Source organism: Polypterus senegalus, chromosome 11, assembly GCF_016835505.1.
Source record: "Polypterus senegalus isolate Bchr_013 chromosome 11, ASM1683550v1, whole genome shotgun sequence".
In the NCBI taxonomy this organism is placed as follows: Eukaryota; Metazoa; Chordata; class Cladistia; order Polypteriformes; family Polypteridae; genus Polypterus; species Polypterus senegalus.
The window spans coordinates 27,103,639-27,175,727 of NC_053164.1; the positions used below are offsets into that span (position 1 = coordinate 27,103,639).

A 72,089-nucleotide genomic window follows, 5' to 3' on the forward strand; every position below is an offset into this window, starting at 1 on the left:
AAAACACAAGCAAGTTACACTTCTAATTTACAAAAACCTAACACAGCCATTGTCAATTTGAGAGAAATTCACAGAACAAGAGAGTCCTTAGGTGCTTCCCAAATACATTGAGGTCGTCAGAATTTCTAATTTTTCAAGAGCTAGCAGTTACACATGAGAAGAGATTGGATTGAGATTTGATGCCATAGAGAGGTGGCACCACCAAACACCATTCATTAGCAGACTTTAGTGGGCAAGAAGAAGCACAGGACCTAAAGAAGGTCTCCATATATATAAGTACATGTGCTGATCCAAAGACTACTCTTTAGGCAAGCATCAAGGATTTGATCTTAACATGTGCAGTTACAGGTAGTCAATATAGTGATTTGATGTCACTGGCTGGTGGAATACAAGATGTGCTGAAGCATTCTGAATCACCTGCATGTCAGGCATGTTTGGTTTGGTTTATGGCTCTGAATTAACCTTACAGGAGTTAGTGTGAGCATACATGTGTTAGTGTGGCCCATATGGTTTATCATTCTCTGACTCAGGATAATCAAATGACACTGAATTGCTAAATAATAAAATTTGCAGGTGGACATCCTTCCTTCAGTTTTGAAAACCTACCATGCCTAGAAAAACATCAATACAAAAATGAAGTCCAAACAGAATTGTAAAAAGTACTCATAAATGATATTTGAGTAAAAGTCAAAGTACTTTGTCAAATTTTTACTTTCACTGAACTAAGAAGTATTTCAGTTAACAATACTTCAGTAAAAGTTAAAAAAGGATCTCCCTTCAAAAATAAACAAGTACCTAAAGTAAAAGAACATTTTGCAATAATGAGAAGATGCAAGGCTTTGTCCAAAGAACATTTATTTTAGTTTTTTTAACAAGAGTCACACAATATTTTCCTACAGAAATGCACTCAGAATAATGCATCATGCAGATGCCATCATACCTTTGATCGGTACATAATTGCAGTCAGTGCCACAGTGATAACCTGAAGCATTTTATTAGTGAGTGTGGATATAACTTACCTGTAAACTGTGTCTTCTTAGTGGAATTCCCAGCAGCAGTAGATAAGCTCACCTCTGCTCCAGAAGAAGAAGAAAATAAAATATAAAAATAACAATAAAAACTAAAGGGAACATTAGATACAATATAAAAAAAACAAAAACCTGAGTGAGAATACACATAGATTAGCTTTATTATTCTTCTCTGAAGTAAAGATGGATTTTAGAAGGCAACATTTTACATTAAATAGTAATTCTAAAATTTCAGAATTGTTTTTTATCTTTAACAAGAAATCTCTTAAAAAGTTAGCTCGATTTGGTACCCTATTTTATCTTTAAATTACTTTCTTGAGCACTTATGTGAATCTTTTGTCATTAGAATTAACCACAGATAAACACAAGGCATGTTATTAACTCTCCAGCATAACCATACTGTATACTGGATATATACCAGTTAGTTGTGTCCTAATATTTATTAATGATTTTAATGTCTTTCAATAGACCATTTAAATTGCACATAGTAACATTTTCCCACAAATATAAGTATGAAGGACAGTAGTACGGTACTGGGCTGACTGTACACCTGCCGGCCTAATTCTTCAATCAGGAAGAACAGCAGCTACACCAGAGAGTAGTTTGAACCCCTCTTCCATGCTTGCATCAAGAACTTTAATAGATGTCCTTGTATATGTGTGTATGCATGTGTGGTACCTAAACAGAAATAAATAAATGCAATAAGTACATATGGAATACATATACAGTGTGATGGATGGCCGGCCATTTATCCTGGCCAATACCCCCAAGCCGCCAGGTGGAGCCCTCCTTGCAGCGTGGAGGTCCCCAGAAGATCAGCAGGGCATCATGGACATTGGAGTTTTTATGCAAAGCCCTGCTGGATGCCGTGGGGGCCACAGGAGGGAGCTGCAGGGAGGACCGAGGGCTTCTTCGTGCCCTGTGACCCGGAGGTTCGTCACAGGAAGAGCGACGGACTTCCGGGTTGAAGAAAAGAGCTTTTACCTGACCCGGAAGTGATTGAGGATCACATGGACTGGGGATTGAGAACACTTCCGGGTCAGGGAGTATAAAAGGACTTTGGGAACTCACAGACAATGAGCTGAGCTGGGTGGAAGGGTGGCAACGCGTCTGGGAGCTGGAGGATTGTATTATTGTGGTTTATTGTAATTATATGAGTATTGTGGTGGAGAGTGTGCTTTGTGCACTGTGGCGACAAAATAAAGTCAACTTGAGGACTTTTACCTGGTGTCTGGAGTCGTGGACAGGGGTTCAAGGGTGCGAGAGCGCCCCTTGTCGTTCACAACAGACATAAATGATCAAATGTCAAACTGAAACATGATAGAGTACTGAGCAATTGCATATAGCAGTTCCTCAAAACTTAAAATATCCTTTAATCCAGCGGTTCTCAAACCTTTGTTTTCCACGCTCCCCCCCCCTCCCCCTTTCTACCAGGAATAATTCTGCACCCCCTGCATAATATAACATAGATCAGAATAACCCATGATACAACTAACAAAGGTATGATACTCATGCGGTGTTGCGGTAATATATCATTTTTACTTCCATAAGATTTGCATGTGCTCGGCTAACTTCGATGAAATATTTGCAATTTTAGTGCTTTAATAACTGTTAAAATGCCTTGTGTGGTTTTTGGTAGTAATTCTAATCCCAAAAACAAAGAATAAATTATTTATTCTTATTTAATTATTTTTTATGTAAAGAAACGATTAAATATGTTTTAATTTTTAAAAATCTAGTAAACGAAGACACCGATGAAGTCAATCTGCATGAGACGAACGTATTTTCGTCCGACAAATATTATATTGCTGTTAGTTGTATCATGAAAATAACCCAATTCACAGTAAATTAACTCAATTTGGCAATATTGGCTACGCTGCCAATGTGGTGCAGTAGCGCCACATTATCACCTGATCTACTGTTACCTGAATGTTCGCGAGAGATACCAATACCGATTTTCTGGATTGAAAATACGTGACTATAAAAGCAGCAGCAGTGGTGCCGCTCGTCAGTTAGTCATTAGATCTATGCCTTAGAAATATTTTATTTTAATTTTAGTTATAATGCATTTGTTGTGATTATATGCTTGCAAATTTAAATTTGAAATAAAAATGTAAAAAATTAATTTTGATGCCTTGTTCATTTATTCGACGTCCACCTTGTACAGCTTCAGCACACCCCACAGTTTGAGAACCGCTGCCTTAAGCCAACCAGTAAATGGTACTATTATCCAGAATAAAGACACGGCCTAAGTCCAAAAGGGGTGGAGTGGTTGCTCTATGGCTGGGGATTGGCACTGGCAATCGAAAGGTTCGAATCCCGTAAATGCTAAAAGTGACTCTACTTCATTAAGCCCTTGAGCAAGGCCCTTAACCTGCAATTCCTCCGTCCTGGGTATGACGTTAATCTGCATCCAGCCCTGCATATAAGTCCTCCAACCTGCAGGGAAAAACCTAAGGGTTGGTGGCAGAGATGACACTCCGGCCACCATTAACAAACCTCACACTGGTTCTATTCCATCTGAACTTGTGTGGTGCTGAGGTGTCACCCATTGCATGGCTACACAATCTGGGATCCTGAGTTGGTTCATCATGTGGTGGGTGCAGCAATGTGCTGTATCAGCGTGTGCTCCTAACCTCTCTCCTCTCTCTATGTCCAAAGATGGTGTTTGTATACAAAAGAAATGCCCACATTCAGTACATCTCTGCATACCCAGAACATGTCGACACCAGCATCCCAGGGCAAAGTAAGGTACGATGAATTGCTTCTTAAATGATGACAGTAAATAAATTTAGTAACACGTTCATTCGCAAACATCAAACATGGCTGTAATGGGGCATTTGTATTTATGAAAGCTAAACATTAATATAAGTTAAATTATTTACTATGATATTGAACTACATTAAACACTGCAAGAAAGAGGAACAAATTTGTCAGCAATGCACACACGCAGTTACACAGGTAGCAGCAAACTTTAGCTTGAGAACACAAATAAGAAGGCTGAGTCCATGAGCATGTCACAAAGAAAGAACAAAAATGCTGTGCATGAGCAAAAGTCCTACAGAATTGTATTACCCAGCCTGAACATGAAACAGTGAATTTTACACAATTAATCAACTTGCACTAATATTATATTATAATAATTCAACTTTAATACTACATAATAAAATGGCAATTACAAATATGAAAGTCAATGTTCTGCTCTGGAATGCTCTGGACATGAGTCAGCTCTATTGAATTGAAATGTTTTCTCCTGAATCATGTGTTGGAATATTACAAAGGACAGATCAGACAAAACAAAATTCACACACTTTGCAATTCAGTGGAAGACAGAATAACAAATGAGCACTAATTATCCAATAATTTACCAAGAAAAAATATATAACTACTCAAAGTTCACCCTTGCATACAAAAGCAGAATATAGCTTTAGTAGATTCTGGCTGGTAGGACAGTGTTCTCTTAGCTTTCCCTGAGCTCAAATTCCATAAAGTATAAAAAAAAAGTACTTTTCTCTGCTTGAAGGAAAGCTAATACCCCTTTGATTTCCTCTCACATAACAAGAGACAGCAAGATCCCTCGCCCTCCACAAGTATTCACTGGAACCCCGAGTCTGTGTTTTCCAGTTAAGCAGTGACTTTTACAGCCAGGCTCACTCTAGCGTCACTCTAGCACTCTAGTATTCGGGCGTGTAAGAATCCGCTGTAATATTCTGTGTGCAAAACATAATGCAGTGGTATCTCAGTATACGTCCTTAATCTGTTCCAGATCCTTTGACTTATACCAAAAAGGACATATACCCATAAAAAATAAAGGGAAAATGATTAATCCCTTCCCATGAAAAAAAATCCTATTGTTATTGGCATATTATACATTGATGGGGTTGTATAAAATAATTTAAACACTGCTTAATACTAAAATACATAAATACAAAAGATGAAATGAATGATGATGAAATAAATGAAAATTTAACCTCACTTTTTAATAACATCTTTGTTTTCACAATCGTAGATACCGTCATTCTCAACATATGGTATACAGCAGCCAAGTCCCAGATACGCATGCCACCTTCATACTTTTCAACAATCAATTCAAATTTACATGAAAAAACACAAAATCACGTGACAATTCACAGAGAGTTATAGCGCGGGTTAATAATAATACATTTTATTTATAATGCACTTTATATTTGAAACAAATCTCAAAGTGCTACAAAATTAATTCGACCCAAAAGCTCTGATAAAAAGATAAGTTTTAAGACCAGATTTAAAAGCATCAACAGTCTGTGGCGTCCTCAGATACTCAGGAAGAGCATTCCACAGTCTGGGTGCAGCTGAGCAAAAAGCTCGATCTCCCATGGTATGAAGTCTAGTCTTAGATGTTTTCAAAAGATGCACTGATGACGAGCGAAGGTTTCATGTGGACATATGTAAGGAAATAAGTTCTTTGAGGTAGGGAGGGGCATCCCCATAAATACACTGGTGGGTAAGAAGGGCAACCTTGTAATCAATTCTAAATAAAACAGGGAGCCAGTGAAGAGATTTAAGAATGGGCGTAATATGATCGTATTTACACCCTCTCATCAGGATCCTAGCAGCACTGTTCTGAATATACTGCAGCTTTTGAAGGGTTTTTCCAGTTTTTCTCACTGTCCCAATGAGAAGTGCATTGCAGAAGTCCAGCCTGGAGGAGACAAACGCATGGACTAACTTTTCTGCATCAGCAAACGTGAGTGCTGATTGTTGAATTGGGTTGTTCAATGAATGCTAGTAACTGGTGTACTGATGTTCATGGGCAGTTGTGGCTTTGTCTCGAGAGAGGTAAACAAGGATAGCGCGCGGTGTTCTAGCATGCGAGTCGTATTCCAAACAAAGGTCGTATACCAAGCAAAATGTTTCACATCCAAACAGGACGTATACCAAGTTGGACTTATTCCAAAGCAGGTGTATACCAAGGTACCACTGTAGATATTATTTACACAATATACAGTAAGGTCCATGAGTATTTGGACTGTGACCCAATTTTCAGAATTTTGGCTTTATAATGCACCACAATGGATTTAAAATGAAGAAATAATTACATGATTGAAGTGTAGCTGTTCAGCATTTATTCAGAGGGTTTAAAAGAAATATTGTAGGAGCCATTTGGGAGTGACAGACATTTTTCTACATGGTCCCTCAATTTTCAGGTACTCAAAAGTATTTGGACAATTGACTGACAAGCTGTTCCATAGCCAGGTGTGAGAATGCCCCTCATTATTTCATTAACTATAAAGCAGGTAGAAGGTGTGAGGTTGATTCCAAGAGTGGAATTTGCATTTGGAAGCTGTCGCTATGAACTTTCAATATGAGGTCCAAAGACCTACCCATGCAAGTTGGAAAAGTCCATCATTAGGCTGAGAAAACAAAACTAATCCAGCAGAGTGGTAGCAGAAACACCAGGAGTGGTCAAATCAACCATCTGATACATTCTTAAAGAGTACGAATGCACTGATGCACCAGCCATGGCAGACAACTGTGCTGGATGATCACAGAATTCTTTCCTTGGTGAACAAAAAACAGTTAACGACATTCAGCCAAACCAAGAACACATACTGGTAGGCCTATCATTACCAAAGTCTACAATCAAGAGAAAACTTTATGCAGGTAAATACAGAAGATTTACCAAAAGGTGCAAACCACTGATAAACCTCAAGCATAGGAAGGACAGTTTATACTTTGAAAGAAAACATTTTTTTAAAGCCAACCTAGTTCTGGAACAGTTTTCTTTGGACAAATGAAGTTAAAATCAATATATACCAGAATGATGGATAGGGAAAAGCAAGAACAAGGGAAGGAACGGCTCACAATCTGTTATATACCACATCATCTGTGTTTATTGGTGTTTATTGGTGATACGACTACTGACAGAAGTTGCAGGATGAAGTCAGAAGTGTACAGGGCTATACTCTCTGCTTAGATTCAGTCAAATGCTGCCAAACTGATATTGATGACACTTCACAGTACAGATGGACAATGAGACAAAACATACTGCAATAGCAAACTAAATGCATTTCAAGGCAAAGAGGTCGACTATTCTTCAATGGCCAAGTGAATCAACAGACCTCAACCCAATTGGACATGAATTTCACTTGCTGAAGTGAAAACCGAAGGCAGAAAGTCCAATGATCAAGCAGCACCTGAAGACAGCTGCAGTAAAGGCCTGGCAAAGAATCAGTAGGGTAGTAACCCAGTAGTAGGAGATGGGCCATTGATTGCAACTGGATTTTCACCTAAGTTTTAAAAATGATTGTTATATTCATGATTATGTCAGTCTGTCCAAATACATTTGAGCCCCTGAAAATGGGGGGACCATGCATAAAAATGGTTGTCATTTCTAAACGGCTCATACAATGTTTTTGTTAAACTCCTTGCATTAAAACTGTAAGTTTACACTTCAATCACATCTTGATTGCTTCATTTCAAATCCATTGTGGTGGTACACAGTACCAAAATTATGAAAATTGCATCACTATCCATATACTTACTGTACTAGCCTAACTGTTTAACTTGTGGTCTGAAAGTATTATTTATGCCCATAAATTTGCTGAAAAATGTAATGAATAAATAGTATGCTGTTTGACCTAAGAATGTAGTGGAGTGAAAGCAAAAGTGGTCCTAAATGAAATTTACACAAGTAAAGTACAAATAGATTAAAAATGTACTTACACTAAGTGAAGTAACAAATTCGTTATACTTCATTATTTTACACTGAACCTTAACTACTGACAACAAGAAATGGATAATAAACATGACAATCTCAAATATAATCCAATTCAGTATGACAGAGGTTGGAGCCCATCCCAGCAACATCAAAGCAGTCTCGGATACAGTGCCAGTCCATCACAGTACCCACTCACACACACACACACCGGGGAAATTTTAGAATCTGCTATTCACCAAAAGCATACATGTACCGTGAAAGGAAAATCCACACAGAAAGAGTTATATGTAACTTTCACACAGACCATAACTGAGCAAGGTGAAATCTCAGGATTCTGGGTCTTTGGGACAACAGAGCTAACCACTGTGCCACCATGCTACCCTGTCTCCAGCAAGACATTTAACCTAAATGTTTATGACAACAGTAAGATAGGGACAGAGGAACAGTTGTTTCCTAACACAGTAATTTATTCTTTGTACTTCACGGCTGTATTTTATATTATACCCTTCATGATGGTTATCACTCCAAAAAAAAACAGCACAGTAGAATTTATTGGCGTTTAATACTGGGGTAGAGGGCACTGGCAGAACAAAGTAACAACCTGCTCATTATCATGCAGTCAGATAAACAGATTAGCCTGGAATTTGTGGCTTTATGCTTTTTTATACAGTATACACCTTCAGATAATAGTAAATAGCTAATTTATTAAAAAGCTGAATGTATCTTCCCTAAGTAACTGATCTGATTCTGACTCGATCGTGAGTTTGATAATAGCGAAGCAAAAAAAAAAAAAAAGAGGCCGGCAAAGGGGCATGACTCAGACCGCTCTTTGAGTATTTACACAGCGGCAGCCTGCCTCTTCGAACACAACCTGGTTACTTCATAACAGAGACAGTCATGGAGCCCGTTGGCACGCTGATTCTGGCCGCGATCGTCGCGGGTCTGCTATTCTTGTTGTTTCGAAGAGACACGGCTCGTTACGCCAACATGCCTCCAGGTCCTACCCCGTTGCCTGTGATCGGTAACCTGCTGCAGGTGGACGGCAAAGCTCCCCATCTGAGTTTTGAGAAGGTTTTTGCTTTTATTCATATTTTTCACTGCTTTATAGATTAAACATTTCTGCAAACTGTATAATTGCACCTTGCCATTTTTGCCTTACAGTTGAGTGATAAGTATGGACCCGTGATGACGGTGCACATGGGTCCCCAGCGTGCGGTGGTTCTGGTCGGCTATGACGCGGTGCAGGAGGCGCTGGTGCAGCAGGCTGACGCGTTTGCCGGGAGGGCTACACTGCCGCTGTTTATGAGGATCAACAGGGGGTTTGGTAAGAATTCTGCTCTGCAGGAGTTTTCAACCTTCTTCTTTGCTGTGCCATACCTAGCAGTTGAAGTGTTTGTAAGACTTCTTTATTTCTTTTGATCTTTATTTGTTAGGTATTGAACTCTTATTTAATGGCGGTAGCGCTGCTGCCTCGCAGTATATAAGGTGACGTGTTCGCTTCCCGGGTCTTCCCTGCGTGGAGTTTGCATGTTCTTCCCGTGTCTCCGATTTTCTCCCACAGTCCAAAGACATACAGGTTAGGTGCATTGGTGATCCTAAATTGTCCCTAGTGTGTGCTTGGTGTGTGTGGTGGGCTGACACCCTGCCTGGGGTTTGTTTTCTGCCTTGCCCCCTGTGTTGGCTGGGATTGGCTCCAGCAGACCCCCGTGACGCTGTAATTAGGATATAGCGGTTTGGATAATGGATGGATGAACTCTTATTTATCCATCGTCCAAACCCAATTCTGATTCTCCCATCTCCAATCCTAAACTACCTTCCATTTCTTTCCACCCTAAAATGAGTGATGATAATATTAAAACTAAACAATTAGTAGATTAATGCAAAACCTCTATTTATCAAGGCTGATATGGTACAAGGAACAAAAGATGATTAATCTGCCAGCATTTAAAATCTGACTACAACTGACAGCAAGTTAACTGAAATTGAAAGCAACTGAAAGCAGGCTCGAGTTTTTTATTTTATTTTTTTTTTTATTTTATTTATTTCTGAACCAATTCCATAAACAGATAATAGCTAAATCTTGTTTGCCCTGAAGACATAGCAGGATTGCAATGGTTCTTGATGTGATGGCTTCTCTGTTTCTCTTGTGTAGTTGGGTCGTCTCTCTCAGCATTATCTTGCACTTGCTGCTCCCAACTTCTTTTTCTTGCGTGTCTCCACATGTACCACCACTAATGACTTGTGTACCATAAATGGAACTGCTGCTCTTGACTGTTGCCTGAATCAGGTTCAATAATTTTAAGAAAGAATTCAGGTCCATGAGTGACATGGATAGAAATGAAGCATCTCTTACAACAGCACTCCATCCTCTTTTGTAGTTTGCAGGGTTTAGTACAGATTACTAAATTACATTTATTATAAGGTATTCTGTTAAGAAAATGAAATCATTCAGTCCCTCAGGACAGCACTACATTTCTTCATGTACAGTGGATTCATAAAGTATTTGGACCCCTTCACCTTTTTCATATTTTTGCTTTGTTACAGACTTGTGCTAAATAATTTAATTAAATTTTTCTCCACATAAAGCAACATTCAATGCACTAGAATGACAAATGTGGTATAGGATTTAAATAATTCTTGCAAATTAATAAAAATAAAATACTGAAATCTCACATTAATAGAAGTATTCAGATTCCCACTCAGTACTTTAGCAGTGATTGCAGTCTGGATCCTCCTTGGGTTTGATGGACAAGCTTCACACAATGGGGTTGGGGATTTTCTGCCATTGTTTTCTACAGATCCTCCTAAGGTCTGTCAGATTGGATGTAGACCACCTGTCGACAGCTATTGCTTTCAAGACCAGCCTCTCGCTGGGCCACTAAAAGACATTCCCAGAGTTGTCCTTAAGCCACTACTAGATGTCTTTGCTTTGTGCTTAGGATCGTTGTCCTGTTGGACGGTAAACCTTCGACCCAGTCTGTGGACCAGAGTACAATGAAGAGGGATTTCCTTAAGGATATCTCTGTACTTTTCTCCGGTCAGCTTTCACTCAACCATGTCTGGAGTCAGTGACGTGCAGTCAGGTTCGTGGCTGGTGAGGCACTGACTCCTTCAGAGTCAAATTTTCAAATGTATGATTCCAAAAGAGTAACTTATTCGCTATTCAATTGGCAGCATGCACATTGACTATTGGTTATGTTTCATATCTTATCAGCATTCTTAACACACACATAGGTAAGGTATATTTGGCTAAGAAAGAACGTTACATTAATAGCGTTGAGAGAGAGCATATTTGCTCTGCACCCTCCATGTGTTCTAAAGTTGCTGTTACAATTCCACAATTCATACTCATTCAATACAAAAGTATTGAGTGGTGTATAAAAAAAACAGATTTCAATTTTAACCTTAATTGAAATATTTAGTTGTTTTTAAAAGCTTTAAATTCTGATGTTTGAATCAATTTTAATACAAACTGTTTAACAAAAGGATAACAAGAAAAACAAAACAATATTTTATTTAAGGTAAAAATTAAGTTTTTAAATAGTAGATTTTTTTTTCTTAGTCTGATCCTGCGTTTTTTGTAAAATTGAAAGCCACTTATGGTCTTACCTTTATTTGTAAAAGAAGTCCATGCTCCTCTCCTTCCTTACGAAAATCCCTGTCACTTTCTTCTATTAGTCCTCCTTATTTTCTTTTAGTTTAAAAAGTCTCTCTGCCTCAATGGAGATTATCGCCAAGAAGAACAGCAGTAACAAGCACCTGTTGTGCTCACATGCACTCTCTTCAGTGCGGCACGGTACTGTCTGCCTCACCTTGTGACTTTTCACTGCGGTTTTATGTCCGATCAGCAAGACTAAATATGTCACACACATTCATTAAAGATATTAGCCTGACTGTGGAAAGTCAGGGTGTATAATAAATGTGTCTGCAAACATTATACTGGCGACATACAGAGAGACAGCAACATGCACGTGGCAATTGCATGCATCAACCCCGTGTGTGAGGTATAGCGCAGTCCGAGGTGAGGTGAGGTGAGGCTTGGACAGGAAATGCGCAAATTCAGCAATTTTCACTTTAAAAATTACCAAAATTATTGGAATCATACAGAAAACAAATTTATTTTATGTTATCATTATTATTTTTTTTACTTTTCATGATGACAGATGAGGCTCTGCCTCACCTGCCTCCCCTGAACGCACGTCTCTGTCTGGAATTCTCTATTGCCAATAAAGGTGACGCTAATCTTGATTTTATCAGACCAGAGAATTTTGTTTCTCACAGTCTGAGAATTCTTATAGGTGTCTTTTTGCAAACTCTAAGTGGAATTTCATATGTTTTTACTGAACACTCTGTCATAAAGTCTAGATCAATAGATTTTTGCAGTGATGGCTGTCTTTCTGGAAGTTTCTCCCATCTCTACACAGATTCTCTGGTGCTCAGCCAGAGTGACCATTGGGTTCTTACCAAGGCCTTCTTTCATGATTGCTCAGTTTGGCTGGGAGGTGAGCTTCTGATTCTGCCAAACCTATTCCATTAAAGAATTACAGATTCAACTTTGCTCTGGCTAACCTTTAATGCAGCAAAAGTTCTTTGTAGCTTTCTCCAGATATGTGTTTTGACACAATCCTGTGTTTAAGCTTTGCAGGCAAATCCTTTGAACTCATGGTTTTTGCTCTGATACACATTGGTGTGTGCCTTTCCTAGTCATGTCCAGTCAATTGAATTGACCATGGATGGGTTCTAAACAAGGTGTAGAAACATCTCAATGATGATCAATAGAATGGGTAGCACCTGAGCCACATTTGAAGTGTCAGAGTAAAGGGTCCAAATAATTTTGTCAATGGAATATTTCATCCATCCATTATCCAACCCACTATATCTCAACTACTGGGTCACAGAGGTCTGCTGGAACCAATCCCAAGGTGCAAGGCAGCAAACAAAGCACAAGCAGGGTGCCAGCCCACCGCAGGGTGCGCACACACACACACCACACAAGGGACAATTCAGGATCACCAATGCACCTAACCTGCATGTCTTTGGACTGTGGGAGGAAACCAGAGGAAACCCACATAGACACAGGGAGAACATGCAAACTGCATGCAGGGAGGACCCGGGAAGCAAACCCAGGTCTCCTAACTGCGAGGCAGCAGCGCTACCACTGCACCACCTGGAATATTTCAGGTTATTATCTTTAATAAAGTTTCAGAAATGTTTAAAATCCTGTTGTTGCTTTGTCATTCTGGGCTACTGAGTGTTGTATGATGATGATGAGCGAATAAGCACAATACAATACAATTTATTTTTATATATCCCAAAATCACAAGAAGTGCCGCAATGAGCTTTAATAGGTCTTACCTTTTGACAGCCACCCCAGCCTTGACTCTCTAAAAAGACAAGGAAAAACTCCCCCCCAAAAAAACACTTATAGGGAAAAAAATGGAAGAAACCTTGGGAATGGCAGACCCCTTTCCAGGTAGGTTGGGTGTGCAGTGGGTGTCAAAAAGAAGGGGGTAAATACAATATAATGCACAGAACAGAACACAAGTAATCCTCAATATATTATAATAGTGCAATAGAAATATTACAAGTACAGAGCAGAATTCAACAGTAGATGATATCACTTAATACAATTTGGATTTGTTCAGAGTCCTGGAGACCTCAGCCATTAAACTGCCTCCCCCTATTGGTCATTCCACAGCTGAGTCAGTGCTGAGCCAACCAATCCGATGAAAGGACCCCTCTTCCCAATGACTCCTGCGATCTGCCGCAGAGATGACTTTACTTTAGGCAGGCAAAACAACTTGGCAGGTGGGCAGGGACACCAAGTGCCATAATTGAGTACCGAGAAGAGAAACAGAATAGGTGAGGGTTAGTAACAAATTATAACTATCATTTAACTTATGTTTTAGTGCTAATGACTAACAACAGAGATGCAGTCTGTACAGTTAATCAGCAGCTCTACTCAGGGTATGCTAAATTGAAGTAGTGAGTCTTCAGCCAGGATTTAAAAGTTGAGACCGAAGGGGCATCTCTTATAGTAGCAGGCAGACCATTCCACAGTTTATGGGCCATGCAACTGAAAGCTCCACCTCACACTGTTATTGTATTAATCCTTGGAATCATAAGCAGACCGGCATCTTCAGATCTTAATGTACATTCTGGTTTGTAAGTCATGATAAGTTCACACAAGTAAGCCGGGCCTCGGCCATTTAATGCTTTATATGTAAAAAGGAGGATTTTGAAATCTGCCCTAAACTTAACCGGGAGCCAGTATAAGGTTTTAAGAACTGAAGTTATGTGTTTGTTTTTTCTTATAATAACTCTTGCAGATTAACTGGAGGCAGTATAAAGAACAGTTTGAACATCCAGTGACACTGCATTGCAGTAGCCAATCCTACTAGAAATAAATGAATTAATTTCTCAGAATCCTGTTCTATTTAGAAAACACCTTCATTTCCCAACATTTTTATGATGGAAGAAACATGATTTAGACAACTTTGTAATGTGCACTTTAAATTACATTCTAGAATCAAAGATAACTCCTAGATTGCGGGCTGATTCAGTAAAATTAATGGTGATTCCAATTAAGTTAAATGATAATTGTTGTGATCAGCATCATTACCTCTAATAATTAACATCTCTGTTTTATCCATCCACTCCTTTAATTCACTAACACAACTAACTAAAGACAACATCGGAGAAACTTCTTTTGATCCAAAAGAGAGGTATAACTGGGTGTCATCTACGTAAGAGTGAAAAATAACATTATATTTTCTAATGATAGATCCCAGTGGAAGCATGTAAAGTGAAAACAGTAAAGGTCCCAGTACAAAGCACTATGGGACACCATATCTCAGTTCTGTGTATAATGATGTGTATAATTCTAAATTAATTTAAATGACTGTAGCAGAAGGCTGCAACACAACTACAGTCCATTTAAAAAAGGAGACGGGGACTGAAAGCATTCTAAACCAATTCTTAGAAAGTACATATTAATATTAAATTCAGAAACATATTTATTTAATTAGAATAAAATATTAGTTTTACATAGCTATGTAGAAGATTGAAGATTTTGTAATATCTTCTGTAAGTTGGCATGTTCATAGAACATACATGGCATTCTGCCATAACTCTGATGTCACTGCAGGTAACGCTTAGTCAGAAGGATGTAACATTTACAAAGATTCTCCAGCAGACCCCCGTGACCCTGTGTTCGGATTCAGCGGGTTGGAAAATGGATGGATGGATTTTCCAACAAACAGAAAGGCATAGAAGCATAAAGTTTTCTGAACACATGCTATGCAGATATAGGAAGCCATTCAGTAACTTAAAGAAGCATAACTAAGATGACTGTAAGCCTAAAGCCAAAACAGCACAAGCAAAACGTTTCTTGGATTATCAGTTTTTCTTTTCTTTTTGAGAATTTGAGAAATGAGTCTTCAGCTTTGCATAGTTGGATTAGTGTGTCACCAGCCTCCTAAATTAAATCCTTATCTTTTACAGTTGGAAGGAAAACCACATCGATCAGACATGAAATCGAGCCAGTGTGGTTATGGCCAGTAGCAGTAGGGTTTCATTTTTGGGGTTGCATAAAAGTGTTTATAAATTGGTTTCATTTCATGAACACTTAATAATTTTCCCAATTTATCTTGTGCAGGTTTGATCCTAAGCAATGGAGAACGCTGGAAACAGCTCAGACGCTTCTCACTTTCCACACTTCGAGATTTTGGAATGGGAAAACGCAGCATTGAGGGGTGGATCCAAGAGGAAGCTAAGCACCTTATTGAGGAATTTAGAAAAACCAAAGGTGAGCCATGCCATCTGGGGATAGGTTGAGGAGCATCACAAATATTACTCATGTTAGGTCGATTGCCAATTAACAGCACGTATCAGATATCAGAGACCTTTGGCTGGTGCTAAAACTTCAACATAACATGAGGTAACTACTATAGTTCCAAATTAATCAAATAGTCAGTGCCTTAATTGCAGGTGCATGTCTCAAAAACTGCAAGATAATTTCATGAGTAGTCTCAGAAATAATATCAGCCAGACATGAACAAAGTGCAACCGAAATGCAAACCAGTAGTCTAAAGTCGAAGGCCACCAAGAGAAACAGACTGACACTTCACATGATATGCCACAAAAGTACAGCATCAAAAATGAAAGAAATTGCAGGATTGAATCAATGTATATCTGAGTTAATCACAACAAAGATTGTACATCACATGCGTCACAAACCTGTATTTTATGGAACAACCGTTACTGAAAGTGAAATGGCTTATATTCAAGGGCAATGCACAAAGACGCATAATCTGGTGTAAGGTGCACAAAATCTGGACACCCGAGTAAGTGAAAACACAATACAACCTGATGAATCATCTTTCACTCTATTTCCTTTATCTAGACATACATACATTTGGAAAAAGCCAATGCCTTCACTTTACAATGTTTGTTATCATCTGTTAAACATGGTGCAGGGTTCATAAAAATACGGGCAGCCACCTCCTGAGAGTCATTTGGACCAATGATTGCTCCGCATGGAAGTATAATTGTCAAGAATAATGAAACAACAAAAACTTAGCACTGAATGCCAACAGGAAATATATCATTCCCACAATACTGTGCATTTGAATTAAAGACAGGACTCTTGACCAATGAATGAGGAAGAGGTGGATATTCAATTTAAATGCACTGCATTATGGGACAGATGTTTTTACTGTTGATATTCAATGCTGAGTTTTCAATAAGTAACTGTTAATATTTTGCCAAAAAATGCACATTTTGACCATATGAATGGATAACAGACATCAGGGTTATGCGACATGAGTTAGTTGAGAATTTTTTTACATTTTTCAATGGACATTTTCACAATGTTTGTTCTTGGACTGAACTGGTCACCATTACTGTTTTATTATGTCATAAACATTTTTCTCTCATTCTGCATAAAAACAAGAGATTTTATATTTTTCTCGGTTGTCACTTCAAACCACATGGTGTAAGTAACATTTAAACAAAATGTTGTTTTTGGGCAGAGTGATATAAATAACATTTCTGTTCTGATCTTTGCAATATTACTGACTGTAATTGTTTTTAATCCTTTTTGTTTAGCTCTCAATAACACAATGTAAACATCAGCACATCCCTGGGCATTCACAACAACTGACACCCAGCAATTCAAAATTTAAATGTTTATTTTGAGCTTGGAAAATTAGGTGATTATGACTTCAGGTTGTAACTGGTGGCATTGACATGTTCTCCACGGTTTCTTGCATTGTTATAGAGTCTTTTATGTAGTCAATTAAAGGTATTTGTTATCTTCACTAAAATTATATCTAACTTACTTTGTTCTCCAAAAGGTTCTCTGTGTGATCCCACAATAATTTTGGGCCGTTCTGTTTCCAATGTCATTTGCTCCATTGTTTTTGGTCAACGATTTGAGTATGAAGATAAACTGTTTGCCCATCTGATATCACTCCTTAACAGCAATGTGCGTTTGGCCGGCAGCATTGTTGCCCAGGTGATAATATTGAGATTATTTTTACCATATTTGTTTTAGCTGTGGTGATGAACTGTGTACCACTTGTACCTTACTGAATTACTCTTTTTATATATTTTGTTCAGCTGTATACCATGTTTCCAATACTTATTGATTTAATGCCTGGACTTTATAAGAAGATCGTAAAAAATGTGAATGAACTCAATGAATTTACTTCAGAAATGATTGAGAAACACAAAGAGACACTGATTATCAGCAGTCCACGGGATTTCATTGACAGCTTTCTCATCAAAATGAAGCAGGTAGGTGCAAAACCACTGAGCATAGAACCGTGGTGCTTTAATCCAAGAGGACTATGACATCTTCAACACAATTGATCTTTTACTGAAAAGAATCCTATCTTCTCATAACTCTTTGGTTTAAAAAATATGTGTGTAAAAGTTTTTAGTTTATAGTTTTTGAGATTTGTGTTTAAGTGTTTTTAACCTTATACAACAGATATTTGCATGTGTATTGTACCAACATGGAATCGAAAGATAAAGAAGGATAAATAAAATAATAACTGATAAATTAGAGCATACAGCATTAGGGATAGCTGAAAAACAAGCCAAGTTTTTAATTGCCTCACTATGAATGTCATTAATTGAAAACCAAAATCTGCAAGGCAAAAACCGAAGTCAAAATTAAGGCAGCAAAAGGTAACTACTGTAGCGTGTTTATTTAAATGCAAAAACGTGGATGCTGAACTGTGGCTGCTGTCATCGTTTTATCATGGAAAGACTTTTGGGGACACCTCTCCTCTGAACATAAACCATTATTCAAATGCACAGATTCTTTGTAATGTGGACGCACAGTATGTTTAATTCTTTGTTACCACCTTAGTTTACCTATTCTTATACTTACCAAACTTGGGGATATACAGTTCACAGTTGCAATGCACTTGCACCCAGAACTGATGTCCATTAACCTAACCATCTGGCAGTAGTTCCTTCAGACTTGTATGACTTTCCCTGCAGCCTTCCAATTGTGAGTGTGCTCTCTCTCTCCCTCACCCTGAATGATCTAACTGAAGACGACCTCATCTCCTAGCCCCTGGTGGTAAAACAGAGCAAACATGCAGTTAGGGAAGCAGGCGTTACAAATGTAATCTTTTAACATTATTCAAATAGATAAATGAAAGAAAAATAAAGTGTGGCAATGTACACCAAACCAGCTGGAACTGCTAGATGTTTAGTCTTTCCAATGTGCTTTTTTCTTGCATTGGTTGAGTGTCAAAAGTAATTCAGAGCATTCGGGTTTGACTTCCCCCCTCCTTCTTTCATCTATTCTCTCTAATCAGCTCTTTTACTGATCCTATAAATCATTTTGCCATTATCCAAAGTTAATCAAACTAAAATCAAATTTCCCAAAGAACTGCTTTAGCTCACACTTCTGATGTCATAAATAGGAGACAACAATGCAGAAAACTTCTATATTATAGAAAATGCTTATGAAACCATACATGCCTTGTGGTAACAATTCTGCATTAATGATAAACAGGTTGAATTGTTGGGGATTAAATAAAAAAAATGCAACCAATGCAGGTGAAAAAATATAATAACACATTGAATATTATATATGTGCTTAGCAGTAAATATTACAAGATTGGTCTATTTTATGAAAATACAATATATAGGTAACGCAAAAGATTACACCAATGAAGGTAATAATAAACAAGAAACAGTTTACATGAACAAAATAAAAAATATATCAGAAAGGACATGAATATAGGCAAAGTATAGGATAAACAAACCAGAAATATAAGACAATGCAAATCGAATCTGTTATACAGTAAATGTGGTTAACTAAGACAGCCAGGAGAGAACTGAGCAAAGAGACTTTTGTTCTGGCATTTAAAGGAAAAGTATTGGAGTTTAATTCAGCGATGAAGAGGTATTCAAACACACAACAAGCCTGAGAACGTCCTAGTTGTTGTGCTCCAGCAGTGGTTCCCACGGGTTAAATGAACTCAAAGGCATTTTCCTCTGAAGCATTTAGTTGAAGGGAGGCATGAGCAGAGCTGCGGGTGGTCTGCAAGGACAGAGAACAGAATGCTAGATAAATGAGCAGGCTTTATGCCTTGAAACACCATGCAATATTTGACTTACAGTATATACTATTGTTATTCCTTCTCAATGCTTAAGAAATTGCATTCCCTGGCAGCAATTTCTGACTCAAAACCATAAACGGATGGTCAGTGTTATTAAAAGACAGAAGAGGCACCACAGCTCCTAAACTGTAAGTGCTTGTGTTTCTTTTCAGGACAAAGTCTTTAGTAAACTTTGGGTTTTGTAGAACATGGCAAGAAGACAGGATGGCCTTTAAATCAGTAAAAGCCTTTTCGCAATCATTCAACGAGACAATACTATAATTTTTTATGGCACTTCATCGAGTGTGTTAAAGGTGCGGCTCTACTTGCAATGTTGGGAATGCATGCAATAATCAGCTAGAACTAATAAAAATAAATATATTGTACATTTCAGTATATAGGTCAAGTGAAAACACAATCATAAGTATAATGTATACTGTTAAAAACAGATTTACAGGATTAGTTTGTTTCCCAAGAGCTGTCTACCATTGAGTTTTTGTCTGTCAAACGCACAGATCTTGACATAGCAGAAATGAGTTTAGAAGGAGCGTGACAAGGTAAATTTAGAATCACAGAAATCGTAGAAAGCACATCAGTCATTAGATACAGTTAAACCAGATGGGTGAATATCCTTGAGTCTGAATATCCATATGGCTTCTCTACAAAGCAAGAAGTTATTGTCATTTTCACAACAGAGGAGTGGTTTTACAATTTCTAAAACTGTATATTCAAGATCGGAAACAGACTCTTGTGCTGAAATAAAATGTCTGGATACAGACATGAATGTCTTAGTGAACATGTTCTTTTAGGTCTCTTACGTTCAGCAATGTTATGTCAGTAAATATCTGTGAATAATGATTTTAACTCTATACTGTATCTCTTTTGGAAATCACAATGTATATTACAGATGGCTCTTTTCAATGTACCATTTATAAAAAGCCTACTGATCAGAATACCTTACTTCATGCTTCCAATTTTATCCAAGGTCTTCAATTAATAATATACCATGTGTTAATAGAGATTTACTACTAAAAAAAATCATCTAAATCCATTTTATTTTCCAAACCACCTTTGCTTGCATTTTCTCAAGGGTGTATCATTATGGATTTTTAGTCAGTCATTTACATACATTCTTCACTTCCTTTCAGCACACTGTAACTTACTCCTTTAATAAAGAGACTGGAGTTCACATACCGGGTCTACCTACATGGAATTTGCATGTTCTTACTAAGTCTGAGTGGGTTTCCTCCTGGTGCTCTGGTTTCCTCCCACAGTCCAAAGACATGCAGGTTAGGTGAATTAGTGATTCTAAAATGGCCTTAGTGTGTGCTTGGGTGTATCTGGGTGTGTGGGTGTGCTTGCCCTGTGATGGACTGGCGCCCTGTCCAGGGTGTGTTCCTGCTTTGTGCCCTGTGCTACCTGGGATAGGCTCCAGCAGACCTCAGCTACCTGTTCAGGACTTAAGCAGGTTAGAGAAAGACTGACTGACTGACATTTTATTACAACACAAAAGTCTATTTCCCATCTTAAATATGCAATTTTGGAAGTTGTAAGACTATTGTGGGGATTACAATAAGCTCTTGCTCCTCACAGATGCCTATCAGATATTCAGACACAGACAATTTAACCATCTGGTTTAAAGGAAGCTAATGTCTTAAAGCATTAGTCTGGTATTTCTAAAGTGAAAGTTATTTTTTCACAATCATGGTATATTATTATATTATAAATTTTCCATATAAATTATGTTTTAAAGTGAAGTGTTTTTTAAAAATTATAAAAATACTTTGTCTGTTTTAGCATCTTGCAACAGCAGGGAACCCCGCATCCAGACCTGATAAAAAAAAATCATAAAACTTTGCAAATATGTCCATGTTAAAGTGGAAAATGTTTTAATTTAAGAAAACATGCCTTCCATATTTATGAGACATATGACAACCGAGGAAAACTAGAAATAATAATTTTATCACAGATTCATGGTTCTATTTTCTTGAGCTACAGGTACAGTATGTTACTTGCTCATTTCTGTGCTTGCAGCAGCAGTGAAGTTACAATACAATACAATTTATTTTTGTATAGCCCAAAATCACACAAGAAGTACCGCAATGGGCTTTAACAGACCCTACCTCTTGACAGCCCCCCAGCCTTGACTCTCTAAGAAGACAAGGAAAAACTCCCAAAAAAAAACCTTGCAGGGAAAAATGGAAGAAACCTTGGGAAAGGCAGTTCAAAGAGAGACACCTGTCCATATAGGTTGGGCGTGCAGTAGGTGTCAAAAAGAAGGGGGTCAGCACAATACCATACAATGCAATACAAAGAACAGAACAAATCCTCAATACAATATAAAAATAAAAATTTTAGAAGTACGTAGCAGAATTTAACAGTAGATGATATCACATAATATGATTTGGATATGTTTAGAGTCCTGGAGACATCATCCATCAAGCTGCCTCCCCCATTTGGCAATTCCACGGCTGAAACAGCGCTGGCCCAACCAATCCGATGAAAGGACCCCTCTACCTGACAATCCCTGTGATCCTATATCAGAGATGACTTTACCATAGGCAGGCAAAATGCCTTGGCAGGTGGGTCGTGGCACCAAGTGCCATAATTGAGTACCGAGAAGAGAAACAGAATAGGTGAGGGTTAGTAACAAATTATAACTATCATGTTACTTATGATTTAGTGCTAATGACTAGCAACAGAGATGCAGTCTGTACAGTTAATCAGCAGCTTTAGTCAGGATATGCTAAACTGAAGTAGTGAGTCTTCAGCCGGGATTTAAAAGCTGAGACCGAAGGGGCATCTCTTATAGCAGCAGGCAGACCATTCCACAGTTTTGGGGCCCTGTAACTAAAAACTCGACCTCCCACTGCTATTTTATTAATCCTTAGAATCATAACCAGACCGGCATCTTGAGATCTTAATGTGTAATCTGGTTTTTAAGCCATGATAAGTTCAGACAATGGACCTGCATTTAATGTTTAAAAGGAGGATTTTGAAATCTGCCCTAAACTTAACCGGGAGCCAGTGTAAGGATTTAAGAACTGGAGTTATGTGTTCGTATTTTCTTGTTCTTGTAATAATTCTTGCAGCCACATTTTGGATTAACTGGAGGCTGTATAAAGAACAGTTTGAACAGCCAGTGAACACCGCATTGCAGTAGTCAATCCTACTAGAAATAAATGCATGAATTAATTTCTCAGAATCCCGTTTATCTAGAAAGCACCTTAATTTCCTAACATTTTTAAGATGGAAGAAACATGATTTGGTCAACTTTGTAATATGTGCTTTAAATGACATGCTAGAGTCAAAGATAACTCCTAGATTGCGGGCTGATTCCGTGAAATTAATGGGGATTCCAACTGAGTTAAATGATGACAAAATATTATTGTGATCAGCGTCATTCCCTCCAACAAATAATATTAATATTAATTCACTAACACAACTAATTAAAGACAACATCAGAGAAACTTCATTTGATCTAAATGAAGGTATGACTAGGTGTCATCTGCATACGAGTGAAAATTAACATTATGTTTCCTAATGAGAGATCCCAATGGAAGGATGTAAAGTGAAAATAGTAAAGGTCCCACTACTGAGCCCTGCGGGACACCATATTGAACTTCTGTGTATAATGATGGGGTATTGTCAGCACATTTCTGTACATATTGGAATCGATTTGATAAATAAGATCTAAACCAAGCAAGCACGGTGCCTGTAAGGCCAATATCATTTTCTAGCCTGTGTAGTAAAATAGAATGGTCAATGGTGTCAAATGCTGCACTCAAGTCCAACAACATAATTACAGTGGAATTTCCTTCATCAGAGGATATCAGAATGTCATTAACAACCTGCGTTAGTGCAGTTTCTGTACTATGACCTGTGCGGAAACCAGACTGGAATTTCTCAAATAAATTGTAATGCATAAGGTGTGACTGAAGCTGATTGGCGACTAGTTTTTCTAGTACTTTAGAGAGAAAGGGTAAATTTGAAATAGGCCTATAATTATTTAGTATGTGTGGGTCTAGGTCTGACTTTTTAAGTAAAGATTTAATGACTGACACTTTTAGTGCATCTGGTACTGTGCCATGCAATAATGAACTATTGATAATGTTTAAAATAGGTGGTGGAAGAACATCCATTGCACTTTTTACTAGTTTTGCTGGCACTGGATCTTGGGAAAAGTACTGGGTTTCTTTTTAGAAATTAAAGTTAAGACTTCCTGCTCAGTTACAGGATTAAAATTATTAAAGTGCTGAATGCAATGTGAGGCAGGGTCTGCTAGGCTAGTATGCGGTTTTTTACTGTGATGCCGAGATCTGGGATCTTATATTTTTAATTTTCTCATTGAAGAAGTTCATAAAGTCTGTACTGCTAATATCTGTTGGTATTTTGCACTGTAGATCTGAATTTCCATTTGTTAATTTAGCAACTGTTATAAACAGTACCCGAGGATTTTTATTATTGCTATCTATTATTGTATAATAGTATTCTGAGCGAGCTTTAAAGAGGGCTTTTTTATATTTATTAACACTCTCTGTCCATGCAACTTGAAAGACATGTAGCTTTGTTGTACTCCATCTGCACTCCAGTTTTCGACACTCTAATTTAAGAGTTCAAGTGTTTTCATTAAGCCAGGGAGAGTTTCTATGTGCTTTGATCACTTTTGATTTAAGGGGAGCCACTGTGTCCAGAGCATCTCTCAAGGTCACATTATAATGTGATGTTAGCTGATCTAAATTATTTTCCACGCTTACATCTGATGTTAGCTGATTTAAATGGTTTTCCACAATTACACTCGACTTACTCAAAGTATCTACAAATTTTGAAGCAGAATTACAGTCTAGATGTTGCACTGTCTTTGTCTCAATCTGTGAGGCAGATTAAATCTGATAGGAAAGGGCAGGACTAAATCAAATGTAATTAAGTAGTAATTAGAAATAACTTCATTTAATGGAGTAATATATAAATTTTGAATTTCAACTTTGTAAGTTATAATTAAATCTAATGTGTGGTTATGATTATGAGTTGGACCTTTGACAATCTGACAAAATCCTACTGAATTTAACAAATAAGTAAAACATTTGCTAAAAGTGTCAGTTTCCACATCAATGTGTACATTAAAATCCCCCATCAGTACAGTACCATCATAATTTATAGCCAAATCAGATAGAAGGTTGCTAAATTCAGTCATGAACAATGAATATGGCCCTGGTGGTCTGTAGACTAGCACTATAACTGTGTTGGAATCTGTTTTAATATTTAAAATGAATGCCTCAATGGATGTAAAGTTGCATAGATTTTTAGATGTGATTTGCATTTTGTTACAATGAATTATTCCAAGTCCTCCTCCTCAACCAGAATCTCTAGACTTATGAAGGAACAAGTATCTATCTGGTGACACCTCAGCTAGGGGAACAGTGTCACATTTACTAAGCCAGGTTTCAGTGAGAAGACACAGATCAGATTTTGTACTTAATACAAAAGCTTTACTGCCAAGACAGCAAATGTTCAATAAGCAGCATTTAAAACTGCATGCTTCTTTCTGAACTGGTGATATATTTTTTGTTTTAATTTGAAGTAAATTTCTATTACAGATGCCCCTGGTGGAGGGTTTGGTTTTATCCCTTGGTCTTAATTATACACCTTGTAACAACATAACACCAAACAGCACATCCCTCTCAACACCACCCATCTTCACAATCTGTGTGGTTATTTTACACACAAGAGAGATGCACGGCAAGTGGCAGTGTAGCGAAAAGAACACATAGGAGTTCCTTTGCACATATAACACACCATTAGCAATTTTGTTTTTAATGCAGGATGGGTCAACTCTTTATTACAACATAATAATGAAAGAACTGAGTACAATGTTTATAAATGAGTACATTCACTGACCATGATACCAATCAATCTCTAAATACATGAGGACTGTGAGGTAGGAATGACAGCCCACTCTGCCTATGTTAAGGCATCTGTACTGAACTTAATAAACTTCAGCTTGATTAAACTTAGGTGAACTGGCATTGCTAAATTGCCCTGGTTTTGGGTGTGTGTGTGTTTTTGCCAACAGAGGGCATCACAACCCCCCTCCCCCCAAAAAAGGCAAAAAAAACCTCAGACACAATTACACTGACAACATTCCCGGGTTCAAAATGACATTTTTTTATGGGGCCACCTCTGTCCACTCAGGGGTCAGAGCTGGAAAAGAAGAGACTGGAGAAGGAAAGGAATGAAACATAATGTAAACATAAAGTATTAACATACTGTTAAATTCTGCTCCGTACTTCTAAAATTTTTATTATTATGCTGTATTAAGGATTTGTTCTGTTCTGTGTATTGTGTTGTATTGACTTCCTTCTTTTGACACCCACTGCACACCCAACCTACCTGGAAAGGGGTCTCTCTTTGAACTGCCTTTCCCAAGGTTTCTTCCATTTTCCCTACAAGGTTTTTTTGGGAGTTTTTCCTTGTCTTCTCAGAGAGTCAAGGCTGGGGGGCTGTCAAGAGGCAGGGCCTGTTAAAGCCCATTGCGGCACTTCCTGTGTGATTTTGGGCTATACAAAAATAAAAGAAACTGTAATGGAATGGAGAAAAAATGAAAATAAGAAGAAAGAGTGTTGCTTACTGTGAGACACGTGAGTGCCCCATGGGACTGCCACTTCCAGCATGCCTTGCAGGTACATGCATGGGCATACTGGCTCAGGAATACTGGTAACCAGTGTGTAGGGGAAGCATGTACTCTTGGTAGTGGATGACCCCCTAATCCTCCCACAGCCAACCACTACACTGGCCTCCCTGCCACATAAGGTATGGGGTTTATGCTAGCCATGATGTCAGCCCACCCCTGCTGTCCATCACAGTTTATGTGTGTGATCACCCTGCAATGGACTGCCATCCTTTTCTGGAGACTGTCCCTGCCTTGCATCCAATGCTTAGGCTCAAGTTGGACCGTGACCCTGCCCTGGATAAGTGGATTAAGAAAATGAATGGATGTATGGATGTATGTAGGGCTTGAAGTGAGCTAGTATGCACCAATCTGCTTTACCAACGTTCTACTGTTTTAGCACTGGATGTATGGCAATAGGTTGCATCACTAAATTACCTGCTACACAAGCTCAATATTCCCTCTCACTGAAGCACAAACATGCTTTATCTAGCCAGCCGGACTAGGCAGTCTCTTCGCCATAGTGAAAGAATATATGCATCTGTAAGTGTCGGTGTGTGGTACAAAAATGCACATACTGTGGATGTTTCATTCCTCAACTGCAGATATGTCAGATTTTTTTTTATTAATCTTTATTATTTTTTCAGATCTTTATCTCTGATATTAGCCAGCCATAAAATTGCACAAATATGTGGAAAAGAGGAAACGGATGCGTTTGTAGAATTTACCTATATAAACATTCACTAATTACTTATTTTATGCACGTGCAGAAGCAAAAGGCGCTGTGGCTAGTGATAGAGTCCTGGATTCAACCACTGACGGGGTGTAATTTGTATGACATGTTGACTCCATACTGGCCATATGAGTGAATATGGATGTGTAAAAATTGCCTGGATGCTCCACAAGAATAGTCTGCTATGTAATGAATGCTCTCATTATCTGTCTTCTCAGTGGAATCTGCCTTCAGTCAGGTTATCTGCAATTTCAAGAATTCCTTTATAAAAGGCACAGCATAGAACTGCAACTATAATATTGACCTCGATGCTTGCTCCCAAGCTAGAACAGTTACAATACAATACAATATTTACAGTATTTATATTGCACATTTGTATACAAAAACAGTTCCTCCCGTTTGTTAACTGTGCAAGCCTGTTCATTATTTTGGCACAAATTCTGGATATTATTATAGATGGAATTTGCTTAAATTTAAAAGGTTGAACTATTGATGTTTTCTTTGTTTAACTCCTCACTGTATGCAAGTGTCTGATTTGTATGCTCATGTCATGCAGATCTTTCATGTTTGAGTTTAGGTTGATAACACCATGCAGTGTTATCTTGTGTGGCTATTAAACATTAACCGCAGAACAAGAATACATTAAATATATGGAACATTTTTAGTTTTCACAATGCCTGATGCTGTTTTTTGGTAGAATATCAACTTCTTTGTATTTATTAGCTGATTACATTTCTAATTCTCTTCAAGGAAAGTGACAACTCTGTCACAGAATTCCACATCAACAACATGATCACTACAGTTATAAATCTGTTTACGGCAGGAACAGAGACCACCAGTACCACACTACGATATGGACTGCTGATACTCATGAAATACCCTCACATCCAGGGTAAGGCATTTTAAAAACTGTACAGAACTGTGGTATATCTTCATCTTCTTTATCCTCCAGAGTGTGGAAAATGGTAACAATAAACCAGTGTTAAAAGAGATACATATCTTGATTGATATATGAACAGCAAAGGGGGTTCTGAGAAGACACCCCTTGAGGGCAACTAACCCTGACCCCCTTCTAGGAGGAAGACTATAAAAAACTTGCATTAATGTTGGCATGTCACTTGGACCCGTACTTGCTCAAAAATGGAGCTCCACAAGCCAGACCTGCTCTTAAGAACCATTTCTTTTAAGAAGCTATGAAGGCTATTTATGTTCAGTTTCTCTTGCACCCTCGTGTCTGTCTGGTTTGACAGTTTACATAATAATTATTTGAGATGGCTTCCCCCAAACTGGCACCCCAACACTTCTCTGGACTCACCCTGTGCTCCTGTCACTAATCCTGTTATATATATGTGTGTGTGTGCGTGTGTGTGTGTATAAAAGAAGCAATAACATTGTTTTTGATCAAAAACTCTTTAACTGACAACTATGACGGGCTGCAAATTTAATTAGAAATTCCTAATTTAATTAGGAAGAGGATCTTCCTTTACTCCTTCCTCATCTGGATTACTCTCAAATGAAACACTACTAATAAGGAATAACAAAAATAACCGTCCAGCTTTCTGTCAATGATGAGCTGTTTTTATGGGGCAAACAAATTATTGTCCCTGACACATTAATGCTTTTTTGATAACTAGGCTTTTGAGAAGAATCTGTCATGGCAGGCACAAGAGGGAGTGAGTGAGGTGGGCACAACAAGCCGGAGTGGTATGGAGTGAGGCGAGGAGATGGGTATCTGTGCAAGTGTTTTAAATAATAAAAGAAAGAAAGTGCTTTGGAATTGAGAACCCCCAACCAAGATGACTTACAAAATAAAATCCTACCTATGTATCTGAACTGATATACTGTATATGTACAGTATATACTTGCATGAATGTATTTTAAAGGGGAACAAACTCTTTATCAACAGGTTGAAAAACAGGATCATCATTGCTGCTTGAGAATCTGCCCTGAGAGCATGGAAAAAAATTGTAGAGCAAATGCCAGAAATACTCACTTAATCACCTCAGCATGATGCCATATTACAGACTGATTACCACAGTTGTATTCACACCTGGTGACATGTTCAATAAATAATCCTTCTTCTTCTTCTTTTAGCAGCTCCAATTTAGGTGTCACCACAATGGCTCATTCATTTCCATCTATCCCTGTCTTTTGCAAATTTGACTGCTTTCATGCCCTCCCTCGCCACACACATAAACCACCTCTTTGGCCTTTTTCTTTTACTCTTGCCTTGTGGTTCATTCTTAACATTCTTTACTCAGTGTATTCCAAACCATTACAATCTAGCCTCTCTTACTTGGTCACCAAACTGTCATACATGTGTTGTCTCCCTACTCATTCCTAATCCTGTCTATCCTCATTACTCTGAGCGAAAATAGTAGCATCTTCAAATCTGCCACTGCCAGCTCTACCTCTTGTCTCCCCATCATTGTCACAATCTCCAAACCATACAATACAGCTAGCTTCACTACCATTTTATAGACCTTCCCTTTTCACTCTTTTTGGGTCTGCCCTCATATTCAGTATATATATCGCAGCGGAGAAGTAGTGTGTTAAAGAAGTTATGAAAAAGAAAAGGAAACATTTTAAAAATAACGTAACATGATTGTCAATGTAATTGTTTTGTGACTGTTATGAGTGTTGCTGTCATCAAGGATTTGATTATCATTATTTCTTTCAATCAGTTTCGTATTTGGAGGATGTGTTGTGTTCAAGTTACATTCCGTGTTTGTCAAACATTGTAAAGATAACAGGTTTCATTCATCGAAGTGTTCACTACCCAAATCGGTACTTGTGAATCTTAGATGTTTCACAGGCATTTCCGGTATTAAGTTGTGGATTTGCCTGCGAATATTTAGCAGCAGCGTGTCTATGAACTTAATTTAAACTTAAGCTTTACACCTTGCTTTCCTATTGATATGTCTACAAAGGCTTGTTCAGATTCAGAGGGTTGTTCTTTTCTTACTGTGAATATGCTTGTATGCATCACTCGCTTCATATTCTTTTGCTGCCTTCTCAATTGTGTAATGCGTTTTTTGTTCAGCGCTCTTTGGAGGTCTTGCTTGTTGTCTGCGTACTGCGTTCACAGTCAGTTCATGTGAGCTGCTCGGAGTACATGCATCGAAGGTTCTCAGCTGTGCTTGTGCTATCTCGTGCGATCTTGCGATGTCCATGGCTTTATTTAATGTTAGCTCAGACCCGGTACTTAAAAGTTTCTCTTGCACTTTTGCTGAATTTGTGCCAAACACTATTCCCCCACACTGTGAGGGCTATGCCTTTTATTAGTATAGATATATACACACTCATATGCTGTGGCCTAGAGGGGGCACTCCAACTCCACAAAACCCAACACAGACAGACATAGGCACAAGTCTAACACAACACATGGCTTTTATTTTGTAAGAAACTCTTCCCTCAAGTACAAAGCAGAAGAATAAATCACACAGAGATTTGTCTTCTTTTTTCCTGTTTTCTTTACTTTCTCTCTGCCTCCTCCTTCCTCCAGCAAGCTTTGTTCTCTTCCTACTGACTCTGGCTCCTAGAGCTGTGGTAATGGGCTTCTTTTATGTGACAACCGGGAGTACTTCCGATGTCTTGTAAGCATGGTCCCAAAGCTCTTCCAGGTGAGGTGGAAGCCTGACAAAGTAGGACTCCCCAGTCCCTGAAGTACACCATGGCTGCCAACTAATGATCCAGGGAAAATATGGCTGTGGGCACACTCTCTCTCCTGGTCCTTCCACCAAGAAGGCTTCCCATATATATATGCACACATATATAAATCCTTCACTGGAGCCACTTAATAGTTTTACATTAATTAATAACCACTAAAGAAGAGCATGCCTGCTGTATTGAAACTAACTTTGAACTTTGCTTTAAAAAGGAAAAAAGAATCACTTAAAAAAGAATTAATAAAGAGTTTTGTTGGGAAAAGAAAAAGCACATCGATTTCTGATTTGCGTTTTAAATTAAACTTTTCTCATTTGTGTTTAGTATCAGTGTTCCCAGGCCATGATTTCAATTTCAAATGCCCAGTGCCCTAGAAATACTTTATTAGTAATTTACTCTTTTAAAAAAATGGTCTAGCTGATCACCGTTCATGAGTAATAATAAGGTTGATTTAAGATTTTTAATTTGTATCCCACCATTCAGAGAAAATCCAGATGGAGATTGAGGCTGTGATTGGACGGGATCGTGCTCCTGCTATGGTGGATCGGAGGAAGATGCCATACACTGATGCTGTTCTCCATGAAATTCAAAGATTCATTGACCTTGTCCCTTTAAGTATTTTACATGAGACAACAAAGGACACCGTCTTCAGGGGTTATTCCATCCCAGCGGTGAGACTCTCTTTAGAAATTAAATTAAACCAGATCCAATTAGATATAACATTTACTTTCCTCCCTGCGTGAAGTTTGCATGTTCTCTCCGTGTCTGTGTGGGTTTTCTCCTGGTGGTCCGGTTTCCTCCCACAGTCCAAAGACATGCAGGTTAGGTGCATTGGCGATCCTAAATTGTCCCTAGTGTGTGCTTGGTGTGTGGGTGTGTGTGTCCTGCGGTGGGTTGGTGCCCTGCCCGGGATTGGTTCCTGCCTTGCTCCCTGTGTTGGCTGGGATTGGCTCCAGCAGACCCCTGTGACCCTGTGTTCGGATTCAACGGGTTGGAAAATGGATGGATGGATGGATGGATAAAAACATTACTGACTGAAAAATTGTGCCAAAGTCATGAAATGGAAGTTATTACCGTAGGTTTCATTGTAGTGTGTCAGGATATTATGTAATTCAAAATCATGCATGTTTTATTTAAATACAGCAATATACAGTATATATGAGTATGTATAGTAAACCAGTATCCTGCACTTTGTTTTCTTTCTTATGGTGGTCCAGGGTACAATTGTGATCCCTGTCCTTCATTCAGTACTGTTTGACAAGACAAAATGGGAAACTCCTGATTCATTCAACCCTGGTCATTTTCTGGATGAAAACGGATGTTTCAAAATGAATCCTGCCTTCATGCCCTTTTCTGCAGGTAGAAGTATTTTGAAGTTGTTTTCATTCAAATTGAACTTTTTTTCTAGCAGCTTTTTAGCACTTTAACCTGACTACTGGAGAAGAGAAGTTGAGAAGAAGTGTACTGGTACCGATTTTTAAAAATAAGGGGTCTGTGCAGAGCTGTAGCATCTACAGGGGGATAAAACTGAAGAGCCATAGCATGAAGTTATGGGAAAGAGTAGTGGAAGCTCAGTTAAGAAGTGAGGTGATGATTAGCGAGCAGCAGTATGGTTTAATGCCAAGAAAGAGAACCACAGATGCAATGTTTGCTCTGAGGTTGTTGATGGAGAAATATAGAAATGGCCAGAAGGAGTTACATTGCATCTTTTTGGACCTGGAGAAAGCTTATGATAGAATGCCGTGGTGGCCATAACCCCTTGCTCACAGTTGCTCCTCTGTAAACAGTTCATGGACCCGTGCCAGTGAGTCGCGTGAGGTGTGGCATGTTGCCCCATCTTGTATGGAAAAAGCAGAACATTTTTTCTTCTGGAGTTAGTTGGTCGTAAAATTGTTCAAAGGTGTCCAGGTATACCAAGGTATTCACAGATGAGTTGGGCCCAATATTCGTGTTCCTGTCACCCCTCACCAAACTCCAATTTTCTGGTGACGAAGTGGCTATGGCCTCCCCCAAAAAGCAAGGCACCAGTATTGGAGGTAGGCTACTTTTCCGTGGCCCACCCTGTAGTAGATACTGTAGTATTTCTTGAACTTTTCTGCAATGCAGTTATAGCAGCAGAGGCATGTATAAACCAGTACCATACTGTATAGTGTTCACCTTGTACTGCTGGTCTAATTCTGAGTTTACAAAGGAAACCTCCACACCTTTTCAAATCCTACTTTTTGTAACATGTATGCTACTCAGTTAATCAGTTTATATCACTATATATTGCAGGAAAACGCATCTGTGCAGGAGAAGGTCTGGCCAAGATGGAGCTCTTCTTGTTCCTTTGCTCACTCCTGCAGAATTTCTCTTTTCGTTCCAAAGAAGATCCAGAAAATGTTAGCTTGTTGTCAACCTCCACCAGTTTTGTTAAAAGTCCTCAGGTTTACGAGCTCATGGCCATACCAAGATAGAAGAGGAGTGCTGTCATCAGATGTGGTTAAACAAACTACACATCCAGTGTGTGCTGATTTTATAGTACTGGCTGGTTAAATAAGGTTAACATTTTAACTATGTTATGAATCCAATCCAACTTTGGGTAGCCTTTAATTAAAAAAAAAATTGTTCCAAAAGTGATTACTGCGGTTTAAATGCACTTTGTTATTCTCCATTAAAAATTTTACAGTAACTTTTGGGAGCCTTTCTATAGTGCTGTATTAGACACTTATTGTTGTGTAACACAAGCAAAGCCTTTATTAAAGTCTTGATAAAAAGCAGCAAATGATGAATGGATGCATTATAGGTAGACTTGTTTAAGTTCCATTATTGCTTTCTAAGTGAGACAAAGCGTTATTTAAAGTTTTGTTACAAATCAGTAACTCACTAAAAGATGCACCTAGGTAGCCCCTCAAATGTTACCAATTTTATTGATTCGAAAATGAAATCTGTTGTAGGGGTGTCAACTAATTCCAAAGAACTACATAGGGAAGGGAATGTGGGCACAAAGTATAGGAGGTGTTACTTTTTAAAAAGTATCGCTTCTTCAAGAATTCCTTGTTTAAGTGTGAATACTACTGGTACCAGCCAAGAAGATTTAATGCAAATGGATTTTTTCACATTGAAGTTCACTTTAGTGTATGTTTATGTGTAATGCATTTGCTAGTATGCAGGTTGCTTTACATCAGTGTTTCCCAACCTCGGTCCTGGGGACCCCCTGTGACTGCAGGTTTTTGTTCCAACTAGATTCCTAGCACTGATCTCATTTAATTTGCTGGTGCTACATGAATACTTTTTTGAGGCATGATGCTAGATGCAATGGGAATGATACACACCAACCAGTAGTATTCTACCACAAACATTGTATGTGTCATCTGATTAATATGGAGGTAGCAGACATACTTACTTACCGACTTAGTAACACACTCTTGTAAAAGAAAACTTTTTTTTTTTTACTTCTTTTTTGCCTCTCAGGTCACATTTGATTTTGGCTTAATAGAGTCTCCAGAGAGAACCAATGGCATATGATGTATCTGGCTGATACGGAGGTACCAGACATGCTTACTTACCTATCTAGTAAAACTTCATGATGCTGGGACAAAGCCCTGTGAATCTTTTAAGGCTTCTTCCTGATTGTACCTGTAAAAGATCCAAAGTTTTGCCACTTTGAAAATAGTGACACCTGGGGCCTCATGCATAACGCTGTGCAAAGAATTCACACTGTAACATGGCGTACGGACAAAAGTGGAAATGTGCTTACACACAAAAAAATCCAGATGCATAAATCTGTGTGTTTACCAACTTCCACGTTCTTCGGATACATATATTCCGGTCAGCGTGAAAAGTAACTCACGTGCACGCCCCTGCTGTCCTGCCCCATCTTCTCCCTGAATTACACCTCTTTGAATATGCAAATCAATATAAATAGCCCTTAAGCTCAGCATTCTGTGAAAAGGCGATGGCAAAAGCACGGGGGGAAATAGAAGAAATTCAGAGAATACCAAGTGGAGGCGAGGAAAAACGTACTATTTATTGGTTTAAACAGTGGTATAAACAACAAAAGGAAGTTGATCAAGTGACAGAGTGTCAGAGAAGCTCAAAAGCTCAAGTTCACAAAGTTGCACTGTGTTCAAAATAATAAAGAAGTTGTCAGATATCAAAGTCGCCGTGAAAAGGAGAGTCGTAGCCCACCGTCTGAGTGTCATATAAAAGCTTATTAGGGTACAGAGAAAAAAAAATAGGCACACAGTGGGAAAAAAGCAAAAAATGTCAACTTTAATCTCTAAATTTCCACTTTATTCACGTAGTTTATTTTGTCATTAAAGTAGAACATCATAAACTTCATCTTAAAATCTTTTAATTTACTAGTTTCTCAAATCCCATCATAATTAAAGTTAAATGCCTTGTTTTGTATTTGATCTTCTATGTGCTCTATGTGTGTGAATCACTACATGCTTCTTAAACAGGCTTTCTTTCCCTCTGACAGGAAACAGAATCCATCACATTCGTGATATTACAGCTCTCTGAATAATTAAAATACTGAGATGTATACTTGATATCATTTTCATGATGATAGGAGTTCAAGCATGTTATTAAACATGGGAAGATGGTGGCGCAGTGATTGTTCATCCCTCACGTCGTGCGTCACCTTCAATGAAATACTTTATTGCAGCAGTACTGTCTCTTTCAAACGTACTAACCTTGATTCCTGTCCTTCCTTTTCTTTTTCCAAATATCCAATCACCACACAATCAGCTCTGTAATAGACGTTAAGCCATCTCTAAGCTTAGAATACAGATTCTTCAAAAGTTTTAAGGAACATTGAAATATCTTTGTAGTACAAGGTTAATTATTCCATCCATCTATTCTTCTCCTGTCACGCCAGCCCCAGCAAGAATACAGCACGAGGCAGGAACAATCCGTGAATGGAGCGCAAGCTCCTCGCTAGTGCTGCAGCACCGTGTCCTCACATGTTTAATTATTAACAATATAGATTATTTAAATTAAGTTAAAGTTTTATCTGTATAATATAATTTTGCTGCATTTTATCTGATGAAATGATATTGGCATCATATGTAAATATGCGCTTTATAAAGTGACTCAGGTTATGCAATATTATAACTGTATCTCAAGTTTACAGTGAGGTAATTGTACTTATAAATACAAAGCGTTCTACAAGGAGCACTTGATGGACTGATTGAGTGCGTTCATAGTTCTTGGGATGAAACTGTTTCTGAATCACGAGGTCCGTATAGGAAAGGCTCTGAAGCGTTTGTCGTATGAGAGCAGTTCAATAGGCAGCATGGTTGAGGCAGCGTGCGCTTGATGCTGTATACCGATAATTCTGTTTTTGATCAGCTGCTGTACTGCTGTGATTCCCCACTCAGATACAGTAATATAAATCCTCTGAGTGGTGCAGTGAAAGTAATATAGAAAAAGATGATCTGCTGTGGCAACCCCTAACGGGAGCAGTTGAAAGAAGAAGAAGAAAAAGGTACAGTGAGAGCGACATTGCTAAAGCAGTTATGGTATTTAGAATAGTTTGACTATTCTGTGGACCATTATATTGTTACATGTTAATTACAATCAGATGCATTAAACTGAGAAACAGTATGCGGTTAATTTCTGTGTATTTATAAAGCCACGTCAGGGATGTGGATCTAAAAAAGAAAGGGTAACCATATAGGAACAGTAGCACTGCTTTGATGCTGGGTGGTGCCTGTTTGCAAAACCGAGCGGAGAACTTGCGTACGCCAGGGTTGGAACTACCGTGAAAATGTACGTGGCTTTACGGCAAGTTTAGGTTTTATACATCGTGATTTGAACGTGGAAATGTTCATATTGTGACAGATAGGGGGCGCTATCGTTCCCTTGAACCCCTGTCCACAACTCCAGACACCAGGTAAAAGTCCAAAAGATGACTTTATTAAATTGCCACAGTGCACAAAACATCCTCTCCTCCACTATATTCATAAATATATCACAATAATACACAATAAACAATCCTCCAACTCCCAGACGCGTTGCCACCCTTCCACCCAGCTCAGCTCGCCGTCTAGGAGCTCCCACAGTCCTTTTATTCTCCTTGACCCGGAAGTGTTCCCAATCCCCAGTCCACGTGATTCGCTATCACTTCTGGGTCAGGTACAAGTCTTTCTTCTTCACCCCGGAAGCACGTCGCTTTTCCTTTGACGAACTTCCGGGTTATAGGGCACGAAGAAGTCTTCGGTCCTCGCTGCAGCTTCCTCTTGCGCCCCTTGTGGTACCCAGCAGGGCTGAGGATAAAAACTACAAAGTCCATGACTCCCTGCTGGTCTTCGGGGCACCTCCATACTGCAGGGAGGGCTCCATCTGGTGGCCTGGGGATATTGGCCGGGATGACAAGCCGGCCAAATACCACAGTATGCAACATTTTTGTGCATACACACTGTTTATACATGAGGCCCCAGGTGTTTTACAGAAATTATGGCAGACATGAATTTGAGAGAGTGGAGGAAGAACACATACAAGCCCTTGTGTATTGCATAGTTTCAATCAGTCAGATCCACTAAAAGCCTAAGAATGTTCTGTGTGCTTATTTCCATTATGCAATAATCATGTTGTCAGTTAAATGCTACAATAAATGTACATGTTAGTATGTTGTGATAGTTTTCCACAATAAAGCAATGTTTAAATCTGATGTCCTAAAGATAGTAACTATTATTAATACAATGTAAGTGACCACTGATTCATAAATATGTGATAACTTTCTCATATGTAGAGATTTTTCCTGTGAACCAATGTGAAAGATTTATATTTTCCCATCAATGTTCAGGGAATAATAATACTAAATAGCAAGGGAAATCATAATACAGTTTAGGCAATGTGTTTGTTCATCTGGACACTTTAGGGAATGTGCCTACAGTACCATACATTATTATTTACACCTTTTAAGTTCCACTATAGAAAAAAAAAATGTATAGTACAGTATTTATTACTGTGAGATAACAAATCAAAATGTTCCCACACTCTTTATCACTGTTGTACTATTAAGGCCTAAATTTTAGTTCAACATAGCTTGAATATCATTTGTGTTTAAAATACAACCAGTATTTTCCCACAATATTTTTTAAATCGACTGTACTTACTCCATGTAGTTTGTAGTGGTGGCCGAAATAAATTGTGGTCTCATGTTTTCAGATAGAAATTACATATGAAAGATTAAAATTGTACAGGACACTACTGTGACCAACTCTGGACAATGACAAACGATGTGGAAAATGTCCATGCAAAAAAAAGAATCTCATGTAACTAGTGTTGCGTCATCTACATGTCTTTCATCCATCTGAATGCTCAAAACGATGTAAAATATTAACAGTCAATAGTTATTTCTGGAAAACGTCATGCAAGTAGTAAACAGAAAAAAAATTCCCCGCAATGCTGTACATTTGAATTGAAGAGCTGTCTTTTCCCCTCATTCATTGGTCAATAATCCTGCCTTCAATTAAAATACACAGCAATGTTGTTAAGATGTCTTTCCTGTTTGTCATTTGTGTGTAGTTTTCTGGAGGTAATTATTGATAGTATTTTAGCAAAAAAAAACAGACACATGGATTATGCAACATGAGTTATATAAGAATTTTCTTTCTTTATTCCCTAGAAGTTTTCCACATCGTTTTCCATTGCCCAGAGCTGCTCACTGCTGGGCTCTGTACAATTTAACTCTTTCATATGTAATTTCTCCATGAGAACATGAGGTCAAAATTTTTTGTAGCCATCCCTACAAAGTACATAGGGTAAATATCATTTTAAAAAAATATTTTATTTTAAAAAAGGAAATGACAACCCATTAAAATGTATCCCACCAGCCACTCCACAGTCCTTAAATAATGGTTTTTCGTGATTTCAAAAAAATGTAGACACTAATATCAAAAAAAGAATTGAACCAACAGAAAAACAATTATCAAAAAAACTGCCTTAATCCAAAATTACCAATAAACAATAACTATAATAGGATATTTGAACAAAAAGTTAATTACCCAAAAACAAGGAGAAAAAAAATAAAGAGAGCATCTTGAAATTAAGAAATAAAGATATTCAGAAAATCATTTAATGCCTGTAAAACACAAATCCAAAATGTTTTGCAGAAATACTAAAGCTGGGTTTACATTAAAGAACTTTAAAAGCCTTAACAGAAGCTAACACAAAATTGCTAAATTAAATGACAAAATATTGATCACTTTAAAAGTGATAACCAAAGTCTTCTAAAGAATGACAGGTTAGAATCAAAAATGGTCAGAAGCACAATCAGCAGAGCTAATTAATTCCACAGCAAACAGCGAGGAAAGGAAGAGTAGGGTAGGGTAACTTTAGCTCTAATGACACAGCACTGATAATTTTGCAGTGAATGCCAAAAAGGAGGTCAACTGTCAGAAACCCTGGCTACACTTTAAAAATCTGAATGTAATCACAAGTAATACAAAATTCAGAACATTGTTCCTTTTTTTGCAAGATGGCAGTTTAGACACTCTTGGTATATTGCTGCCATCTGCTGTATGAAGGGAGAATTTCTTAATGCATTTTATTTGATAATTCTTTTTTCCAATCAGTTTTTAATTAATTTTATTAGATTCCTCGTCAATGTCAACACTGTTGATTTTTTTTTCCTTCAGAAGGTCCTTTAATTATATTACAGGCACTTTAATTTTCTGGAGACATTTAATTAGTGATAACAATTAATTTGACACAGAATTCAGTTGAATAAGACATTTTCAATTGTTACCATTGACGCACATTTCAAAAAAAAATATTTCATTTTAAAAATTAAACTTTAAAAAGATAGCAAGGAATGAATTCAACATTCTAAAACAGAAGTAATGATCAAAAACTGATATTAAAAACAAAAAGGTCAAAGATCACTCACCAAGAAAAAGCACAAACATCAAGGTCAACACAGAAGGGCGAGCAAAGGCAGATAAATAATGATTGTTGTGTTTCAGAGTTCAAATTTTATTCTTATTTTATTTATTTTTTCTCATTTTTGATTATTTTGTTTATGTTAATATCATTGGTCATTTAGTTTCTATGTATCTATGTATTTATTGTTATGTTCCATGCATTTTTTGGGTGGTTCCCCAGGGACTGGCTACTTCAACATAAAGGCTGAGGAAACCCCACAGTTGTCTTGGAGTTCATTACATGCATTTGCATAGGTGGTGAGTTTAAAGATTTATTGTATTTTTGTGTGTTCCCAGGATTTTTAACCTTTATTTATTAATTGATTAGGATTCAATGTTTGCCCTCTTGCTACTAGCTGGAGTTTGATGGTTTTTCCCACTTCTAATGGATATTTCTGAGATGTTTTGGGACTATTGTGCTTAGGAACTTTCTACAGTAGTACACAAGAATGATAACTAATACCACTCCACCATTAAGTAGTCCCCAAGTGCTACAAAGAAACTAATTAAAGCAGCTGGACCCATTGGTAGTCCTGACAACATCTTTAATGGAGTAAAATTAAACATAGAAACTAAAAGAAGGCATTCAACAATTAATGAACAATTCGCAAATGCAACTAAAAGCCAGCATTTCAGAAAAAGATGCAAAAAGAAAATATAAAGAAAAAAAAACAGAGTTCCTATTATGAATGAGGTGCCATTAAAACCTTATTAAGAATGTAATACATTATTTATATTTTTTCTGAAGCTAAGGATCTACGCCAGCAATCTGGTTCAGATCCTGTAAATGCCAGAAATGACTCTACTACATTGGGCCCCTGAGCAAGGCCGTTAATCTGCAATTGCTTCCTCCTGGGTATGATGTTAATATGCATTCAGCTCTGCAAGCAGGTCCTCCAACTTTCAGGGAAAACTTGTGTGTTGGTGGCAGGATTGGCATTCCAGTCACCGTTAAAAAAAAAAACTCACACTGTTTCAGTGTGATGCTGAAGTGTCACCTGCTTCACTTGGGCCCAAATCCAGGCGGTTTGTTGAGTAGTGGGTGCGGCAACATGCTATCAATGCATGCTCCCAACCTCTGTGTATTTCAAGGTGTTGAACATCATAGAATAATATTTACCATTATTTTGCTAATCCCCGTGACCCTATTCGGATTCAGCGGGTTAGAAAATGGATGGATGGATGGATTATTTTGCTAATATTATGTCTCTTCAATTTTATACATTAAATTACTTTTGGAATTGTTGTTTATCGTGGTGCTATTTTGGTTTTCTTCAGGGCACCGCCATTTTAGAACTTTCATTGTCAAAACACATCTCTCATTTGTTTGCAAGACTACAGTCCCAAAATTTGCATTTTGTGATGTCACATTTGCAGCAGGTGTAGATGAGTTACTCCTTTTTGTTTTAGTTTCTTCATCCACCTCCTCCATCTATAATGTTCTAGACACATTGCTGATAAAACACTGTCCTTGGAGAAAAAGAAATCAATGGAGGAGAGGTTTTAAATTTGGGTTGGCAGTTGGGCCAAGTGTTGTAAGGCACTAGTACACATATTTCAAACACTGGTATAAATTCATCCAAGACTGAGGATACTTTAAACAGAGCTATATATGTTATTTTGTTGAATTCTCATTTTGAAAACTATAGTAATTGCTTTTGATTTTCATTTTTGGTTAATGTTTGGGCCCTTGGGCCTCATGTATAAACAGTGCATAAGCACAAAAATGTTGCATGCTCCCGTTTCCACGCTCACATCATGATGTATAAAAACTAAACTTAGTGTAAAACCACACATATTCTCACTCCAGGTCAAACCATTGCATACGCATATTTTCAGCTCTGTTTTACAAACTTTCAGCACCCACCGTGCTGGGCCATTGTTCATGTGTGGTTTCCCTTTATTTTTTAGATTTAAATACACTAAAAATTAACCGCATATCATTTTTTAGTTTAAGGCATCTGATTATAATCAACCCATAACAATATAATGATGCACGGAATGGCTAAACTATTTCAAAACCATAGCTGCTTTAGCGTTGTTACTCTCAGTGCCCCACTCAGAGTATTTTAACCCACTGTATCTGAGTGGGGAATAACAGCTTTACAGCAGCTGATCGGAAAGCTCTACAGAAGATTGTTTCAAGAGCGGAGACAGTTATTGGGATACAGCTTCTAGCATACGCTGCTTCAGCCAGGCGCACAGTCTGTTTGAACTGTTTCCATACTGCAAATGCTTCAGAGATTTTCCTGTAGGGACCTCGCGGTTCAGAAACAGTTTCATCCCAAGAACTATAAACGCTTATTCAGTCCTTCAAGTGCTCCTGATAGAACTGTTTGTACTTATAAGTATGATTACCTTATATATTGCACAAATGGAGCCACTTATGCTTTCATATTGTATATTTTTTATTGTTTTTATGGTATTATTATTATGTTTCTTATTTCATCATTTTATAGGAAAATAAGTTTATAGAGGATTTGCTTATCATATCTCATTATACCATACAATAACTGTAGCTGCGTTTTTTCCCAAAATTATCAAAGTTCTGCAGCTTCAACTCAAAAATGGGATTCAACAAAAGCCTGACGCGCAGAAATGATTCCACAGACAAAGTATCTTCGTTTTTTAAAGTTTAGTTAAGTTTTAAAGTAAAACAGTTTACACAAAAAAAAGGAAATTAAAATAGCAATAAAAAAGGAAAAATTAATGTTAAGAAAAGTTCAATTCTAAGCTTAATCTTGTTACATCTCAAATCGTTACTATTTACTTAATATTTCTGAACCATTTCAAAACGGTCAGAAAACTGTATGCTTATCCCATTTCTAAGCTTAAATGGGTCTTTCAAGTCCTTCTTTACTGGGACTTGTTCCAAACAAACTGAGCTTATTATCACACTGTTATTCAGTTATAGTAAGAAGGTTCTATCTCTTGTTAACTATAGGGGGAAAAGACTATACCATAAGCTATGACTATGAAAGACATTAATATTCTATTCAAATTAAGCAAACATCAATGTGAGTTTAACTCAAAACTTTAACTTTCTAAGATTGGCTCTTACATTTCCGGCCCCTAATTGGCTATGCAGGAGCTGAGACAATTACTTTACTTTACTTCAATAAGAGCCAATTACTTTTATATTAACTATTCTCTTAAATCATTAGCAATAACACTGCAAACAAACATTTTTTAAATTTCATATTTCAAACATTGGCTGTTTCTTGAAGCAGGCACAGTTTATTCACGGGTCTGTCCAGTGTGCTGGTTTTGGTCTGCACACAAACTCTTCTGACTGCACCTTTGGCATCTGGCATTGTCTTGATGACTCGACCCATTACCCAGGAATTGCGAGGTGTAGCTTTATCTACAATTAGAACAACGTCCCCTGGTTCAAAATTTCTTCTTGGTGCAAGCCACTTTTGACGTTTTGAAGTATTGGCAAATACTCTTTTGTCCATCTTTTCCAAAACAAATCGCCATGTATTGAATTTGTTTCCAGCGTCTTCTTGGGTATGGTTCATTTTCTGAAATGAGTTTAGGTGGTATTTCAGGTTTTGTCTTCAATAATAACAAGTGATTGGGTGTGAGTGGTTCCAAATCATTTGGGTCATCTGATGTCTTCGTAAGGGGTCTGTTATTGAGTATTGATTCCACTCTACACATCATTGTAGGAAGGTTTTCATCATCGAGTGTTTGTTGGTTTAGTGTTGAATTTAAAATCTTTCTTATGCTTCTGATTTGTCTTTCCCACACTCCACCTTGGTGAGAGGCTGATGGTGGATTAAAATCCATTTGATTTGTTCTTGCATCATAGCGTCACTGATTTTTTTGTGTTCCAGTTTTTTAATAGCTTCTCGTAGTTCTCTTTCTGCTCCAACGAAATTTGTTCCATTGTCTGAGCGCATGATTTTAACTTGTCCTCTTCTATCTGTAAATCGGAGTATGGCTTGGATACAAGAATCAGTGTCTAAGCTATGTGCAATCTCTATGTGCAGCTCTGGTTGTTAGACATGTGAAGATTACTCCGTACTCTTGACTAGACTTCTTCCTCTTTTGACTTGGAAGGGACCAAAATAATCAACTCCAACATTAGTGAACGGTGGTTGGTTTGATGCTAGGCGATCTTCTGGCAAATCTGCCATTTTTTGCTCACCTGCTTTCGCATTGTATCTTCTGCATGTTGTGCACTTTGAAATTATTTTTCTGATAGCTGAATTTGCTTGAGGTATCCAGTATTTCTGGCGTAATTGTGCGAGCACGTAGTTCGCCCACAATGTCCGAGCGTTTATGAATGTGCTGCAATATGAGAGAAGCAACATGTGAATGCTTGTGTAGAATTGCAGGATGTTTAGCTTCTTCGGGCATTGCAGCTTTACAGAGTCTTCCTCCAACTCTTAATATTCCATCTTGTATGATCGGGTCGAGTTTATAGATTTGACTGTTCTTTTAACACAAGTCTTTTCTTTAGAGCTTTTAATTCTTCTGGAAATTCTTGCTGTTGACTTAGACGGATAAGCTCGGTTTCAGCTTTAACTAAGTCATCTAAAGAAATTGTACTTGGTTTTAAAGTCCGTTTATATTTTTTCATGTGTTTTGTGATTAGTGATTCTTGTTCTTTTGGATTACCTTTAATCTGACTGGCTTCTAGTTGAAATGTTTTTCTTTCATTTCTTAAGTGCAGCAGTAAGTCTTTAAACTTGAGAAACCAAGCTACTGCTTTCTTCAAGCGATGCCAATCTGAAAAGTAAGTGATTAGTTTGTTGATGGGTTCGGTCACCTCCTCTACTCTCGTCATGTTAACTACACAAATTTTAGTTTCTGGATCATCTTCAAAGAATGAACCGTTCAGTTGATCTGGTCTTTTGGCCACTCACATTCTGACTTCAATAAGAAACTTGGACCATGTGACCATGTGGTGTTCTTGAGAAAGTTTTCTATGATCAGCCCTCTAGAGCTTGATCAGCGGATTAAGGACAGATGTGACATACCTCCACTGTGAAGGTTGTGAATGATCTCTGATCACGGAGATTCTGTTTGCAACAAAGGTCTTGAATCGAGTGCTTTCATTTGAGATGTATTTTAGCACCGTGGTGCTGTCAGTCCAAAATGTAGATTCTCGTAAGGGCATTTGAAGCTCACCTTTAAGCATTTTGTCCATTTTAACTGCCACAACTGCTGCTGTCAGCTCCATTCTTGGAATTGTGACCTGTTTCAATGGTGCGACTCTTGACTTGCCCATCAGGAATGAACAATGCCCTTTGCCCTCTTCATTTGTTAAAACAAGGTAGGTGACAGTGCCATATCCATCTTCACTAGCATCTGCAAAATGGTGCATTTGTGCTGTCTTTATGGTTCCAAACCCAGTAGGTTTGAAGCATCTGTTCACTTTATAGTCTGTAAGTAACTTCAAATCATCCATCCATTTTTCCATTTCTGAATGTGTTTGACTTCTACTTCTTCATCCCACCCACATTTCTCTTTACATAAGTCTCTTAGAATAAGCTTTGCTGGCAGTAAAGCAGGTGCTAGAAAGCCAAGTGGATCATAAACTGAGCTAACAACAGACAGGATACCACGCCTTGTAGCGGGCTTGTTTTGCAACTTAATCTGAAATTTGAAACTGTCAGTTTCTGTGCACCACTGGATTCCCAGGGCACGCTCTGTGGGAAGGAGACTGTGGCTCAAATCTAAGTCCTTTTGTTCATGAGCTCTGTCTTCTTCAGGTATGGACAATAAAACTGCTCTGTTGTTACTCACCCACTTAGTCAAATGGAATCCCCCTTTGAGGCATAGAGCTTGGAGGTCCTTTGCCAGCTTTATTGCTTGTTCTTCTGTGTCACTGACCTTAAACAGTCATCCACATAGAAGTTGTTGAGAATGGTGTTAACAGCTTCCTCAGGAAATGTATCTCTGGCATCTTCGGCTGTTCTATAAAGCATAAGAAGCACAACTGGGTGAAGAAGTAGCACCAAAAAGATGTACTGTCATTTTGAATTCTTCTAGGTCTTTACTTAGATTACCTTCAGGCCACCATAGAAAACGTAAAAGATCTGTGTCTTTGTCTGGTATCTTAACTTGGTAGAACATTGACTTAATGTCTGCCATTAAGGCTACTGGCTCCTTTCTGAATCTTGTAAGGACGCCAATGAGTGTGTTAGTTAGGTCAGGGCCTTTTAGTAATTGTTCATTAAGTGAAATCCCTTGGTAGGTGGCAGTGCAGTCAAAGACCACTCGAATCTTATTTTTTTTTGGATGATACACACCATGATGTGGATGTACCACACTCTGCCTTCATTGCAATTCAGGCTTTTTTTGGGTACTTTAACAGCATAGCCATTGTCTATAATATCTTTCATGAAGGCTTTATAGTCTTTGTGGAAACCTGAATTTTTGCTCAATTTTCTTTTGAGTCCGATAGCACGCTGTTCAGCTATGCAGCGGTTGTTCGGCATTTTAAGTGATTCATCCTTCAAAGGCAAATTTAAACAATAGTGGCCACCTACCAGTCTTGCAGATTCTGAAGCTATGCGCATGAACTTGATGTCTTCTGTGACATTTCCTCCTTTTCTTCACAATTGCGCTCTGGAAAATCTGTGTTATACTGTTGCAGCAACATATCTTCAATCTCTGTTATTGAGACACGATTGATTGAATGTTTAGGTATCTTACCACTTTGTTTTGCGAGGTCGTCTTTCTCTTTGTATGGTCCACCAACTACCCATCCAAGTGCAGTCTTCGTAGCATGAGGTCCACCTCCTTGGCTAGGTATGATTCGCGACTGCTTGAAGATTTCTGGATAGTTGATTCCTATTAAAAGATCAACTTCAGAGTCAATATGAGATAGACGTACCTCTTTAAGATATGCCCACTTATCAATATCTTCTTGTAGTGGAATACTTTCTCTGTTCACTGGAATGGAGACCTGTGTGAAGACCTTTGGCAAATCAATATATTCAACATCATTGAGACCACAGACTTGTAAATCTGATAAAACAGAACATTGGGTTAGCATTTTTGAATCATCATCATAATTACTCATAGTTTTGAGGAATACTTGTGTCCTTTTCCCTTGAAGGCTCAGTTGTCTCTGGAGCCTTTCAGTACAAATTGTTACTGTACTGCCGAGGTCTATAAAGGCATATGTTTCTACATACCTTTCACTTTTTTGGATTTTACCTTAACAGGAACTACTTGTAGTGCGCATTCTTCTCCAGCCCCTATAAAGATACAAGTTCCAGTCTCGGTTTCCGTTTCAGTAGATGTTGCCACACTGGCCGTAGCTTTAAATACTGCTCCACTGTTCCTTTGAATGTGCAGGATATCTGGGTGCTGTAAAGAACATGTCTGACATTTCATTCTCTCTTTACAATTCTTACTTAGATGACCCTGTTTGAGACAGCGAAAACATAAACCTTTAGATTTTAAAAAGTCTATTCTTTCTTTATGTGGCAATTCTTTGATTTTTTTACATTCGGCGAGAATATGTTGGTTGCTGCAAAATGCACAAGTATCATTAACAATATTTTTGACAAAGCTTTCTTGAGTCTCCTTTTCGGCTACATCAGAAATATTGGTGGTGAAAATACTTGATCTCTGTCCGTACTTCTGAGGAGACCTACTTTTGTCAGTTTTTTCCTTTTTCTCCATGTTACCTTGTGTAACATCTCCATAAAAGGGATCCATCATCATTCTCACCTGGCGATGTAGAAAAGTAATTAATTCATCAATACCTGCCCTTCTACTTTCCTTTTCTTTAAATTTAAAAGCCCAGCTTCTCCACTTGTCTCGTAAAGTGTATGGGAGCTTAGAGATTATTATACGAATATTTGGGTTGTTACTGAATGTATCTCGACTTCCTGCACTTGTCATTGCGTCTATACAACTATCAAGAAAAGATGCATATTCTCTCAGAGCTGCGCTATCATTTTGTTTTATTTGAGGCCACTTCAATGCCTTTTCCATGTATGCATCAGCTATGAATACTTCATCACCAAAATAAATTTCCAGTTGCTTTCTGGCCTTTTCATAACCTAGAGTTGGTGGCAGTCGCACACAGCCTTTAACTAGATCCTGAGCAGGACCTCTTGTGAATTGGATTAAATAATCTAATTTATCTTGAGGATTTTGTAACACATCTCCAATAGCATTATCAAAGGCTCTGATAAAATCTGCATAAGCTAATGGGTCTCCTGAAAATAAAGGGACCTGCCTATGAGGTACTTCACCACGCGGAGCTGGGGGTGCTGGAGCAGGCGTTGTCTTTTGATCAGTTAACGATTTTAACGTTTCATTGATTGCTTTACTACATTCGAGTTGGCCCCTTTGACATTCGGTTTGATTCTTCTGATATTCGACTTGATTCCGCTAGCACATTTAGTATATCATTTCCAGAGCTCTGAGTGTCGGTTTTTTCCAGATCTTCTACTTTAACTTTAAATTGACGTAGCGTTTCTAAGATATTATCGAGTGTCGATTGTTCAATCAGCACTGACGTAGAAGGTAATGATGTGGTTTTCTGAGCTAAAGAGTCAAGTCTAACATCAAAAGTATGTTTTAATTGAGGTGACGTCTTTCTTTTTTTTGGCTTTGTACGACCCCGTTCTTGAAATTGCATCTCTTCGAACTGATTTACTAACTGTTCATCAACTTTATGTGCTAACAGTCTATTTCGTCTTCTAACCAAGCCGTAGTAGCGACAGTGAATTCATTCCATTTCTTATAGCGTTCGGCGAATGTCGTTTTCTGTTTCTGAATCGCTCCCTCCTTATTTAATATACAAAGTAGCTTTTCATGTAGTTCTTCTAGCTCTCTGTGTCGAACGAAAATCTCCAAATCTTTTTGCCACCATTAAGCGGTTTTCTGGAATGTTTTTAAGACTTTCGATCTCAGCTATGAACACATGAAGCTTATCTTCCCTCTGACTTATGTGATCTTTAAGATCTCTAATAATATTTTCTGACTTCGAGTCTGAACTCAGATCACTGCCGATCTCACTTGAGCTCTGTTTAGACATTGCCATGACAACAGCTCGAGCAAATGACAAGACGTTTCTTGACAGCAATTTCGTCACAATAGAGACGTTCCAACAAAGCAGCAATTCCTTGAAACAAGGCTTCAATGACTCAAACCAAAGCACATCCAAAATGTCTTTTCCAAGACGTCCTTTAATAATATCACAGTCTCTCAAATCTTCTTAAGGTATGGCGACCTTGCTTTCATTTACGATCATGCGAAGATAGTAGATTATATCACAGTACCTTCTGAATGATTCAGTTCTTTTCCTTCGTTGACGAGTTCTGTAGCAGAAGTGTCTTCTGTTCTCGAATGGTAGATTCCAGTTCAGGCCTTAGATAGCCAGTTTTCTGACGAAAATGTAGCTGCGTTTTTCCCAAAATTATCAAAGTTCTGCAGCTTCAACTCAAAAATGGGATTCAACAAAAGCCTGACGCGCAGAAATGATTCCACAGACAAAGTATCTTCGTTTTTTAAAGTTTAGTTAAGTTTTAAAGTAAAACAGTTTACACAAAAAAAAGGAAATTAAAATAGCAATAAAAAAGGAAAAATTAATGTTAAGAAAAGTTCAATTCTAGCTTAATCTTGTTACATCTCAAATCGTTACTATTTACTTAATATTTCTGAACCATTTCAAAACGGTCAGAAAACTGTATGCTTATCCCATTTCTAAGCTTAAATGGGTCTTTCAAGTCCTTCTTTACTGGGACTTGTTCCAAACAAACTGAACTTATTATCACACTGTTATTCAGTTATAGCAAGAAGGTTCTATCTCTTGTTAACTATAGGGGGAAAAGACTATACCATAAGCTATGACTATGAAAGACATTAATATTCTATTCAAATTAAGCACACATCAATGTGAGTTTAACTCAAAACTTTAACTTTCTAAGATTGGCTCTTACAATAACAATAAAGGAATTCAATTCAGTTCAATAGAAGAGAGAGCATATTTACAGTACATATGACAATGACTACCTTCTAAGTTGATTTAGATTTCCAAGCACTATCTTCTTTGTGCTCCTGATAATCATTTTTAAAATGAAATGCAGTAAAGTTTGTATATTACATTATACAGATATATTTTAACTTTATCTAAATTATGTATTCTGTTATTAAACGTGTGGACAGTGGTAGTGATGAGCTGGTGCCCCGTTCAGGGATTGTTCTTCCCTTAAACTGTATGCTTTCTGGGACTGGCATGACCCTGGGTGGATAAATGGATGGAATAATTAAACATGTCAAGTCAAGTTGGGGAGCATGCACTGGTACAGTGCATTGCCGCACCCACTACACGCCGAAACAACTCAGGATCCCGGTTGGCAACCCCCCCAGGCAGACATGCGGTCCAGTCCTACCCTCCGGAAATGACCTTCCATCTGTCGCAGCCAGGTATTATGTGGGCGACCCCTTGGCCAGGTCCAGCCAATTAGGTCCCCAACAATGAGGATCCCATGAGCCGGATCATCCTCGGGGAAACGTGCCACATGACCTTAGTGCTGTAACTGACGCTCCCTCACAATGCAGATAATGTGCCTCATTCAGGACTCCATGAGCAACTCCTCATTCAACAAGGAGAGACACAGTACCAAAGAAGTCTAGCCTTTGTCTCAGGTGACTGGATAGCGTCCATGTCTCACAATCATATAGCAAGACAGGAAGCACAAGGACTATAAAGACTTGGACCTTCATCCTTTTGCATCATGAGTACCACACACCCCTTTCCAGCGACCTTATGTCCCCCCATGCTCTCCCAATCTGTCTACTGACTTCACAGGAAGAGTCACCAGAGACATGAATGTTACTGCCAAGGTAAGCAAACCTCTCAAGGTCAACACTGTCTCCGCAAACAGACACACTGCTGATGGCTGTGCCCAAGAGGTCATTAAAGGCCTGGATCTTGGTTTTTATCCAGGAAACTCGCAAGCCCAGACACTCAGACTCCTCACTCAGTTTATCAAGTTCCCCGATCAGAGCTTCCATTGACTCCACGAAGATTACAGCATCGTCAGCAAAGTCAAGATCCGTGAATCTTTCTTCACCAACACATGCCCCACAGCCACTGGACCCCATGACTTTGCCCAACACCCAGTCCATACAAGCATTGAACAGAGTAGGAGCAAGGACACAACCCTGATGAACCCCAATATCAACTGGGAAAAATGCAGAGGTCCCGCCTCCACTCTGCATAGCAGTCAGAGTACCAGTGTACAGGCCAGCCATGATATCCAGCAACCTCGAGGGGATCCCGAAACCTCTCAGGATGTTCCACAGGGCAGCTCAGTCAACTGAGTCGAACGCTTTGCGAAAATTGACAAAGGCTGCAAAGAAACCCTGCTGATATTCACGTTTGCTCTCTATGAGAACCCTCAGTGCCAGAATGCAGTTGATGGTAGACTTCTTATGTGTAAAACCAGACTGTTCCAGTCGCTGGTAGGTGAGCAAGTGATCACAGATCCTATTGAGGACGACCCTAGCAAGGACCTTACCCGGCACTGAGAGCAGTGTTATACCCCTGTAATTGTTGCAGTCCAGGTGATCACCCTTCCCTTTCCAGATAGGGACGACAAGTCCCATTTTCCAGTCAGTTGGGATGATGGTAGTCTCCCAAATGGAAGCAAAGATTGCTTGCAATGCCTGGAGGACAGCCTTACCACCAGCCTGGAGAAGTTCACCCCTGATACCACAGATCCCTGCAGCCCTTCCCCCCTCAGCTGGTTCACCACCTGTGCAATCTCAGTGAGATTGGGTGGTTCACAGCTAATTAGAGGCTCAACCTCAAGAACTGTCAACCCAGAGATATTCAACGTCCTAGCTGGAGGATCAGCTTTGAACAACTGCTCAAAGTAGCCAGCCCAGCGAGTCACAACTGCAGTGTCATCCGTAAGGACTGTTCCATCAGCTGCACTGACTGTGACTCTCCAAGGAACAGATTCAGATGTGCGTAATGGTTTGATTCCTCTGTAAGCAGGACGTGGGTCACTAGACCACAGATGGTGTGTCACTTGCTCACAGATTCCTGTAACAAATGCCTCTTTATCTGCCCTCAGAGCCCTCGCAACCGTCCTTCTCAGTTCCCTGTGCAGACCAGAGTTGTCATTGAGCCGTGCGCTGCGACTCCTCTTGATGATATCCAGGGTGCCCTGCGAGATGAAACACCTCCTTCTGGGAACACCAGTAACACCAACACAACCCTCAGTAACCTTCAGGGTCTTGTCGCGGAGGGTCTCCCATGTCACATTTGGATCGGCTGTCGTACCCAGATCTGAAAGTTCCTCATACAAACTGATTTGGGTAATTAAACATGTACTATGAAGATATTTCAATGTTCCTAAAAAGTTTTGAAGAATCTGCATTCTAAGCTTAGAGATGGCATGACATTTATTAAAGAACGTTTTGTGTGGCAATTGGTTACTTGGAGAAAGACAAGGAAGGACATGAATTGGGGTTTAGTACATTTGAAAGAGATAGAACTGCTGCAATAAATTATTTCACGAAGGCTCACGCACAGCACAGCAAGCATCTTGCGGGAGGCACAGGAACAATCTCTGGAAAGGGTGCCACCTCAACACCCCCATATATAATACAGTACATGCCTTAATTCCTATTATCATGAAAGTGATATTGAGTATACATCTTAATATTTAATTTGTTTAGAGAGATGTAATATCATGAATGTAATGTATTCTGTGTCCTGTCGGCATAAGATAAAGCCTGTTTAAGAAGCATGTAGTGATTCAAACAAGGAGAGTACATAGAAGAAATCATAGAATATGAAGCATTTAATGTGCTACTTTAGTTGCGATGGGATTTGAGAAACTAGTGTCACAAATATCACACAGAGACATCAAGAAGGTTTGGGGCAGCCACTTGTACATTAGAACATTAGAACATTAGAACAATCTAGACGAGAACAGGCCATTCAGCCCAACAAAGCTCGCCAGTCCTATCCACTTGTTTCCTCCAAGAAAACATCAAGTCGAGTTTTGAAAGTCCCTAACGTCTTACTGTCTACCACACTACTTGGTAGCTTATTCCAAGTGTCTATCGTTCTTTGTGTAAAGAAAAACTTCCTAATGTTTGTGCGAAATTTACCCTTAACAAGTTTCCAACTGTGTCCCCGTGTTCTTGATGAACTCATTTTAAAATACAAGTCTCGATCCACTGTACTAATTCCCTTCATAATTTTAAACACTTCAATCATGTCACCTCTTAATCTTCTTTTGCTTAAACTGTAAAGGCTCAGCTCTTTTAATCTTTCCTCATAATTCAACCCCTGTAGACCTGGAATCAGCCTAGTCGCTCTTCTCTGGACCTTTTCTAGTGCTGCTATGTCCTTTTGTAGCCTGGAGACCAAAACTGCACACAGTACTCAAGATGAGGCCTCACCAGTGCATTATAAAGGTTGAGCATAACCTCCTTGGACTTGTACTCCACAGATCGTGCTATATAACCTAACATTCTGTTAGCCTTCTTAATGGCTTCTGAACACTGTTTGGAAGTTGATAGCTTGGAGTCCACTATGACTCCTAAATCCTTCTCATAAGGTGTACTCTCGATTTTCCGACCGCCCATTGTGTATTCAAACCTAATATTTTTACTTCCTATGTGTAATACTTTACATTTACTGACATTAAATTTCATCTGCCACAAATCTGCCCAAGCCTGTATGCTATCCAAGTCCTTCTGTAATGATATAACGGATTCCAAATTATCTGCTAATCCACCTATCTTGGTATCATCTGCAAACTTAACCAGCTTGTTACTTATATTCCTATCTAAATCATTTATATATATTAAAAATAGCAGCGGCCCTAGCACTGACCCCTGTGGAACACCACTCTTAACATCGCCAGTTCTGATGAGGTTCCTCGCACCATCACCCTCTGCTTCCTGTGTCTGAGCCAATTCTGCACCCATCTAAAAACATCACCCTGAACTCCCACTTCTTTTAACTTGATGCCCAACCTCTCATGTGGCACCTTATCAAATGCTTTCTGAAAGTCCAGATAAATAATATCATAAGCTCCACTTTGATCGTATCCTTTTGTTGCCTCCTCATAGAATTCCAACATGTTAGTAAAACACGACCTCCCTCTTCTGAACCCATGCTGACTGTTCAGAATAACTCCTGTCCTTGCCATGTGTTGCTCAATCTTATCCTTAATAATTCCTTCCATTAATTTTCCTGTGATGCTTGTTAAGCTTACTGGCCTATAGTTGCTTGGATCTGCCCTGTCACCCTTTTTATATAATGGGATGATATTTGCCATTTTCCAGTCCTTTGGAATCTCTCCAGTGCACAGTGACTTCCTAAAAATATGTGTCAAGGGTTTATATATGTACTCACTAGCCTCCTTAAGAACACGAGGATAAATATTATCTGGGCCTGGTGATTTGTTTGATTTCATCTTATTTAATCTGAGCAGCACTTCTCCCTCCCTCAGTATCTCCTTAGTAGTTGTGTTTACCTCTGGGAGGTTATCCACTTGCTCACTTGTAAACACCTCAGAAAAATGTAAGTTTAGGGCATCTGCTATTTCATTGTCTGTATCTTTTAATTCCCCTTTACTATTCCTGATGAACTTGACCTCCTCCTTAACTGTTCTTTTACTACTAAAATACTGAAAGAATCTCTTGGGGTCTTCTTTCGCCTTATCTGCTATATTCCTCTCCAACTGTCTTTTAGCCTCTCTGATATCCTTCTTAATGGTTGCCCTCATGTTCTCATACGCTACGATTCTCTTTGCAGTCATTAGTCTTATATGCCTTATACAGCAGTTTTTCCTTTGCAACTTCTTTTTAAATCTTTATTAATCCATCGTGGAGTTTTTTTTAGTTTCCTATTACTTCCAAATTTAGGTATGTATCTGTCCTGCATTACATGTAAAACATTTTTAAACCTGTTCCACTGCTCCTCGACTGTCTCCACATTTAAAAGCTTATCCCAGTCTATCCTACTTAGACTTTGTCGCATCTGCTCAAAATTAGCCCTACTAAAGTTCAACTTAACAATTTTAGTCTTTGCATCTGTACTCTTACAAAATACTGAGAATTGTATTACATTATGGTCACTTGACCCTAGTGGTTCAATCACCTCTACACCCTCAATTCTATCCTGATTATTACAGAATACTAAATCCAGACAGGCTTCACCCCTTGTTGGTGCTTTAACATGCTGTGTTAAAAAACAGTCGCTGATTACTTCTAAAAACTCCTGCTCTTGTGCTCCTCCATCTGTAAGGTTATCCCAGTTAATATTTGGATAATTAAAGTCCCCCATGACTATAATATCCCCTGTAAACTTGCCTTTTGATATTACTAAAAGATGTGTGTTGAAATTACTGTCTGAATTGGGTGGTCTATAACACACTCCTAAAATGAGACCTTTTCCCTAATATTTTCCAGGCGAAGCCACATGTCCTCACTAAGATGGGGCTCATCATCCAACTGAAGATGACTTACATTTAAACCCTGTTTGGCATAAACAGCAACCCCACCTCCTTTTCTGTTCTGTCTATCCTTCCTAAAAAATGTGTATCCCTCTATGTTACACTCATCCCCATCTTTGTTATTTAGCCAGGTTTCCGTTATTGCTATAATATCATAATTATGCTCTGCTACATACAACTCCAACTCACTTACCTTATTTTTGATACTTCTAGCATTAAGGCAAGCTATTTTTAATGTGTTAATCCTTCTATCTTTACGTGTTTGCTTAAAATTTACATTACTATGCATTTTATTTCTACACCATTGTTTGTTCTTCCATGTATAGATCTAAATCTGGCCTGTCCTAAACTCCCTGCCCCCATTCCCTAGTTTAAACAATCCTCGACTAGCCTACACATACGCCTCCCCAATACATTGGTGCCCCTCCGGTTCAGATGTAACCCGTCACGGCGGAACAGGTCCCATCTGTTCCAAAAGGAGTCCCAATGCCCCATAAACCTATACCCTTCTACCCTGCACCAAGATTTGAGCCACGCGTTAAGCCTTCTAATCTCCTCAATCTTACCTGGACTGGCGCGTGGCACAGGCAGAACTTCGGAGAAGACTACCTTGTCAGTTCTGCTCCTCAGCTTGGTACCTAACTCTTTGAATTTGGATCGCAGAACTGACAGACTACCCTTATGTATGTATTATTATTGTATATTATGTCCTGGCTGCAAATGGTTGAAAATAAATTACAGATCTTTACAGATCAGAGTCCACAACTGAACGGATGATGTGGAGGTAAGCTGGCAGCTTTAAAGGCCAGTGGGAGTAGTGACGTCATTGGGGCAGCAGCTGGCAGTGAATTCATTGGGACAGGAAGTGACTTCATCAGTAGCTCCAGAACCAGGCAGGATTTCCAGAAAATGGTCTGGCATGGAATTACTATTATTACTATTATTCAAGCCCTTTTAGCTGCCTCCTATTCGCATGTGTGTGACACTAGTAAATTCAACTGTTTTAAGATGAAGTTTTTGATGTTCTGCTTTAATGACGAAATAAACAATGAGATTTAAGTGGAAATTTCGAGATTAAAGTTGACATTTCAAGTTTTTTTTCCACTGTGTCCCTATTTTTTTTATCTTTTCTCTGTACCCTAAAAAGCTTCTATATTACACTCATACGGTGGGCTACAGCTCACCTTTTCACGGTGACTTTGATATCTGATCACTTCTTTTATATTTTGGGCACTGTACAACGTTCTAAACTTTTGATCAACTTCCTTTTGTTGTTTATGCAACTGCAATAAACAAACAGTAAGTTTTTCATTGCCTCCACTTGGCATTCGCTGAAATTCTTCTTTTCTCCCTGTTCTTTTGCCATTGTCTTTTCACAGAAAGCTGTACTTAAGGGAATATTTATATTGATTTGCATATTCAAAGAAGCGCAGTTCTAGGAGAAGATAGGGTGGGGCGGCAGTCCTGTGCATGAGCATTATATTTCACGCTGACTGGTATTTATGTAGTGGAAATGCATGGAAGTTGGCTTATGCATGGTTTTCTGCATCTGAATTTCTTTTTGTCCATATGCGCATTTTGACTTTTGCCTGTATGCCATGTTTTAGTGTGAATTCTACGCAAAGCGTTATACATGAGGCTCATGGTGAGTTATTTTGGTTACCTGGATAAGGAATATTTTGATGCTTTAGACTAACAATTCTTCTCCCAGTCTATTTAAAATGTGTCCAGTTTTCATAGGCAGAACAATTTAATCTGTACTGACTCCAAAATAAATTCACAATAATAAATAATTTAAAGAAATTAAACCGAGAGCAAAGTTAAAATTGATAAAGGTGGAGCATAGGGTGTGATTTGAAATCCTGACAGGACAACTGGGTCTCTCCGATGCGGGAGATGAACATCTGAAGCAGAACTCCTTTAGCAGCAGTGTTATCTTTTTCTCTTTTTTGTTATCATGCCAAGGTATCCTATATTTTCTCAATTACAGTATATGAAAGCATGTATAAACATGACCGGCAGAAAAAAGGTTCAGAAAGAAACAGAAAAGACAGCTAAAATTTCATCCAAGCCTAGACAGGCATCAAGTCCCAGATCAAGGTACGCCCTTTTAGAAACTGATCTGGAAGAGATAGGCAAAATCACAGATTTCCTGGGACTTTACATTGCTGCATCGTCTCCAGGCGAGAGTGAAAGTCATAAAGGGGCTTAAGAATGATTTAAAGAAATATATAAAGAAATGAATGATATAAGGAAGGAAATAAATGACATACACAAAACAAACGAGAAACTGCTGCAGGATATGAAAGAAAAATGTTTAAATAATCACTTTGAGGCAACCTTTAAAGGGATGCTAGAAAAAACTGAGAAACAAATACAGGGAAATGCATCTAAGTTTGAGAATAATCTTAGAGCACTTGTCGCTCAGTTGGAAGACGTTATGCAAACGTTCATGACTTGTATTGAAACAGCTGAACAACTGGCATCTACCTCTGATGGAAAAGCAACAGCTGCAAATTCCGAATGCAAAGCACTTGGAGACAAGCTAGCTGTACTGGAAAATGGATGCAGAAGGAATAATATTACAATCAAAGGTCTCCCTGAGAATTGTGAAAGTCCAAACCCAGTGAAATTTGTAGCTGAACTATTCTCTAAAATAATTGGAGGGGTCTTCAAATCAGACACCAAGATATCAGCAGCTTACCGTACACAGGGATCAAATACCTCTAAATCTAGGAGTCTCATCATGCGTATTGAAAAATTGCCATTTAAATTACATTACATTAATAATGTTACTCCTCAGACAGAAACATGAGATTATATTTGAAAACAACCGCATTCATATTTTCCCTGATTTCTCACCCTCAACATCTGCTAAATGTGTCACATTTTACAACATTAAACAGCGCTTACGGTAAGCCGAGATCAGATACATCCTCTTGTATCCTGCTAATCTGGAAGTGGATATTCAAGGCAAGCTCTACATTTTTATTTCAATAGAGGAAGTAGAAAAAGTGCTAAAACAACTGATCTGATCTGTACTGTCAGTAGATATCTCTATTTTAATCCTTATACGCCACTACCTGGGGCCTTGTTTTGTTTTGGACGTGCTCTGTCTCTAGGTATGTCAGAGGACTGGGACTTTGTGAAGTGTGGTCTAGCCTCACGTGCAGAAGAAAAATTGGGGGGCTTAAGAGAGCAAGCTATTTCTAATCTATCCTTTTCACCCTTATAATTATATGTGCCAACCCTCATATTAGGCTTCATGGCAACAACTCTTGGAAAAACTGGAAATTAAGGTCAAAGCTGTCTTATCTTAAGTTAAGACTACAAAATGGCAACAAAAGTTCAGAAGCAGTATCTTCATGACCATACAGTTAACTTTGTGAGCTATGAATGTTAAAGGATTGAATCATGAATTAAAGAGAAACAAAGTATTCTCTCACCTAACAGGTCTAAAAGCTAAAATGGTGCTGCAAAGAGGAATGGGCGAAACTGGCCAAGGATAGGTGTGCCAAGCTTGTGGCATCATATTCAAAAAGACTTGAGGCTGTAATTGCTGCCAAAGGTGAATCGACAAAGTATTGAGCAAAGGCTGTGAATACTTATGTACATGTGATTTTTCAATTTTTTTATTTTTAATAAATTTGCAAAAATCTCAAGTAAACTTTTTTCACGTTGTCATTATGGGGTGTTGTGTGTAGAATTCTGAGGAAAAAAATTAATTCAATCCATTTTGGAATAAGGCTGTAACATAAAAAAATGTGGAAAAAGTAATGCGCTGTGAATACTTTCTGGATGCACTCTATCTATCTATCTATCTATCTATCTATCTATCTATCTATCTATCTATCTATCTATCTATCTATCTATCATGGCTATTGTCATATGTCAGGCTAATACTGGCATCATTCTTTTTAACTTAACTCTACAGAAATCAGATTAATTTTTCCATTATACTCACATGAAAATATTTAATATGGTATGAAGTATAAACACAAAAATGTGTCCTGAGAAGAGCAGCCACATACAGTGCTTTAATACTACAATGCCTTAATTTTACTAGAATTGTATTTGTTTCCAAAGATATTTTATACAGTATGTAGCATGGTATGCCAATGTTCACTGCATTTTTTTTTCAAATTTCCCCTGCAGTTAATTTATCATCATGACAGTGCATTGATCTTTGTGATGTAATATGAACTCTTAGTAAAGTTTATTTCATCTTATAATAACCTTTCAGCTTTTTCTCCTGGAACAATATCTGTAGCTGGCCCTATCAGACTCACTTTGAACAAAGGTAGCTGCTAGTCACCTATTAACTAGTTCATTTGAAAACATTTTACTACTTAAAAAAAATAACAACTATGTACAAACCAATGTACTGTAACTTAAATTTGTTGACTGGCTGCTACATTTCACCTTTTGCATTAATAAAACAAAATTAACTTCAGATCCTGTGCCTGGTCATTGTTTATGTGGGGTCTGCATGTTCTCTCCATGTCATTCAGTGCCTTTACAAGGCATTCAGACTCCTTCACTTTTTCATACCTTGTTATGTTGCAGCATTATCCTAAGAGTGTCATGTCATTTTCTAACCCGCTTCATCCTGAACAGGATCACAAGGGTCTGCTGGATCCTATCCTAGCTAGCACAGGGGACAAGACAGGAACAAACGCTATATGTTTGCCATTCCGTCGCAGGACAAACACCCTCAAATTAGTATTGCCAATCCACCTAACACTTATTCTTCAATCAGATTTACCAGGAACATTTTAATTGAGATATTTTGAATAGAGGAACTTGTGCAAATATTTGAAATTTCAAATGTTCCAGTTACAAATTACTGGCAAAATTTCAAAACTAGCCTACACTGTAAAAACTGTTTCAGTCGTGTTGTTGGTTTGACTTGTTTTTTTTACTGAGCTGACATAATGTTAATTCTTTAGTATTACAACTTAAATTTTCAGTATAGAATAGTTTAAGTTTTTGAAGTTGTCCCATCTGAAGAGAAATTACTCCTTGACTCAAAGAATTTACTCTGGTTTTATTGTGCACATGTGCACAAAGCATGGGCTGAGGAGAAAGAGAACAGTGGAGTTTGTTGCCATTTTCTTGAACATTCTTCAATTAAGTCCGGTTTGATCCCACTTTTCAGGTAACGTAGTAATATAAAGTTATCAAATTATAACATAACATTTTATATTAAATTACAGTATATATGTCATCATTTTAACAGATATTTAATAGCAGCACATTTAACGCATAACGATATGTTTGCATCGACGTGTGGGCGCAGTTTCACCTGCAAGAAATTACTAACAAAATGCTGTATGCCAAAATCTTTTAAAATGATTTTATTACGATAATTTATTTTCACAAAACGAATCGGTTTTATATCGACTCTAACAAGGTAAAGTGTGTATATTTTTACATGTGCATTTTAAGTACTCCGTTTCTAAACAAAGCGAAAAAAGTTGTATTTGTTCATGATTTCTTTGTATCTATATATGTTCATCACAGCTGCATTTCTGTCTTGTTGTTTATTATATAGGTATTTATGAGTTTAGAGGTAAGTATGTGATAAGAACCGACGCATAACAGCAGAGTTATTTTTTAAACGACCCATATTGTTAATGGCGAGTGACGATGAACAGCCAAGTGACGCCCTGCAGAGGGATGCTTTTTGATTCTATCAGACTCTGAACATTGTGGCCAGGTAATTGTAGAGAGCAAAGGGAAGGCGGTGTGGTGGTGCAAGCAGCTGCAGCAGTTGTGAAACAGCACCTGCCACATCACCTGAAACAGCTTCTTACATAAGCAAAATTAGACAAAAAATACAGAAGGTGCCACATATGTCCATTATCACTGGACTGCAAAACAGTTGACCAGGTGACGCATTGCTAAAATCACAAAAGTGTAACTGTGGTCTGTGATTATTGTGCTGAGTAGCAGAACATGACTGTAATTTATTATTTAGATTTTGGTGAAGATATTAACAATTTTTAAAAGATATATAATGTTCAGGGAAGAGGTATTCAAAACATTTTGCACAGTTCTAGTGATTTTTGGCTTGATTTATCTGAAGTTAGCAAGCTAATAGTCTAATTAGTGAAGATATGTAACATGCTTTCTGAGCAAAATGTATCAATTGATATAATTATATAAAGTAGAGTTTTATGTGTAGTAATTTAACTTGCTTTTAAATGGTGTAGATTGTGAGTTAGGTGACAGGTCGGGTATACGGTACAGTTAATGTGCCAATGGTAAGCTCATTTATGCCATGCCACTGAATGATCAATTTGTACTGTTCAACATTAATTACTCAAATTATTAATCTTTGTGAATATAAGTATTTTTAGAAATTATTTCAACTACTGTTAAATATGAAGCAGTATTGGTGAGTGGAGGTTACTGCTGCCTTTGCCATGGCCTCGAGTTAAAGATTAAATGACCATTTTAGAGTGAGTGGTTGTGATAATGCATCACATTAATCAAGAAACCAATACACATTGCGAGATGGAGGTAGACATCAGCTAATGTTCTGCACATATGGTTAGAAACAGTTTTTGATTTAATATATATGTAGTGTGATAAATTAAGATCACAAACAACCATAACGATTTGGGGATTAGCCCCTTATATTGTTTTACAGCAACTTGTTGGTCCAAATTGAATTGAATAAAGATCAAAACATTCTACAGACAGGTACAGTATGGCTGGGATTTTATACAGTAGGTAAAATGGCCTCCGGAGGTGATGTGGGAGGAAGTGATGTCATCGTCGTGTGACCGGAAATGACATCACTCAGGCTGGACGGAAGTGGTGTCATCATCGTGAGACTGGAAGTGACATCATTCGGGCTGGACAAAAGTGACATCATCATCGTGAGACCGGAAGTGACTTCATCATTGCAAGACCAGAAGTGGGATTTGTAGTGGTGTTGTTTTCCAGGGAGTGGTTTGTTGATGATGGTATTGGTTTATTTATCTTCTTTTGTTCTACAAGATCAGAGAGAGAGGCATTATTACCACAAAACAACCCCCAATCCGATGATAATTTACTCACCTCAGGGCTTGTTGACTGTCTCCTAAGCGCACGTGTGTGACAATAGTTTAACTTACCAAGTTTAACATTCACTTTTAATACTAGAGCAAGATGAACCTGCTGTTTGAACATTTTTGTGCATGGAAAGGCTTTAAACTTGACCTTAACTTGTCAACAACTGGGTGATACTACTACACTTCAATCAAATATAGACTTTTTCAATGAATCCTTTTCTACACGTGTTTGTCTGCAGATGAAATCTTATCAATGCAGTGCACTGTGTTAGGTTTTGTAATTTTTATAGCTTTAAACATTGCACAACAGGAAGCCTGTATGTGGCTTGCTTTGGTAATCTTGGTTTGCTTATACTTTGTCCCAGAATAGCAGTTTCTTGTGTAGTCTTTTTGAAAAATGTACCTTTCCTGATTTTCATAACTTAAGTGATAGAAGTTATCATTGTTCAGTAGAGATGGAGATGTTTTAACACATCTGAAACGATTGCTTTACAGTTAACATTTGGAAATGTAAAGAATGCGATGCTTCATTTTCAAGGCAGTCAGCTCTTCTTAAACACTTCAGACTCGATCACAGACACTGTCCATGGAAACTCCTACCCTTGCACATATTCTTTTGCCCTTGCACTTTCAAAACTTGGAATGCCCTTCTAAGCCATCTCTCCAGGTACCATCCTTTACAAAGATCTACAGATAATTGCCTTTTGTCTTTCAAATGTCAAACATGTGAACGGTGTGAAATTTTCAGTGAAGCTGAATATTTTCAACATATTCGACAACATCTTTGAGACAGTCACTTGCATGTATTCAGATTGCTCATTTAAATCAAATGTTTATGGATGTTTTCATACACACAAATGGAGAAAACATAGATCTGAAACTGTGAATGATTTTAAACCATAAATTGTCACAAGTCAAGTTTCTTCTCATATTGCCAAGTGATCATCTTAGTACAGAGCAAGTTGATGAGGAGTTAACATGGGAAGATCCATCTGACATGGAATTTTCCACAGATGTGGAAATGGATATTGAGCTTAATTTGGCATCAGTTCTGCTAAAACTAGAGGGGGTATATTTGGTTTCAGGAGCTGCTATTAATGAGCTACTTGATGAGCTCCAGTATTTGATTGGTTCATTGTCTGTGCCCGTTGTTGAAAATACTCTAACAAGTTTACTGCTTAACCACAGCTGTGAAAATAGAGCGAGGACTTGCCCGAAACACAGCAACATCTCTTTGCAATTCACACCCAATTCAGGAAGCTATAAAGCGGCATGGGCCACTATCTACAGTGTGGAAACGACAGCAATACTATAAAAATAAGTTTTGCATTGTAGAACCAGTTGAACATGTCCTTGATTCAAGGAACAAAATATCTTTTCAGTACATCTCAATACTAAAATCATTGCAACAGATTCTTAATCTCCAGATCATAGTAGACAAAACAATTAATTTGAAAGTGGTTTATCAACAGAGACAAAATCATATTTATAGTTCTTTTTTTGATGGTACTTTTTTCAAAGTAAACTCAATTCTCGCCAAGTGTCGATCACTAGCTTTGATTTTGTATGTTGACAACTTTGAAATCTGTAATCCACCAGGCACATCAAAAAAGAAGCACAAAGTTTTTGCTATTTACTGGGTTCTTGGAAACTTGATTGCAGGTGGAAATTCCAAACTTACATCAATATATCTGGCTGCTTGTTGTGATGTGGGATTTTGCATATAACTTGATAAATGTTTTGTATGTCTTTATTTAGAATTTAGGCAAACCAATGTAATTTAGTGTTACCTTGGTGAGAGGCATTCTTGTTTGCCCACCCATCCCGTTTACGACTTTTCTTTGTAATTTTACGACAGGATTTGGGGGGATGTGTCTTAAACCAGTTTGATGAGTATTTCTTTGCTAAAGTCTTTTCTCCCATCCCCCACACAAAGTCAGGTTAGCGTAATATCTGGTCTTGGGGGGGCAGGAGATAAGATATTCTATTTCACCCATTGGTCTGAGGTATGGCCGGTTGGAATTGGCTTGTCTCAGAGGCCTTCAAGTACCATGTGTGATGGACAGCCGGGTCCCATGCCCGGTCGGGACGCCCCTGCATATGTTTCGGGGGAGCCATCATGGACAGCTCAATACCTCCCCCGGGACGCTAGGTGGCAGCCTCCCTGGCCAATGTTCATTTCCCACTCTCCCACGTGGCTCCATGGGACATGGAGTCCTCTACAGCCTGGTTGGGAGAGGGGGTGGCCACTAGGGGGCGCTGCCACGACTCAAGAGCCTGGCTGGACGAATCTTCAGCCCCAACTGGAGGTGCAATTAGGACCAGGTGGTCAAGCACCTGGAACACTTCTGGGTGGGGTATAAAACAAGCCAGCCTCCACCACTGAGGGGCCAGAATCGGGAGGAGGACGAGGTTGCCTGGGAGGAGTGGTGGTGCCAGGAAGGGTTGTTTGAGCTGTGTTTTGTGCTTTTGGAACTGTGTATTGCTTGTGGGTCACGGGGAAGGCGTGTGCGCCCACGGGAGAAGAGAAAAATAAAGCCTATTTGTTTTACACGTGCCTCTGTGTAAGTCTGTGCCGGGTCGGACGCTATATAGCACCTTTTACACATGATATCCTATTCGCTGTAGGAAGTTGGACAGAAAACCTATAAATTTGCTTGCTCAACCACATTCTCTCTCTCTAACCAACATATGATGAAGAAGCATCTCTCTTGCTAACTTGTGATGATGAAGACAACACAATGAAGAGCACAGCTCAGCAGCTGTATTGGACAGACATGTGGCTGAAAGCTGAGCACCAACGATGCCTTAACTAGAGACATTATAAGTAACTACAAGTCTGTGTGCCACCTGAATTACGCATCACCATTTAATCAGGTTGCATGGTTGCAGATATTCAAATGTACTTTGCATTTTGTTATTATTAATGAATATTATCAGTAATACATTATTTTATGTGTAACTTAACTCCTGCTTGTCTTTTTACTACATCTAATTGCCTAAGGTTGTGGATATAGAAGGGAAGGTGGGGATAAGTTATATACAGTGGTAGGTCTGTGAGATTAGGCATTCTAAGGCTACATATTAATAATACAATAGGGGAAAGTAAAGCAATATATATATTACTCTACCAAGATAAAACAATTGGCGTAGTCGGTAGGATTTTGGGGTAACCATGTTTTACACCCTGTTTGCTAATACTGTTTTACTGTATGTGTTTGTTTATGTATGTGAATTTTAGGGAACCCAGTGTACAAATGCGGTGGAAGTAAAACATTGTTTGGTTGCTGAATGGATTATAACCAACAAAGTGTAGAGACTTCATGTGTGTCACAAGGACACCCGCATGTTTGTTAGTGCTGGTCGTAGTGAGTCCCTAATTAAAGTGCTAGGGAGTGGTGAAAGATGCATGCATCATTTATACGGCATTTAAGTGATTAAAGGGCTAGGGAGTGATGGGACATGCATTCGCCATTCATACGGTACTTAGTCGTTTAGTATCTTTGTGTATGTATGTGTATGTTTGCTTACAGGGGCAAAAGTAGGCCAAACCATAACGAATTAGAGTAAATTGTAGACTTAGAAATGCCAAAGTTCATTGTAAAGTCAGCCATCTTCCATTGGAGTGGCAGAGGAAAGCAGGCTAAAGCTAGGAAACCTGTAGTTCAGGTAGAGAAAGCAGAAGCTGAGCTGAGTGTGCCACAAAATGGAAGGGGGCTGGAAGGATTAAAAGTAATAAAACATAGATCAGGTTTAAAGACGACAGCTGCTGTTATAAGAGCTTTGCTAGCTTGTATTATTGGTAATAAGGAAGATCATGATAAGGAAGAAAATATCAAAGTGAATGAAAGTGAAAGTTATGGAATGTTGAGTGAGAGTTTTGAAAAATGTAACAGTTGGTGTGATAATTGTGAAGTGTTAGCATGTAGAACACCCACTGCTAAACTAGAAAGCAGTGAAAACAGTGGAAAAAATAAATGTAAACCACCTATGGTGAAAGTTAGGGCAATAGTAACGAGATTGGACTGGAACTCTAAAACATGGGAGGGTGACTTACATGAGACAGATGAGTGCTCATATAAAGAGTGGGAATGTGAGTGTGAGGAAAAGGAGGGAGATGAAAGGAAGGGAAAATGGCAAGGGTGTTTTCTTCCTTTATTCTCCACTGCACCACAATCTCCAAGTAATTCTGAGGCCTGTCCAGTATTTAAAGAACATGCTACACTGATAGATATTTCACCACTGTTAGGAAAGGTAACCAGTGTTGCATTGAAATTTGATTTAGGACAAAGAAATCAGATAGAAGGCAGAGGAGCTGGTGAGTGTGAATGGCAATTGTTGACTAGAGGGCATGAAATGGATATTGGCTTAAGGATACTGAGTAAAGAAAGTATGGAATTTAAACAAGGAACAATGGAAATGAAAGGAATTCAAGTGCTTTTGTGTGAAAGGTCTGAATGTGCTAGTGCAAGAATGGCTGAGTTGGAAAGAAAGTGCACCAGTTTAGGAGTTTTTTTGAATGAAACAGGACAAAGCCAAAGAACAAAGCATGGGGGATGGTGCAGCAGGAAGCTCAGCCAGCAAGTCAGGAATGCACAGGGGTGTGAGGGTCCTAACAGCTGTGCTGGAGGCAGCAGTTATTAAAAAGCACACACACTTAGGTTCAGTGATTCGAAACCTGACTGATCAGTTGTTTAAAAAGACAGCCTATGAATCTCCATGCAATAAAATGGAGAAAAGTGAGCTGGGGCCTCATGTATAATGCCGTGCGTAGAACTCGCACTATAACATGGCGTAAGCACAAAAGCCGAAATGTGCTTACGCACAGAAAAATCCAGATGCAGGAATCTGTGCGCATCTAACTTCCATGTTCTTCCGCTACATAAATCCCGATAAGCGTGAAAACTAACGCCGGCACGCGCATTTTGTAACGCCCCAAATCCTCCCAGAATTACGCCTATTTGAATATGCAAATCAATATAAATCGCCTTAAGCTCAGCCTTCTGTGAAAAGACAATGGGAAAAGCACGGGAAAATATAAGAATTTCAGCGAATACCAAGTGGAGGCAAAGGAAAACATACTATTTGTTCAAATAAACCGTGGTATAATCAACAAAATGAAGTTGATCGAGTGACATAGCGTGTTGGAGAAACTTGAAAGCTCACATTCACAAAATCACACAGTGCCGGAAATAAAAAAGAAGTCACATATCAAAGTTGCCGTGAAAAGAAGAGTTGTAAGCCCACTGTCTGAGTGTCATATGAAAGCTTATTAGGGTACAGAGAAAAAAGGCACACAGTGAGGAAAAAGCACGAAATGTCAACTTTAATCTTGAATTTTCCACTTTAATTACGTAGTTTATTTTGTCATTTAGTAGAACATTATAAACTTCATCTTAAAATCGTTTAATTAACCAGTTTCTCAAAATTACATCGTAATTAAAGTAGCACGTTAAATGCTTTGTTTTGTATTTGATCTTCTACTCATATGTGATCTATGTGTGTGAATCACTACTTGCTTCTTAAACTGGCTCTCTTCCTCCAACTGGACACAGAGTCCATTACATTTGTGATATTACAGCTCTCTGAATAACTAAAATACTGAGATGTATACGTGATGTCATTTTCATGATGATAGGAGCTAAAGCACATTATTAAACATGTGTTTCATGAGCCTCGTGCTCATGACAAGCATTTATCTTTTGTCAAGTTTGTCGCTGCCTTTTAGCTGTGTTGTTATTTTCTTTCTGTTTTATATTCAATATATATTGGCGCGCCCCAAGAGTCCTTGCTTTTCTTTCCCAAGTAACCGATCGCCACACAATCAGCTCTGTAATAGACGTTAAGCCATCTGTAAGCTTAGCTGATTCTTCAAAACGCTTAAAGAACATTGAAATATCTTCGTAGTACATGTTTAATTATTCTATCCTTCACGACACTCCCAGTGAAGAATATAGATTATTTAAATGAAGTTAAAGTCTAATGTGTATAATTTAACAAACATATTTTGCTGCATTTCACCTTAAAATGATATCGCCATCATATGTAAATACGCTTTATAAAGTGGCCCAGGTTGTGAGATATTATAACTGTAGTGCAAGTTTACAGGGTGATTGTACTTATAAGTCCTAACAGTTCTACAAGGAGCAATTGATTGAGTGCATTTAAAGTTCTTGGGATTAAACTGTTTCTGAACCGCGAGGTCTGTACAGGAAAGGCTTTAAAACATTTTGCAGTGGCTGAGACAGCGTGTCCTTGAAGCTGTATACCGATAATTCTCTTTCCGATCAGCTGCTGCTGTGATTCACACTCAGATACAGTGATATAAATACTCCGAGTCATGCAGTGAGAGCAATATGGAAAAAGATGATCCGCTGTTTCAACTCCTAACGGAGGAGCTGAAAGAAGAAGAAGAAGAAGTGAGAGTAACAACGCTAAAGCAGTTATGGTATTTGGAATACTATGGCTGTTTCCTGGGACCATTATATTGTTACGAGTTAATTACAATCAGATGCATTACACTAATAAACAATATGCGGTTAGTTTCTGTGTATTTATAAAGCCGCGTCATGAAAATAATGAGTAATCACACAAGAACAGTACCATTGCTTTGACGCTGGGTGCCGCCAGTTTGCAAAACCGAGCGGAGAACTTGCGTACGACAAGGCATGAGGTACCGTGGAAAAGTGCGTGGCTTTACGCCAAGTGTAGGTTTTATACATCGCGATTTGAACGTGGAAAAGTTCTTACGCGAACATTTCTGTGCATACGCACCGCTTATACATGAGGCCCCTGGTCTTTAGTAAAGAGCACAGGTCAGTTTTAGGAGCAATGCTGGATTTAGCACTTGGATTCTGGAGAGGTATTAGCCCACACTTTCCGTAGCAGTTACAATATAATAAAAAAGGACACACAGGCAATGAAAAAAAAATAGAAGGGTAGCGCAGGAAGACAGGAAAGGGAAAACAGTTATTTCTGTTTCAAAGGTGCTGTCGGACATTTTACAAAAGTTGGCTGATCAAATATACCAATACAAAGCCTATCCTCAAGATGTAGACTTCTGTGATGTCGCTGAGGCACTGGTTAGGAAGCATCCATGTCTGTATGAGCCTGATCTTTCAATGGATGCTATGGGTGGAAGCAAAGACTGAAGTATAAAATGGCTAATTACAGGACACACTCAGAGCCCATGGGTCTGCTGAAGTGTCTGTTAATTCCTTTAAGAGGAAAGGTAAAGAAGATGCCTTGTCTACAAAAAAAAAAAAATAAGAAACCAAGATGTGCAGAGGCCAACTTCTGCTCATGTTTGCCAAGTGGAGAGACCATAAAACACATGGTTCATGTTAGACTGCAGCTCCTGACTGAAGTGAGAAAAGAGAAAATTGTAAAGCAGTCAGAGAGAAAATGGCACAGACTTTTGCCAGGAGGACATTATGTCCCACTGGCCTGCATTGTTTCAGGTTTCAGTACGTGTTGTACTTTTACATTTGGATAGAAATACATTTATATTTTGGCTCAGCGTCGTTATCTGTATTAGTTCAAGATACCAGGGTATGTTTTTAGATGTCCTATCTGTGACCTTCAGTAAATTCACCGTCTGAAAGTCAAATTAGGTACTGTATACAGAAAGTCAGCTTCATTTATTTGCAGAATTTGAGAGAGAGGAAAAACAAACAAACAAAAACTCGAATATACGGCGGTACACGATATAAAACAAAATAAATTGACTACATGCCGTGAAAATACTAGGAGACATTTTAAGTTAAAATCAGTGGGGTCCAAATACAGTAAAATGAATTATATTTAGCAAAGCTTTATTCAAAATAAAATGATAATTTTCGAGTAATGTGTTAAATATTATGCGCTTAACTACTTTCTTTGTAGCCCAGATTAATTTTTGTATGGGCACATTATCAGACATATCTTACAAAACTTTTAATTTTCGGTAGCCCCACCCAAATGAAGTTATTCCCTCCAGTCAAAATAATATATATTTTTTTCTGCTGTGCTAACGCATCACATAAACTCCTGATCTTGCCTTTAAGCAGCACAACCATTGCCACACAGAAATCAAGAGACAAAAACAACAAAAACGAGCCGATGTTAAATTTGTACATTTAGTTATGATCGTGTTATTTGATACAAATGATTTATGGGTGGTGCGATATGAGAGCTACCGTTTCTTTCTCACGTCACCATGGGCTTGATTCCTGTAGTCTGCTCAGGGTCTGCGTGGGCTTGCATGCTGTCCATGTGTCTGTGGATTGATTTGTATGAGCATGTGTGCTAACGTGTTTTATTAGCAAGAGATATGTCCTTACCTTCTTATTTTTATTTATTTATTTTTGGTGTTAGCAAGACGACAGCTGCTGTTATAAGAGCTTTGCTAGCTTGTATTATTGGTAATAAGGAAGATCATGATAAGGAAGAAAATATCAAAGTGAATGAAAGTGAAAGTTATGGAATGTTGAGTGAGAGTTTTGAAAAATGTAACAGTTGGTGTGATAATTGTGAAGTGTTAGCATGTAGAACACCCACTGCTAAACTAGAAAGCAGTGAAAACAGTGGAAAAAATAAATGTAAACCACCTATGGTGAAAGTTAGGGCAATAGTAACGAGATTGGACTGGAACTCTAAAACATGGGAGGGTGACTTACATGAGACAGATGAGTGCTCATATAAAGAGTGGGAATGTGAGTGTGAGGAAAAGGAGGGAGATGAAAGGAAGGAAAATGGCAAGGGTGTTTTCTTCCTTTATTCTCCACTGCACCACAATCTCCAAGTAATTCTGAGGCCTGTCCAGTATTTAAAGAACATGCTACACTGATAGATATTTCACCACTGTTAGGAAAGGTAACCAGTGCTGCATTGAAATTTGATTTAGGACAAAGAAATCAGATAGAAGGCAGAGGAGCTGGTGAGTGTGAATGGCAATTGTTGACTAGAGGGCATGAAATGGATATTGGCTTAAGGATACTGAGTAAAGAAAGTATGGAATTTAAACAAGGAACAATGGAAATGAAAGGAATTCAAGTGCTTTTGTGTGAAAGGTCTGAATGTGCTAGTGCAAGAATGGCTGAGTTGGAAAGAAAGTGCACCAGTTTAGGAGTTTTTGAATGAAACAGGACAAGCCAAAGAACAAAGCATGGGGGATGGTGCAGCAGGAAGCTCAGCCAGCAAGTCAGGAATGCACAGGGTGTGAGGGTCCTAACAGCTGTGCTGGAGGCAGCAGTTATTAAAAAGCACACACACTTAGGTTCAGTGATTCGAAACCTGACTGATCAGTTGTTTAAAAAGACAGCCTATGAATCTCCATGCAATAAAATGGAGAAAAGTGAGCTGGGGCCTCATGTATAATGCCGTATGTAGAACTCGCACTATAACATGGCGTAAGCACAAAGCGAATTGTGCTTACGCACAGAAAAATCCAGATGCAGGAATCTGTGCGTACTCCAACTTCAACGTTCTTCCGTTACATAAATCCCGATCAGCGTGAAAACTAACGCTCGTGCACGCATTTTGTAACGCCCCAAATCCTCCCAGAATTACGCCTATTTGAATATGCAAATCAATATAAATCGCCCTTAAGTGCAGCCTTCTGTGAAAAGACAATGGGAAAAGCACGGGGAAAATATAAGAATTTCAGCGAATACCAAGTGGAGGCAAAGGAAAACATACTATTTGTTCAAATAAATCGTGGTATAATCAACAAAATGAAGTTGATCGAGTGACATAGCGTGTTGGAGAAACTTGAAAGCTCACATTCACAAAATCACACAGTGCCGGAAATAAAAAAGAAGTCACATATCAAAGTTGCCGTGAAAAGAAGAGTTGTAAGCCCACCGTCTGAGTGTCATATGAAAGCTTATTAGGGTACAGAGAAAAAAGGCACACAGTGAGGAAAAAGCACGAAATGTCAACTTTAATCTTGAATTTTCCACTTTAATTACGTAGTTTATTTTGTCATTTAGTAGAACATTATAAACTTCATCTTAAAATTGTTTAATTAACCAGTTTCTCAAAATTACATCGTAATTAAAGTAGCACGTTAAATGCTTTGTTTTGTATTTGATCTTCTACTCGTATGTGATCTATGTGTGTGAATCACTACTTGCTTCTTAATAAAGCACATTATTAAACATGTGTTTCATGAGCCTCGTGCTCATGACAAGCATTTATCTTTTGTCGAAGTTTGTCGCTGCGTTTTTAGCTGTGTTGTTATTTTCTTTCT

At 38.4% G+C, this 72,089-nt stretch overlaps 1 protein-coding gene across 2 annotated transcripts; it reads left to right on the forward strand.

Annotated features, from left to right (window-relative positions):
* Window positions 1-8,582: 8,582 nt before the first annotated feature.
* On the forward strand, window positions 8,583-39,591 carry LOC120538766 (cytochrome P450 2C20-like). Of its 2 annotated transcripts, XR_005635509.1 has the most exons (10): window positions 8,583-8,799; window positions 8,890-9,052; window positions 15,386-15,535; window positions 17,085-17,245; window positions 17,350-17,526; window positions 27,503-27,644; window positions 30,902-31,089; window positions 31,636-31,777; window positions 32,693-33,945; window positions 39,515-39,591. XR_005635509.1 is itself a non-coding variant. In XM_039768223.1 (9 exons), the coding sequence occupies exons 1-9, from the start codon at window positions 8,626-8,628 to the stop codon at window positions 32,872-32,874; spliced, it is 1,479 nt and encodes a 492-aa protein (XP_039624157.1). In that variant the 5' UTR covers window positions 8,583-8,625; the 3' UTR covers window positions 32,875-34,147. The 2 variants fall into 2 exon arrangements, 1 of the variants encoding a protein (XP_039624157.1); XM_039768223.1 differs by lacking the exon at window positions 39,515-39,591 and having other exon boundaries at window positions 32,693-34,147.
* The last annotated feature ends 32,498 nt before the right edge of the window (window positions 39,592-72,089 follow it).

Bases quoted from the DNA above. Each gene is read 5' to 3' on its own strand.
- LOC120538766 (XM_039768223.1), top strand. From the start codon at position 8,626: ATGGAGCCCGTTGGCACGCTGATTCTGGCCGCGATCGTCGCGGGTCTG. The intron at 15,536-17,084 runs GTGAGCCATGCC...GTTCTCCAAAAG, and splicing joins GGAATTTAGAAAAACCAAAG to GTTCTCTGTGTGATCCCACA. The intron at 27,645-30,901 runs GTAAGGCATTTT...CCCACCATTCAG, and splicing joins GAAATACCCTCACATCCAGG to AGAAAATCCAGATGGAGATT.